The 72,089-nt window shown below is 34.7% G+C and overlaps 1 protein-coding gene across 1 annotated transcript; it reads left to right on the top strand.

Annotated features, from left to right (window-relative positions):
* The first annotated feature begins 17,709 nt into the window (after positions 1-17,709).
* Positions 17,710-30,888, top strand: LOC126810957 (B9 domain-containing protein 1). Its single transcript, XM_050536393.2, has 6 exons — positions 17,710-17,796; positions 22,398-22,466; positions 23,985-24,096; positions 24,925-25,021; positions 28,346-28,476; positions 29,411-30,888. Exons 1-6 carry the CDS (start codon positions 17,740-17,742, stop codon positions 29,563-29,565), a joined length of 621 nt encoding a protein of 206 aa, XP_050392350.1. The 5' UTR covers positions 17,710-17,739; the 3' UTR covers positions 29,566-30,888.
* Positions 30,889-72,089: the final 41,201 nt, after the last annotated feature.

Genomic DNA, 72,089 nt, shown 5'->3' with positions numbered 1-72,089 from the left:
GCTATGCAAAAAAGCAAAGAAGCGGCGGGGCAATGTCAAGTGAAAATCCCTTTTTGATACTGTCGTAATGCTTATTCTAACACTACGACGATAACTCAGATGAATAGTTAAAATTGTACTTGGAATAAACAACTGTCCAACACTGGCTAACGGTCACAATAACGAGATAGGTATCGATCACCACACTAAAGTTACAATAGAATAAATAAAATATACAAGATTAGGATTAAAATAATTATATGATAATATTTGATAAGAAATATTAAATTGCACATAGGAAGCATAATAGGTTTATATACAGAAGATGATACGGGCATAGCAAGGTCGTGTTAACTATAATTAGTAGTATATATCGTTACATTAAGTATAAGCCCAAACAGTTATGAGACTTGAAAGAATAGTGAGATATCAATCCGGACATTGATCAATTGCTACTTTAACTAAAATTAAATAACAATAAAATATATACAAAGATACACTATACCAATACTATTTGAGAAAATGCATGTAGCACTTGTCGTTAAACATCACAATTGTAACACAAAGCACATGGCGTTCACATTTCAAAATTCAAACAAGCCAAAATAAATAGATGACACATATTCATTAATAGCACATTTATTTTTTTTCAAAAGAATCAAGCAATCAAACTGATTATCAACTACATACTAAGTTTCATCACAGTTATCTTGTCCCAAAGCATCAAATGAAATTGCTTGGCTCTGCTTAGCTTTAGCTAGAAATGTTAATCATTGAACTCGGTCAAGACATTCACCTAATGAACATTTACATCAAGATTAAACATTCTACCTCAATTAAAAGCACAATCGTTATGTTCCAAAGTCTTGACCAATCAAATTGCTTATCGCTACTTAGCCTAAAGCAGTAAATTCTCATCATCGATCTTAATTATCAAAGCATCAACCAATCAGATTGCTTATCTCTGCTTACCGTACGCAGACATTGTTTATCATCGAACTCCATCAATGCATTCACCTATTGAACGCCTACACCAAGTCTGAACATTCTACATCAGTTAGTAGAGTCATTGTGTTCCAAAGTCTCGACCAATTATATTGCTTATCGCTCTGCCTACCCTGAGCAGAAAATGCTCATTATCGAACTTAGTCAAGGTATTGATGTGATAAAACTATACACAAAGTTTCATCACTCTCACTTAATTAGAACTAAATTTATCGTGTCCCAAAGCACCAAACAATCATATTGTTTATCTCTGCTTACCCTAAGCAGAAAATGCTCATCTTCGAACTCCATCAATGCATTGACATAATAAACACCTATTGTGTCCCAAAAAGTGTGACGGACAGACAGACGGACGAACCCATTTTAATAGTCCCCTGCTTTTTGTCGGACGCGGGGTGAGATAACTTCCCTGAATCCCCCTTTGCCCCAATGTTTCAGATTCCTTATGCCCCGTCACAGGGAATTGAGGAACATCATACGCCCACATTAAATGATCTACTTAAAACGTTCTTAGCATTCATTAAGGCACTTATCGCTAATTGACTTTAACTTATATTCATATTATCAGTCTCCATTAGAAACATCTTTAAACCTTTAACAGTGACCAGACTAAGTGACTATTACATACTTCTGCGATTATTCTTTAAAAGGTAGACCCCGCATCCAGTGGCGAAAATGTATTCAATAAATGGGATCGTTAAATGTTGCCGGATGACAGGTGCTTTGAATTGTTAGTTAGAGTAAAGAAGATTATTTCTAGGCGATTGTTGATGTCTAATCTAAAGTTTGTGCAGGACATTTGTGTATGCCCACATTTCAGTGTGGGCTTATTATGTCATCACCCTGTCCGTCGGTCCGTCCGTTAACAATTGGCTTGTGAACGTGAAAGAGGCTACAGTTTTCAGATTTGGGGAGAAACATGTGATTAACCGTTTTGTGACCTTTTGTACCAGAGTTATGCCCCTTTTCCGAAAACCTTGTGAATGCGATGGTGGCTATAGTTTTATCGAAGGATATAGCCGCCAATATTAATTGCTCTGCTCAAATGTCTTTTCCAATGATTAAATGTAAAATATACATATTCCCAATACCGATAATGATAATGTCAAAATACATCAAATGACAATGTCAAATGTAATAAGTCATATGTAAAAAGTAAATTGCAAAAAGACCTAATAGCGATAATGTGGGGAATATCACTCAATTACATTTAATATTTGCGCTTTGTGACATCCCATTTGTCTTGTATGCTTTCTACATGATATTTCCCGTAGCAGTTTCTACTTTGCGTCTGTCTCATAGAAGTTTCTACATGGCATCTTTCCAATAGCAGTAACTTTGATGTGCAAATGATGGATGTCACGTGATAACGGAAACAGCCAATATGCCAACAGACTTTATAGTCCAGACATTTTAACTCCATTTCGCATCTTTTGGGGTAGTTGAATCAATTTCCATACACATTTTGGTGGATAGTTATACTGCGGAGTCAATATTGGGAAATAATTCTAGATGGCGGGAAAATTTGAATTTTAAAAAATGACCAAATTTGGTGTCAAATTGACATTTACGCATATATATTCAGCCTCGTTTTGATATTTTTCCGTAAGTGACGTCGTGACGACTAGTAAGTACTAGTAGTCGGCACTGGCCTAAGTATTTAAGTCCACTGACCAGTGAAATTTTAATAATATTATTATGTCGATCAAGATATAGCAGTTATATTTCTATGTTAAAACTGTGCATAGTTCCATGGTGAAACCGGCACGCTTTCAAAATGACTGATGTAACCATAGCAACGAAAATTAAACAACACAGCTTTGTGCTTAAATACATGTACTAATGTAAATTAATATCCCCTTTTCGAAGCGTCTTTCGCGTCAGCAGTAGATGTAGGGAGAGAGGGAGAAATGGGGTTCAGAATCCAATTGCAACAAACTAGGCTATTTCAGGACTACGATATGGTAGAATTTTATTTCAATAATTCGCTTGTGCGTAGGGGTCTTTAGCAGTGGGAGAAAACCGGAGAAAACCCACAAAGTTGGGCGGGCGACCCTACTCCTTGTCACAAACATTGTACGAGCTTGAGATAGAAACCACGTCATTTGTCAGACCTTACGATCTGAAGCGCCCATCAGACCACTCGACCACACCCTACCCTGTTTATTATTACTGTATATGATTGTTATTAAACTAATTGTGAAACCCGACTACCTAAAAGACTCGCCCAGCATCACTCAAGGTCCTCCACAGCAGAATCAGCAGCTGCTCAACACCTTCAATCCAATCCAGGCCACAAAATCCATTCGTCTAAGACCCTAGCACTCAACCAACACAACGAAAAGACACGGAAAATCGTGGAAGCTATACATACCAAGAGCCTATGATGAACTAATTCTTAACTGATATGTACATGCCTAGACTTTCCTACGTGCTTAAAGTTACAATTTCATATTTTTAAGTTATATTTTTAAAATGTATTAAAATAAAGTCCGAAAATAGATGGTACCTATAAACAGCACTACCTTGTTAAAGAATAATCCTATTAATCCTATAATTCACTATTGCCAGTTGAGAAATTGGCAAAAATATGATTTTCAACTTCAAATTCAAACGTTTGAAGATAACTATTCCATGGTGGTGAATAGGAAAACAAGGGGGGTAATTGGGGGGTAATTGTGTTATTATTTCCATTGTGAAGATTTTTAAGTGTGAGAAAGATAACCTATGATCGTATAATAGTGAGTTGACAACCTATTGAGCAAAAAACATAGAGATAATTATGTTTTGACTTCCTTAGAAAATATGAAATTGTAACTTTAATTTCTTTTAATTCTTGAATCACGTGCATTATTTGTGAAAATACTTGTAGTCCATTTGTAGAACTAAATGTATTAAGACATAGAATGTATGTGTCTGTTTCTTTTATTTAACCTGTGCATAAATGTGTGTGTGTCAATCGGATGGAAGAGCATGTGGGTTGTGCTGTCTTGTGTGCATTTTAATACTTATTTTTTTATAATACACTTAATTATGGTCTAACTATTTAATCCCCTTTTAGTTTATCTGGAGTTCCTACTTCTCTGATGTTTAATGCCATGTATGGTTTCCCGTTTGTTTGGGTTTTTTTTATGTTATTGTTACTACCTATTATCAGTCTTTTTACTATTGCTTTGATGTACCCTCACCTAGCCCCTCACCTCCTGTATGGTTTCTGATTTGGCATTATTGGTTGTCTGATTAAAATTATTCAAAATTTAATTAGCCCAATTTAAATTCAGAGATATTTTCCACCAAAATATTTTTTAACGAGTAGGCCTACCCTAAATAAAAAATTACGGTACTAATTTTAAAAATAAATTAGTTATTAGTAGGCTACGGCATAACGTCCAGTTAAGCTCTACGCTAACTAGACCTAAATTCAAAAAAAGCCTTTTTTCATTTCAAAATAAAAATTGATGAAAGCTCTATGTCTCATTCTGTTTTGGGAAAATATCCCATTTAATATTTATTTTAAATTTTCTGTAGTTTCCTAATCCTATCTGGACTATCGCCCTTATTTTATGCCTTTTATAAATACACTTGCATGGTACGATTTCTTCAACTGTTTTGCATTTCTTATAGGGGTGTTACGTATTATAGTGTGTGCAATTACATAACTTAATAATCCCGATTAGTTGCTAAATCGATAGTTTATTAACCCTTTGACGTTTTTTTTTGTCTGGATTATTGCCCATTTTTGTTACTTTTCTAATTTTGACGTCATTGGCAATGGCAACCTACCGCCTGTCACGTTATTCAGTCAGCAGACGGCTGTCTTTCGAGACAGTCTACATTTTCTCATTTGCTTCTTTGTATTCAGTATTGTTTGTTTTTTTGCTCTGTTTTTGTAGTGGGTGGAACATGTGCTTTAACTGTATTCTGTATGCCTCGATTCTATTGAACACTAAAACGTTTTTCAATTGACTTAGAGCATTTAGTTTTAGACTATCTGTTATTTTCTATACACTTCACCGTTGTGGTTACTTGTATAGTTAATTTTTACTTCAATATGCTTACATTCACTACAGGCCCGGGACTGTACAGCGCAGTGGACGCGTACGGCTAGCCCCGGGTCCATTCGTGATTTCGGCGTATTGTGTCTTGTCCGTATATTTGTTTTTGTGTAAATTATGTGTGGTGCAGCCCCCCCCCCCCCATCCCTGCACTTACTATTAAATGTACAAAAATGGATTCAGCTACCTCGAAAATGTATATTTTGACATCAAACTTGATCCTTATGTACAATTCTATTTTTCCCGCCAAAACTGGCCGCCATCTTGAATAACCCAATACTGACCCAGCGGTAACACTTATCACAAAAGTGTGTGTGGTAATGGATTCAATTACGTATATTTTGATACCAAACTCGATCATATTATAATTGGGTGCAAATTGGAATTTACTAGCCAAAAACGGCGGCCATTTGAATTTTGGCCAATTTGACCCATTTGGGCAGGGATTTAGGACTGGGACTTTTTTTGGGTGATAATATAGGTCTAGACCGACCATAAACCGTGGTCGGCATTTCTATTGCAGCAACTGCCCGCATTTATGCTATCTTGCCTAGACTATTATCTAGATAACCCTGATTCTATACGGCATATTGTAAGCCTGTATATGTAGTTGATCTGGCCTTTGGCGCTGATAGTTTACAATCTTTATTTAATATTGTAAACAACTTAAATAATGTATGCAAATAGCAGGATTTACCCCCAAAGCACTAAAATGAATATGGTTTAACACTGTATGGATTTTGGGACAGAATAATGCGATTCTAATAATGTGGCTAAGTGGGTAAGACGCTGGCTCGCTAGCCTGGAGGTCGGGTGTTCGATTCCTGCAGTGGCCGAGAAAGTTCATCCAGATTTTCCGGCGTGGTTTCCCCTTGTCAGTGATGCAGGACTGAGGGCCTGACAAGGACAGCTGTCTAGTTGTTCCGATGGGACGAAAAACCGAGGTCCCGTGTACTCATTGTGTAGCAATATAGTCGTTGCGACATTGTTTTTAAATTTATAGACAAAGAATAGAGAAATAAGATGACTTTATATTTCATTAATTAATATATTTGGCAAATTAATAGTTTCACACATATTCACATATATATTATATATAGTGTGCACTAAATTCAACTTAGGGTATAAATGACATATTGTTATATTAAAAAGAGTTATTTAGCCAAAACATGTGTCTATAAAATACCACAGAGAGCACGTGTGCAAGGAAAGGTACTATTGCGTCATTGGGTTTAATTTAATCAATCATTTTGTTAATTACACAAGTTCAGGGCCATGAACACTCTTTGTTATGCGTGATATACGTGAGTGCTATATAAGATATCTATTTGAAACTTTCAAGCAGACGTCCATTAGATTCCAGAGAGGTTCCATCTGAGTTCCTGTAATCTGTGCCTGTATACATGTATTCGGCTATGCTATATAAAATGTAGAAGCGAACTGTTGCATTGTTATTCCTGGTAAAACAAACGTCTTAAGAAAACAGTAAGAAGTAAATACACAACGTGAAGCAGAAGTAAAGACAGCTAGAGACAAATTCTAGACGTAGGATGTGGCGACCGGTTTTCCCACCCCACTCTCCATGTCAGACAGAAAGGCCCATGGTGCTACAATTGGCGTGCACGTAAAAGATCCTTTGGCAGTTGGAATTCGATATAAGAGTAGCCCGTAGCGCCGCTGCTCGGGCAAAATTTCTCTCATCGCACACTGTACGGCGTATGCCCGTCTTCATTAGCCCAGTTTAGGAGCAGAACAGTAGGACGTTAAACCCCATTTCATTTCATTTCATTTTTTCTAATAATGTTGGTGGTTAGCGAATATTTTGTCATCCGGCAGCATATAAACATTCATATTGATCTTCATATTTTTGATGACAAATATCTAAACTGAATAAAATAGTAAATGATGAAGTTGTATGTAAAGTGGAAAGAACTATGGTGTGTTCAATTGAAATGTCTGTTACGACTGACATTGCCTAATTCTTTAGGTATACCTAGGTGATTATGTGTTGTGTTGTGTCTGAAATATTCTGAAACATGTATAACGAACCGATAACTTTCTAGCAAAGAGATTATAGATACTGAGAAACGTCAGTTGATTTGTATACAGAATAAATGTCGTAAATATCTCAAGTGTCTTCAACGAAAACAAATTTTGCACATAAAACCTGACAAAAATATTTTAAAGGTGTTATGGTCGAATTGAAAATTATGAATTAGCCCCTCTTCTTGGTTTTAGGTTAAGTGACATTTTTGAGTTCCACAATGTAGGTCGAGACACAGATTATAAAACCCCAGCGCTGAATATTGATGCTTCGATTAGAGCAATATATTTAGACCTTCTGTCTGACGTTTGTTTTAGTTTATTTATTTCACTCGGGGGGGGGGGGGGGTAAATTCAGTTACTTCGACCCTTTATAATGATGATTATTCAAGATCGAAGTATCAATGTCTGGGTGGATCCTAAGCAAATAACAATACGAAAAATTTGACTACTAAACCTGGTGTTATTGTCGGTGACTTAAAATCGATTTGACAATGAAATAGTTCCATAATAGTAAGGTCAAAATGTATTTTCCTATAGTATTTGGTCCAGAGCAGTACATATCAACAGTTGACCGAAATTGTGCCACCGTAAGGGATCAAATTATGACGTAAAAAAAATGGCTGCCATTTGACCAAAATCCCCATTTCTATCAAACAAATGCAGTTTTAAGCAATGTACAGGTGGTTTGGGGGTAAATAAAGTTGTTTTGTCTAAGTCCATCGACAATCTGCTTCGGTTGATCCATAACAGAGATTTTAAGAATCTGAAAGTAACGCAAACAAGAAGTAAAGTAGTTATCGTTATTGGCTGAAGTGGAGAGCGACAACAGCTCACTGATAATTCCTTTGAAGATGAAGAGTTGTGAGAGGATGTCAGTTCGAAACGAACTATTCATAATAAATGAAATGAAATGAAATGGGGTTTAACGTCCTACTGTTCTGCTCCGAGCGTATTTTATTCGCCCGATCGCACCGATTTTTAAAATCGTTCGAAGAAAAAAAAACCCAATCGCCCGTGTCCGTGTGTCCCTTCATGGCGACGACGATTTTGCTCGGAGAACCATTCGCCCGATCAATCGCTCGTATGTAGCATGTTAGATATTTTCGGCCGAATATTTTCGCCGGCGATCAAATTTGTAGGTGTGCCCGTGTCCAGCGTATATTGTCGGGCGAGCTTTTTTAATAAGCCAGGCGGAGGCGTGATAATTCCGTCAACCAGTTGCAATACTAAGTAGTTTTCGCTAGGTACACAATCGAGTCAACGATGACGTTTTAAAATTATTCACGTGGCCCTCTTTAAGTATAATGTCTAAAGTCTGTTACGTCCATGTTCGTAAGCGAGATTATAAAAAAAATGATCTGATTCTGATTTCTAACTCAGGGGAAAATAACTCGTCTGAAACCGATTCTCTTTTAGTATAATAATACCAAGGTGTGAAGCGGGTTTGAATAAAATAATTGGGCTCAAAGTTCACTACTCTAGATTCCGTCAACCAGAGGCAATACTCACTAATTTTCGTTAGGTAGACAATCGAGTCTGCGATGACGTTTTAAAATTATCCACGTGACTTAAATTAGAAATCGGAATCAGGCCAGTTATTTGATAATCTCGCTTGCAAACATGGACATAACGGACTTTATACATTAGACTTAGTCACAGCTTGATGTTATTTTTGAAATATTTTCCACGTTACAGGCGCCGGTATTCGTGATCGGCCGTAAAAAATCGTTGACGAATTGTAATCGGCGCGATCAGTCGAAAAAATACTTTCGTCTGCCCTTATCATAACTTATTCTTTATAATATTCGATCTCGTGCAATTCAATTCTTTTTAATGAATAGTTGGTTTCAAATTGATATTCTGTCATAATCTCATATAACAATTCTACGTCTTATTGTTTACTGGTTTGATAGAACACAACGGCGGTTAGGCTTTTTGGTCGTTTTCGTCATTACTTGGCATCCATCATTTACATATCAAGGTTACTGCTATGAGAAAAATACTCTGTAGAAAATGCTATGCCGAAGATGATATGTTAGAACTGCTTTGCGAAATTTCATATTTATGTAGAAATAGTAAAAGACGCATGGGATGTCACAAAGCGCAAATGTTAAATGTATTGAGTGATGTTCTCCATATTACATTCGTCTTAATACATATATATGACTTTCTCATTTGAGGTATTTTGACATTATCATTATCGGTATTAGGTCTTTGTACAATTTACTTTTTCATATGACTTATTACATATGATCTGTTACATTTGACTTTGACATTTGAAATTAAGTATTTTGACATTATTATTATCAGTATCAGGACTTTGTACATTTTAATTTTTACATTCACTGACTAGAAAAGACATTTTAGCAGAGCATTAATAATATTGGCAGTCGTAAACTTCCATACAGTGTCCCACCAAGTATTTTCAAATTTGGCGTGAAGCATTGTGGCCAGAAGCGGACGAACCCTATCAGCACTCAGCATTCTTCGACTTTTAGTTCCAGAATTATGCCCCCTTTGTCAACATCTCAGTTTTCTCTCTCGAGGAGGTGGGCAATCTAGAAGCAGCGTAAAAGTGCTCCAGATATGACTTTCAAGGTGAACTAAATAATTATGCCAACACAATAAATGATATATACTGCAGTAATTTCCAGAACACCCGTTAAATCATGCTTGAAGCGTATTATCTATTTGGTTACTAGAAATCAACCACGTCACCCAATGTCAATGACTTCTTATTCCGAGTCTAATCGGTATTTTTTTGTTTTGGAATGGGAAGACCCTGGGCGTTGTGTAACAATTCAGCACGGTGTCTACCTAGATATACAGCGTTCCTTCTCTCAAATGAGTGATGCAGTTTTTTTCAGCAGTGGTCCCAATTTCATGGATTGTAAGGGGGTAGATATACATATATTTGAATTTCTCGTACACATAAGAGAACCTAGTGCAGCTCTGAACGTAGGTCCCATTACACTCGAATCTGTACGTTCAGGAACCGCCCTATTGAATCCTTGTCGAAAACGTTTCGGCCCCCAGTCAATCTTACTGGGCTACTTTTTACTGCTAAACGGTCGTGTGTCAGTCCCTGGGAACGCATGTACAATGTAAAGGCACATTTTAGTAAGAAAATAAGACCTTGCTTACCTCGCTAGAGTCAGTATGTGCGACACAACATGCTGTTAAAAATACGTCCCCTTCTGCTAGACTTGGCAGAAGCCATTGAAATCTAGGTTAACGTACAAATTTACGTAACTCGGCCATATAAGACGAAACGAGTTTTAGATAAACAGGTGAAACAAAAGAGAATTTGTCATATCCCATTTCGTGTCCCTGAATAGTAAATGCGTGAATGAGGGTTATCATGAAAATTATTATGGCACGCAGACTTTTTACGATGAACAAAATAAATGAACAAAAAGAGAAAAAAAAAGTTTAAAGTTACAATTTCATATTTTTAAGTTAATAGATGGTAGGCCTATCTATAAACAGTCCTACCTTGTTAAAGAATACTCCTATTAATCCTATAATTCACTATTGCCAGTTGAGAAATTGGCAAAAATATCATTTTCAACTTCAAATTCAAACGTTTGAAGTAAGCTATTCCATGGTGGGGAATAGGAAAACAAGGGAGGTAATTGGGGGGGGGGGTAATTGTGTAATTATTTCCGGTGTGAAGATTTTTAAGTATGAGAAAGATAACCTATGATCGTATAATAGTGAGTTAACAACATATTGAGCAAAAGACATAGAAATACTTATGTTTTGACTTTCTTAGAAAATATGAAATTGTACCTTTAATAATGCTTTAACTCTCTATAAGCAATAAGTTCTTGATTTGGTCTCTATCCAACGGATCAGATATATTACAGAAAATCAATGGCGATGTATATAATATGATTTGTGGATCGAAATAAGGTAAAGTTCAGATGTCCACAGATGGCGGTGTGAAATAATTAGAAAATAAATCATGGTCATAACGTTAGTATTGATTAATTTTAATTACTTTTAAAATGAATGAATTTAAAGTCTATATTTGTCGTTTTATTATAAAATATTTGGCCTTTAACCAGTCCTAAATACATATATATTGACATGCGAGTAAAATAACATTTAATGAGATTCGGTCGAAGGTCGCACACAACATACAAAGATTTTAAGAAAAGCACGTCTAAACAGGTTATTCCCCCATGCATAAATCAGAAAATTTGTGCCAGAATTAATATATCCGAATGTTATGGTAATATAAATAGACCACGAAGGCATGTCATAATTAGAGAGTTGCGTAACTAAACTTAGGATATTTATTGGCATCCAGAAGAACAAGAAGGCAAAAAATACAACTGCAAAAAGTTTGACGCTTTTAAAATATCCGTTATCAACACCGCAGTATTTTCCATCAAGATAAGCAGGTGGAATTTGAAGCGCCTTTATGGTACGCCGCTGTCGCAAGGCGATCCTGGTTATCTCTAAATAACAGTAAAAGGTGCACATCACACACACTACAAAAACAGAGAATGCTCCATAAATCTGAAACTCCTTAGTAAGATTATTTGTACATCCCTTGGCATCAACCCAGATATAGTTGTAGAGAGGAACCGTGCCAATTATTAATGAGAATATCCAAGAAATGGCTATCATTATACCAGCATTGCGAGCAGTAACGCTGGCGAGGTATCTAAGAGGATATTTTATATATAGCAATCTGTCCACGGATATAAGACACAGTGATAAGACGGACTGCGCAATATACGTATATACCAGTGCATATCTCACAATACATAAGTATTTAATATTGTTAAAATAATATTTCAAAACTGGTATCATATTGAACATGTAATATAAAATTGCGAATCCGGTTAGAAAATCTGCAACCGCCAAAGATACAACAAACATGTTTGGTATAGTTTGAAGCGAAGGAGTCTTATATACTGCAATAATTGTTAATAGGTTGCCAACACTAATTAGAAGAAACAACACGGTGTTAATAGATAGTTCTATCAGTTCTAAAGTTGAAAATTCTGTGTTTTCTGTCGAATTGTTTACATTATTTACTCTAAACACACCGCCGGTAAATGCCATTATAGGGATGCCTAAATAATCGCAAGTCGTGGAAACGCGGCACACACTATGGCAAATGTACACTGAAATGAAATGACGCTTTGTAAAACTTGAGATAATAAGCAAAAACAATCGAGGTCTTTATCGGTACCAGGTAACTTTGCTATCCAGTTAACATACTTTAGCAAAAGTTGTTTAAACACGCTGTCTAATATTCTCTTTTTTAAGTGTGAATAAGTGATGGATTTATCAGTTGATGGAATATTAATAATTATTTATACATTCTAGATAAAAAAAAAGCTGTGTCAACAAATAAATGCTAACGAAAGACGTCCATTGTCATTTTTTTTATCACGTCTTGTTTTCATAATACCAAAGCACGAATTGATTAAAAATGGATCCATACCTGAAGGAACCATTTAGAGCAACTCGATAGTCGATAAAGTTGTAATGATTATTTTGCATGATCTTGAGGTAAATTGTATGCTTCATGTAAGTCTTCGTATGAAATCTACCATATATAAGCAAGCACTAGACGAAAACAAAACCTAACACAACCCACCAGAGATTTATCAATTTTAGAGGATATCAATTCTATAGTGATTATTATTATTATTATTATTATTACAGCATATTCATAGTGCACCCTTTCATATAACATGTTCAGGGGCACTTTACAAAGTGACAATGTAAATCACACATAAACAACAAGATTGTGGGCATGTTAACGATTGTATACAGAGTCAGTTAAAAGCCTGTGTTTTAAGTTGTTTTTTTAAAAGAATACAGAGATGTACAACATCTTAAACTAAATGGTAGATTATTCCATAAAACAGGTGCTTGATAACTAAAAGAGCGCTGACCATAGGAGACTAGTTGAACAGTTTTGGGCTTTAAAAGTAGTTTATCTGATGTACGTAATGTTCGGCCAGGTGTATAAAGTTCTAAAAGATCTGAGAGGTAAACAGGAGCTAAATTATTTAAACATTTAAAAGTAAGTAATAAAATCTTAAAATCAATTCGATATTTAACAGGTAACCAGTGTAAATTATATAAAACAGGAGTTATGTGGTCACATTTCTTAGTTAAAGTAACAAGTCTAGCCGCAGTATTCTGTACTTTTTGCAATTTATCTATAAGCTTTAAAGGTAAACCAACTAAAAGTGAATTAAAGTTATCTAATCGAGAAGTGACCAGAGAATTAACAAGTGACTTAGTGGCCTCTACAGTTACACATTTACGTATTTTACCTATATTTCTAATATTAAAATAGCACAATTTACAAATATTATTTACTTGAGCTCCCATAAGCATAAAACTATCAAAGATAGCGCCAATATTACGAGCAGAATAAGATGAAAATATATCACAATTACCAATTACAACAGGGGGGTTATCTTGTCAATATAATTCGAGCTGCAAATAAAACTAAACTATCTTTGTTGTGTTCATAAAGAATGAGCTTCACGGCTTGTCATTATAATACTTCAATTATTTTGAGACAAACATAATAATGTCCGTTTCTATGGCCACATGTACTATGCTACAAAAGAGAGAAAATTGTTTGTATCCGCCTACTTATCGGATATCCATGAATTTTAACTGCCAAAGTTCGATGAAATCTAAATAAATCGTGGCATAGACGACTTACACAGAATAATATATAACGACTATTGATAACAAATATCACTTTTATCGACATGTTTACTTTTACAGTCCTTTTTTGGTAATTATTTTAAACTGTGAATTAAAAACATTCATTAATAATGGACATTGTGTTTTTTTAGATTTTAATTAAAATGTATTTCTTTACATAGAATTTTCCTGTACGCATTACGGAATTCTGTGTTCTTTAGTCCATACACCATGAAGTTAAAACTCGAATTTAACAGCCCAAAAGTGAACGCGAAATGCACCACGGGTGTTGATAATGGTGAATCAATCATTCCAATAACAATACATGTATTTGAAGGAATCCAACAAATTAAAAACATACAAAACAAAATGAAATACAATGTAATAGATTTCCCTTCGGTATTGCAAGTCCCAGCGTTAATTTCTTGGGCTCTAATCACTCTTCTTTGTTTTAATGCCATGAAACTGATATAACCATAGCAACCAAGGGTTGCCATGGTTATTAAGGCATATCCAATCAGAAATATATATTTCATGCTAGTTGACAGAGCAACGTAGTGGGTACAAATAAAATTAGTTTCTTCCCAGTTGTTGTTAAAATAAACTGTTCCGCCTATCAAAGCATTCGAAACCCAAGTGTAAACTATAAGACCGAGGGCGTGACTCTCTGTCATGACCAGTTTATATTTAAATGGAAATCTTATATTGAAAAATCGATCCAAGGCCACTATTGCCTGCGCACATACAGTTACACAATTTAGTGCGTAGGCAATTGCAAAAAATGTCAAACAAACATACTTATGGCTATAAATATGTCTTGTATACGGAATATCAAATAAAATAATATTCAAATTAACAAAAACTGACAGTAGATCAGCAACCGTCAATGATGCGATATACATATTTGGAATAGTCCTTAAGTTATGCGTTTTATATATAACAATTAAAGTTAAGGTATTACTGAATAGTGTTATTATAGCCAGTATAAAGTTTATGACAACTGACGCCACTTCCCATCTTTCTATTTCCATGGTTACACAACGAATTCAAACTGAAATAAATCCAATGTCATGAATATACCAATCTTAGAAAACATACGAAACCATCTTGCCTTTATTCTCAACACTGTAAAATGACTAATGCATGGTTATTTTTTCGTGTACATACGTCATATCCATACTGATTTTGTTACAGTTTAATCCAGGGATCCAAACATGTTTCAACCATGCATGTGAACGTTTAAAAAGTTGGCTACTTTATACACTAAATTATACAGGATTAACAAATACCAACCACTCCGCAGTTAAAAAAATCCCAGTAACTTTCTGGAGGCGCATCGCTCTTAATAGACTACAGATCTTTTTGATTTCGTAGTAAGTTTGAGATATAAAAGGTATTAATATAAAGCAATGAATATTTTATTCTCAAAATAAGCATTATAGGCAACAGCGTCCCCATTAACGTGAATTATGCAGGCTTCACCCAATTTGCTTTATTATAATATTAATGTGACATTCCTTTGACAAAAATAAACGTTAAATCAGATTATTACAATACCAATTAACTATAATGACATTTTTGCCTTGTTGTCCCATTAAGTATAAATTAGATATTGTGAAATGCTTTTAATATCGTTTGGATGACTAAACGATTACTTATACACAAAACTTTTCTATATTTTTATTTTAAAGCCATTAAATAATTAAACAATACAACTATATATATTTGTCCGCGAAAGCACATTTTGTATCAATATTCAAAACTTCCAATGATGTCCTGAAATTAATGGCCTTTTTTTACCTAGTTAAAAAGGGAATACACTAATAGGATTAATGTGTGTTCTGCATTTTCCATTTAATCTGACAATATCGTTTTTTGCAAACCGCTATTCTATAGATTGGAAAACATAATTACGTGTTTCAGACGTTCGGTCGAAACACGTATTGTTTCTATAAATGTTTTTATTATCTATTTTTTTTTTGGGGGGGGGGGGGATTTAGTCAGTTTGTGCAGCCAAAATTCTACATGGTGCAAACATTATGCCAACGTAGATGCGGTTGACCTCCGTGGATCTATTTATTAAATATAAATTGGGTCATTTTTGACAAACAGGAAATATTACGTATGGGACAAAAAATAATCCCAGATTTCCCATATCTCGGTTATTTGACCACTTCCGGAACTTTCGGAAGTTACCGAGGCCTTCCGACTTTTCCCGAACATGAATAGTTCTCTCCATTTCAAAAATAGATCAAAAATGACATATTATGGTGGTGTTACCCCAGATATCATCGTTCATTTTCAGAGACCTTGTTCGATAACATTTTCAACCGTTTGGCCGCTATAGATCAAAAATGACATATTATAGTGGTGTTAGCCCCAGATATCATCTTTAATTTTCAAAGACCTTGTTCAATAACATTTTCAATCGTTTGGTTTTACAAAAAGAAAAAATCTTCAAATCGATATTCAGTCGCCATTTTGATTCCGATTTTCGAAAACTTTTTTTTGTTTTGAACCTACTCCAAATGACAACAATTCTTAGGGAGCCAATTTTTGAATTTCAATTTCGTTTATTTCCGGTTTCACTTTGAATTTTGTTCGACTTTCGACCTTCTATCTGGTGACCTATCCTTTTAATGACCGTTGACCTTTTAATATATGGTGACCCTCGTGTCTACTAACAATTAATATCGAAAAGTTCGGTCTTGAAGTATAACTTCCGGTTTTATTAAGAGTTCAAAATGACAGGTTTTTCCACTTTAATAGTTATTGGGATGTAACTATACTCAATAATTCATAGTGTGATTTGATTGTTGACGTGACAAGACATGACCTGACGTGACATGACGTACCGAAACACGTCAACGTCAGTACTCCTTCGGACTTTTAGTATAAAATTGTTATATCTTTTTATCGTCATTAACGCTATAATGTGGCAATATTATGCAGTGTTCGATTCATATTATTTTTTTTTTTTTCAGAAATCATGCTTGATGATTTAAGTTTTTTCAAACTATTTCTTTTCAAAATATAAAAAATTAACAATTATAGCGAGTCCCTTTATTATAACACACAACAGTGTGTCGGGCGTAGCGACGCGGAACATTTACAACAAAATGTCCCCCAAACCCTCGACACACTATTAAGTTTTTACCTAACAATCCACTGTTTCAACATTTTGATAGCCAGTATAGATCACTTTTCCATGGCCGTTCATCAAACATTTATGGAGATGACTAAAAGGTATAGCCGTACCCGAAACACATATTCCTGAATAAAGACGCATTTTTTATAAAACTAAAGTCAAATTTTACGTGAACTTTTCATTGATTCACTATGGTATAAATTAATTTACTCATGCTAAATGTCTATAGATTAAGAGATCCATTGCAGGTATGTCCTAAGAGTAGGAAGTTGTGCGAATTTGCAAAACTATATAGAAAAGATAACAGGTTGTTTAACTTATCCCGAGAAAGACCAGTAGTTACATCTATATTTATAGCAAACCTCTCTTTTTCTCACCCCCCCCCACCCCTTTGAATTGCAATTTTTGTGGACTTTTTGGACGTGTAAAAGAAAGTTGTATGAAATTAATTTTGTATCAGATTTGGTAAATATTGATGGGTGAAAGTTTCAGACATGAATAAGGAAAATCACGTTCCAAAAAAATATTTACAGCTTATAGATGGTCAATCCCGGTCATTTGCTTTGTTTGTAAGTAGTGAAAGCAATTGCCCGACAGTGCTCAATTTAGCTTTAGTTTGCTCAGAATAATAAATGTCCCGGTTTCTTCAATGATTAATCTGGTAACCCTAAGCCGGGCAAAGAGACAAGAATTAACACTATGGTCAATGGGGAAATTAATAGTGGTCTTCCTCCAGTTATATATAGCTGCAGTAATCTCCCTTACACCGTCTTTATCGCTTCCGAGAGGCGGCGTTTATAGTAAATACCAACGATGGCGTCAAGTTCGGTTTTCTTAGTTATGGTCAGTGGACAAATCGAGTCGGCAGAGGTAATTGATTAATGTGATTATGTAATGTAATACCAAATTGGGTTTAACATCATAAAGAGATAGTTTACTATAATATTTCCAAGTCAGATTATGTGTTTTATTTTCTTTAGACCTATAGATAGATCTAATCTCATGATAAATAATTATTGTAAACAAGCTATGACAAGTCCGGTTTGAGTTTTTGTCTGTGTAAAACCATTCTCGTAGACATTCGAACTAATGAATCATGATTGTTGACTGACTACAGAATATTACCCCCCCCCCCCCCCCAATAACCCTGGTAGTAGTGGTAGATCTAGAAAACGTGATAATATTACAAGATCATTTTTACCTTCATCATAAGCTCTTTTTTTATGATTTGTCAAAATTGTGTCAGTTCAAGTCCTGGGTTTAAGGCATGTTTCTGAAGCAACGAGCTATGTTTAAGGCAAGATCAAGCCTTCTATTGAAGATGGGGTCAAGGTGGTGTTGTGTCAGTTAGATCAGGTGTAGCACTGGTGTAACGCTAATCTAATAAGGTTTGTTGTGGTGTTAAAAGGCCAATCTCAATTATATTTTGGAGAAAAAACTGCTTAATTTTCTGTGAAAAGCCCTTAAAAACCTCTTCCTTAGAGCCGAGCAACTAACCTAATATACGTGGTACGGTTTCAAGTAAACCTGTCAGTCTTCATCTGGAAATGGAGACCTGTGTACTGTATTATACGGTATCTGGATAAACCAGAGTTTTATTTTATAACAATAATGTGTAGGTGAAATTTACTGTTCGTTATGAAGTACAGCACATACACCACACACTGTTTTGACCTCTAAAAGAACGGTAATAAATTATCAGGTCACCCAATGAAAAAAATTACCCAAAATCTTAAAAGATTATGTGTCCGGATAAACGGTTTTGAAGTTCACACTTAAACGACTCAATATTTTGAGCTGAAATTTTCAGATAATGTAAATACACGTTACCATTCCTCTATATTTTGACGTTTAAATTTTATACGTACATAGACTTTTATTTCTGAGACTGTTAAAATCGGCATAGTCCCTTTAAGGTTGTGTTAAACATGTTATATATTTACACAAGATGAACACTAGGCCTATTATTGTGTATCTGTCTGTGTTACCCAAACACTAACTTATACCCAAGCCATTCAGTTTGTCTATATTTTCAATATCAATTTCCTGATTTAATTAAGAAAACAAATTTACAGCTTTGTGCAATATTATTTCTAATTACATAAAAACTTGTAAGATAACAATAATAGCTTGCTAAAAGTTCTTATCTTGTTGAAAATATATATAACACTAACCCCTATGTGTTAGGAAAATCTCAGTTTGAGTCATTTATTACAACATTGATGTGAAACAGCAGACAACAAAAAAGGGATTTTTTTTAAGGCCTTCAGATTTAGTTTTCACAATTTCAGGCTTAAAATGATGTTTTTACCCATAAATGACCAAAACATAAGACAAAGAAATGTTGATCTCAGACCTGATTTGCAAGAAATTCCAGAAAGGATTTTTCGACTGAATAATGATCAGAAAGATGAACTTTCTATTGAATACAAAACAACAGAAATTCAACATAAATCTCAGTTACTTATCTTTCCGAAAGAAGTTAGAAGTTTTTCTCAAATACCTTTTGTTTGGTGGTTATTATAGTCTGCCAGCCCATGCAAAGATTTCAATGCATTAGAACAGGAGACAAAAACAAAACTGGAACAATTAAAAATAACACTGGTATTAAACTTGTGTATACACTTGTGTAAACACTAGTATTAAATTGAGAGGCCCAGGTTAAGGTATAAAAAAGGGATTATAGACATAACGGCCCTAAACTATAACGGCCAGTTGTACTGGATTCTACGAGTGACTTTTGGCCCTATGATGTCAGACATTGATTAATCAATCAGTGTTGACGTTTCTAGTGGTTTAACCACAGTTTCGTGCAGGGTATGCCAAGAAGTCGCGTAACAGATGGTTTCATTGGCTAACCCCTCAGTCACGCCATCCAGAAAGAAGGTTATCAACTCTTCCAAAGCCTAGTGTAGTACAGACAAATAAAACGAAATTTTGAACTATAAAAAAAGAAATAGGATCTGTGTTTTAATCAGATTGCAAACTGTTTGTCCGTTATGACTAAAGTAGAGTCGTTTTGACCAAACCTGTTTTTGGCAGTTATGGCATAGGACCAGGGCTGCCGACAACCAGTATCGCAGCACAATTTGCGATATATATTTTGTCCCTTGCTAATCAAAAATTATAACGTTTTTGATTCGCAGTGACTGCGAATCATTCATATGTCTGTCATTTTGGATATTGACACAAAGATTTACCCACATTTGAAGACAAGAAGGCTTTCTCAACACTTTCAACGTGTATAAAATGTCAAATAAAATATTATAAACACAACAGAATTCTCCGTCTGACAGTTTCTTCTCAAACTACCCAGACAGAATTCATTACGGTATGCTATATAATACAGCGACACAACTCTATGAATAGGGACTATTTAACCGGAGATGGGGAATCAAGTAGTACCACTCATGTTGGGAGACATGTCAATTTCGAGTAATTACATCAGTATTCAATTTGAAAAAAAAAAAATCAAGTGTATTCCCCACGTATTGTAAATAATATGTAAAAAAATAAATACATATAAACGTATTGTAAAATCAGAAATCAAAGTAAGAATTCTGTAAATTATAATGTCAGTCTGTTACCGTCAGTCTGTACATTTTTCAGTCTATAACCATGAGTTAGGGGGGGAAATTTAAGTGACATGCCCTTTTCTTTTTATAACTGATAAGTTGAAATCAGAGGATATTCACATTTTTATTGGATCAGACAAAAAACAAATTACTGAAGAAATTATTTTGAATATTTAGTAACAGACTGACGTCAACATAATACCATCTATTGATGTTAGATTTTCTACTTGAAATTTTGGTCTTATTATTATTAACAGCATTCTGATTTTAATTTACAGGAAAATCATTATAAAGCACAATTTCATTAATATATTCACAAATTTACTGAGAGTGAGACATTAAAGCGAAATGGTGAAAATGGCAGTGTCTGACTGGGATGTCCGTTGTATGTAAATATGCTCAAAGTAGACAAAACAAGCTTTCTTTTGGTACCAAAAACATTGGTGTAGCTTAATATTTCAATTTTACCACTTAGGTTAACATTTTCACAGAATTGCCCTATTGTTTATTTATTGGTTTATTTCCTCGTGTGTCCAATTGTTTTCTGACAAAAAAATGACAATTAAAATGAGTGGGGGTGGGGCTTCGGAAGCCACTGCCAAGAATTGGCTTCAGACAAAGACCTAACCAAAAGTCTACATCACATTGACAAACTGTCACAGCTACACCTGTAGTGTAGCAGTGCTAATAAAATTTTAAGAATGAAATATAATCATTTGTTACGAATAAAAGTAATATCTGTTATTTAGTTGTTGTATATGAAACTGAAAAACTGCTAATCAATTTTTAAATTTGCTAATCAGATTTGGCAAAATTAGACTTTTTGAAAGCAGTACTGCTAATCAACTGTGAAAAATTACCGACAGCCCTGCATAGGACCGTTATGACCACATCCCTAAAAAGAACACCAGTTTTATTTTCCACACCAGTATTAAACTAGTGTATATACGGATGTAAACAGTATTAAATTGAGAGGCTCTGGTTAAGGCATAAGAAAGAACACCAGTTATATACCACTACAACACAAGCATATTAACCGGGACTTGATTTGACCCATCCATTGCAATTTTCTAGTTTGGTATTATTAGTATTTATCTCTTTCTATGGAATTTACCTTGTTAAATAATTTCAGTCCATATAGATCTATCTGAAGTTAAACTATTTTAGAATTTAAGAGAGCGCATCCACATCTGAAGATGCATAAACTACAGAATAAAATACTTTAACATCCCACTAATGGGCATTATGCCTATCTATGGATGGTACCATTTGCTATTTTCTTATACACTGACAAAAATTCAAGCTTCAACGGGGAGGACATGTCTGTTCTGTTTTTTTTTGTTTTTTTTTTTTAAACATCAGCTTGCACAATAGTGATATCGCAGGGAGGACAAGTCTTTAATCTAAGTTACATGTATATACATATAGACCTAATCCAGAAGTGGAAAGTCTATTCAAATCTAACTTCACACACCTATATAAGATTTAGATAAAGAACTGGCTGTTATTGCTGTATAGTTCAAAGATGGATTATGAAAAATAAATAAGCTTATTAATGATATTGAAAATTTCAATCAAATTACTTTATTCAGAGTAAAGTTTTTAGTGTTTAAAAGTTTGACAAGATTTCCAAGTACGGTACTAGTACTACATGTATTTATACAACAAAGTCTTGATTATCCATTTTAATATTAAATTATGACAATGGTGTTCTAATCCAATCAATATCATTCTGATCCGTGTGAATAATGTCATGTGAATAAGTCCCTGGTTAATGATTTATATAACATTTGAAGCTAAAAAGAAAGACCTGCAATTGGCAAAATAAGCTCTTTATTGCATAATGCATCATTAATAATGGGCTAATTATGAAAATATAAATACTTTCCATTTCAGTTTCCAGAATTTGATGATATTTATTGTAGATATTGTTTTACACATGGTCTCGATTGGTTGATTACCTCTGTAAGTATGCAAATAAAAATATGACATGTTGCCTAATTAATTTTTCTTTTACATTATGCAAATACTCTGCAGAAACTGCACACAGAGAGGGCAGCATTTAATTATTTATAATGCATGAATTGTATTCACATAGGAGTTCAGTCTGGCTCTCTGCTTCTTGACCATAGAGTTGTATTTCAGTTTCATCAAGGTTTTATTTGGTAAGCCTAATGATAAGAAAGGTTAACCTTTGTTTTGAAAAATGACTTTTGTTGTGAGAATTAAGTTTTTGAAAATCGTATGTTCTATAAAATTATTAGTAAATTTGTGTTCCACGTTCTTATAAGGAATTATGCAAGAATAAGAATGAAAACAACTAACCACTAATTTAATGTCATTATATGGAGTTGTCTCCCCTAGACTACAAGAGACCAATTTCATGTGAAGTGGTCCATCATAACAAAAAATGAAATTAATTCTGTGAATTGTAAATTTTATGATGCTAGAACACCCCTTGTTTAATTCTACCATAAAGTTAAGACACGTGTTTGAAATAATTTTTTAAAAAATGTTGTAATTTGACCTAGGTGTTGCAGAGGCTAAACTGGTGTTTTTGCTACATGTACCTTTAAAGAATTAAAGGATTGTCTTAAAAAGGAGTCTTTTACAGTTGTTTCTTAGATTCAGTACATTTTTACAAAGAAGAAATGTTTCATCTCAAAGAATAACACCCAAACTTAAGTAATTATGTGTACTGTTGTGCTAAACTTTGCTTATCCCTCTGTAACTTACGTGACAGATTCAAATACTTTAATACTTTCATGTTCAATGTTTTACAATAATTTCATAAAAATCTATTAATAATATCTTAATTTTAATGTTTAGTTCTGTGAAATTTGTTTTTGAACTTCTAAGCGAATAATAAACTATTTAGATTTTGCCAAAAATGCACCCCTATGTAAAATGTCATGTTTATACATGTATCAAAAGATGATACCAAAGAAAAAAAAATCTTAGATTGTATTTTGGTAATAATAACTTAATTATAATGAAGTTCCTAAAAACAAACTAAAAAAAATACAAGAAAATCAATAAATTTGTTACACAAACCAATGTAACTTACGTGACGCCATGTTTTGGTTTATATGTGTAAATGTATTTATAAAAAATCTTTTTTGTTGCTGATTTGCAAAATAGAATGAAGAATGAATATTCTTTCATATTATATTTAAAATTATCTAGTCATGTTTCACCAATCACAGAATTTTCAATGCAAAATGTCAAATTATGTTTATTTAATTTTACGTGACGGTTGCATTGTGTTAAATTGTGGAAAAACCACCTCCTATAAAGTTTTGGTAATTTTCAAAATTGACAGGATTGAGATATTCTGATGCATATACATATTGATTTACATGTAATTGATATCAGACAATCTTGCAGAGCTCTAAACTGCTCCAAACCGTAACTTATGTGACATGAAATGGACCAAGACGAGATGATTATCCTGCATGTAGTATTAAATTTTATTCTTTGCAGGGACTTGAAGAAGGAATTACTCAAGTTACAAAGAAAAGTCAAGATGAAAAACAAAGATTTGTATGGAATTTCCCGATTGATATTACATTTAAAAGTACTAATCCAAGTGGTTGTAAGTGTAGCAAAAGTTTTTTTGTCCATTTTCAAAGCTTGCCATGATGCCAGAATCATCCTTACTGTTTATGCTGGATTCTTTAAAAAGAAAATTTATGCAAGCAGCTCCTCTACGTTTATTGTTATTGTCTGAACAATTAAGTTACTTCTAGTTTAAACTCGTTCAGTCACGATAAATTTTCATATTCATTTTGCCCAGATTCTTATTTAATCTTGGTTTTTCTGAGGAATTCTTATTGACCATCACTAGGATCTTTCCCTGGTTAAGTAAGGCAGCACCAATGTGCCTCCCTCTAATTTGTTACATAGATTTGATTATGATGAAAAGACCATCTTACCAGGTCTGAAATTACTAGTTAAAGGCACATTATGGGAGATAAGATAAAGAGATGGCAGTTCTCGCTATAATAGTTAAAAACTAGATAGTGTAAAGGTAATTTTCTGAAAATTTCAGTCAAATTGATCCACTATGAGCCGAGAACGAAGCGGGTGAAATTTTCACATAGTCTCGGTCATCATTACTAAAATCATTAATATAAACAGCATAGTCTCGATTATCCACTTTTTTTGATTTAATTATCAATGGCCGTTAGCGGCATATGGGAATCTAATCCAGCCAACATCGAAGGCTAGCCTTGACATCGAGAGTTTATTATGATCTGGATAAGTTAATTAATGTCTAATTGATAATTTAGATAACATTTCAGGCCTAAAGAAAGACTTGTAATAAACAGATTTTGCTCTTGCATAATGCATGTTTAAGATTACTTGAATTTCTCTTTAAATATTTCTTTAGTTGTATACATTATTGTGACATGTATTATAGGGCCTCAATTAGTTGTGCATGCATATGGACCGGATGTATTTGGAACAGATGTCGTACGTGGTTATGGTAATTGTCACGTTCCTATAACACCTGGAAGGTATGAACTTTATGTCAGTTGAAATTATTTAAATATTCACTTTTCTGATTAGAGTTCCACTGGATGGATTAAACTGCCAAATCCCTTAAGCTTTTCATCATATGGGGCCTGGTTAGCTGCCATGACACACTGCATATATTTTGTAGGAGACGCTATAACCTATCCCATTTTAGACCTTCCTACAAGAGCCCAACCCTGCGAGACCATAGTAACCAAAACGAATTGTCATTACATGGGACAGGGTCAGGTTATAATAGCTATTTTGTAGAATTGGGCTCAGTAAGCTGGTAACCATAATGACCAGTATCAAATGGGTTAATTTCAATACATAATTCATGTGTAAAATACCTGTCATAAAAACTACGTAATTGTAATTAAGGTTTTGAATTCATCTGTTATCCACATTAATGTAAATCAACAAAGTCTCATAATATCTCTAGTTCCTTCTTGTGCGAGTGGACCTGTTTTAGTCATATGGATTGCCTTTTCTTCCAAAGCGCATTGGCAATGGACAATATATAGTTGTTTGGTGGATGGTACTGGAAAAAACGAAGGTCCGCAGACCATAGTGCCACTGTCCGGGTAAAATTTTCCTCATAGAACACCGCATGGTGTATGTAGGTTAAACCCCATTTCCTTCCCAAAATCATAGTATCTTTACGCAGCTTTGTGAATTGTTGTAAAATATTACAGTTTCTTGTTAAAGTACAACCCAAATTAGTAGACAACTCCTGGTTAATTACAGCAGTCGAACCTAAAATTATTAAGGGAACCAAAAATATGAGATCAGTTATATAGTTTTATATTTGTAATGTTAAAAAACATTGTTAGATTTTTAATTAATGTTAAGATAAAGTTGCCTGTCCTAATGCTGTTAATCTGTTTATAGCACATCTGTTCTTGCTGTCTGTATCTTTCAACAAGACATTGTAGAAGCAAGTAAACAATTACCGTTTGTTATGACAGATATGATTGAAATGACCAATTAAAGAAATCAAACTTGCATTTATGTCAATGTGTCAGCTAATAATCATTTTCCTTGTATAAATGTTACAATAATAAGTGCTGAAAAATGTTCTTTAGATAGTAGACAAATGTCTAGCTAGAGAATTAAAAAAAAAACATACGTTGTAATGTATGCCATATATATTCGCTTGGATCGTTGCTGACTGAAATGAATTATTGTTCAAGCATTAGCTAATGATCCAAGAGAAAAAAGATGGTGGCATTAAGAAATGAAGTTTAAATGGTCATAACTTCCCTCAGCAGGAGTAACCTTTTTTGTACGCCCACATGCAAATCTGGTCATATATTGCCGTCGACCCAGTCCGTCATCCACAATTTCTTGTGTACACTCTACAGACTACATTTATTTGTATTGATATAATATGTTGTTTACATCAGTAAGATGAAGAAGCCTATTTAATTTCAATAATTTCCGTTAATTTCTTCTGGAGTTATGACGCTTGTTTCAATTTGTTTCGATCTGTATGAAATTTATATGCATTGTTTATATTACTCAATATTAGTGAAATGAAGAAGCTGTTGAATTTTGTCAATTTCTGTTAATCATGTCTAGAGTTATGGCCCTTGTTTCACTTTGTTGACCCTTGTGAACACTCTTTAACGGCTTATCTAATCTGTATGCAATTTTTATGATTCATTTAAATTTATGAAACGAAGAAGCCTATTGAATTTCAACAATTTCCGTTAATTACGTCTAGAGTTATGGGCCTTGTTTCACTTTGTTGAACCTTCTGAATGCTCTAGCATCAAAAGTTATCACCCGATCTGTATGAAATTTATATGCATTATTTGACTTAGTAAAACGAAAAAGATTGAAGAAATTTCAACAGTTAAGGCCCTTGTTTCAGTTTGTAGAGCCTTGTGGACCCTCAAATGATATAATCTGATCTGTATCAAATTGTCTTGTAACTGCCCCCAATTAACTACAAAAGAATAAATATGCAACGGCTCAGACAATTTAGCTGCTATGGGCGTATGTTTTGTTGCCTGACAACCTATCTTTAGTAATTATTGTATAAATATGCTTATTGATAACACTAACCGCTATTCATATTGTGTATTGTCTGAAAGTCTGGATTTGACTTTTAATCTGTAACTGGAATACTGTGTCTGTAATATACTCTTCAAAAAAAGTAGGGGATATTCAGAAACAATACAAAACTGCGAAAATGCACTGCTGTTTTTATTAGAGGTAACCAGTGTATGTTAATAACAGGCCAATTGCTTACACATGAACATAAACAGTTCATATGGGCGGCTTATCTGACGGCCCCATTTCACTCGCATAGAGATACTGTCAAAAGAGAAATGGACTTTTTTGTTTTTTATCTTAATAATGAGTAATTTCTCCACCAATCCTCAGACATTCAGCAATTCGTCTTGGCATGCTCCTAATCAACTGTCCAATCACGATTTGGGGCAATCTGACCCACTCCTCTTGTAGTGCCACGACTAAATCTTGCAGTGTTGTCGGTTGACGTCGACAAGCACGTCTCCCGATCAAATTAAACGCAACACACTAAAGCAAAGATACGCTAAACAGTAAATCTTATGCAAGAACCGATAGGAAAGCAAACATGGATAGGGATAAACCAGAAAGTGGTAGTTTTCATCAACCCTTCCTTGAAGTGACAAATTTGACAATGAACCCCTCCCACGTGTATGTGGGGGTTGGATGGCTGAATGGTTAGCATGTGTGCGCTGTATCATAAAGCCTGTCATTGAGTTTTCTCTGTGTCCTTTGGTTTCCGCCCACTGCTAAAGACCCCTACGCGCAAGCGAATTATTGAAATAAAATTAAAAACCATATGTTAGTCCCAAAATGACCTATTTTGTGTTGAGTGGACGTTAAACCCAATTTCGCTCTCTCTCCCACGTGTATGGCGCTATTGCGTGTCGTATGTGCAGCTCAGTGGTTCTGTTGGGGCGATAAGTTCTTCATCTGTGAACATACTCTCAAAGCTTGTCAAGTGTCCATGACTATTTATCATATCACAACCTGCATAGGTATTTGCATTTCTTGACGAGTATAGTTTGGAATATTGTGTCTTTTAGTCTCAGGAGCAGAACAGTAGGACATAAACCCCATTTCATTTTATTTCCCATAGTCTGGGTTACTGTGTCTTTTAGTCTTGAATATTGTATCTTTTAAACTGTGTGGGTGTGCTTAGCTAATGCTTCCTAAAATTTGATTTCGGTGCATGTTTAGATTCTACAGAGGCCAATCAATCTTACAATTAGATATTAAGCCATTAGTTAACTATCATTACTGCAAATGTTTGGGTTTTGTTTTGACAGACATAAGTTACACATACCAATGTTTGTACCAGAATCTTCATCAGCATTTCAAAAATTAACTAGTTGGTTTCTAGGGCGTCGACCTGAGTATGTGGACCCCAGAGTTGTAGCACAAGGTGAAGGTAGAGAAGGTAGGTTCTAAAATTTTTAACTTATTTTTTTTATTAAAAATCAAAAATAAAATACTATACTGTAAATGGTTTCAATTTTACTGTATGCTAGTCAATCTATATTTATTTCGATGGGGTTGGGATGCCAAATGGTTAATGGATCCACACTCTATGGGACACAGGGGGGTTGGATGGTCGAATGGTTAGCACGTGCGCGCTGTATCATAAGGCCTGTCATTGAGTCAACTGGCGTGGTTACGAATCCCCGGTTGTACGTGTCAAGGAGTAGGGTCGCCTGTCCAACCTTGTTGGTTTTCTCCGGGTCCTCCGATTTCTCCAACTGCTAAAGACCCCTAGGCGGGAGCGAATTATTGAAATAAATTAAACCATATGTTAGTCCCGAAATGACCTAGTTGGTGTACGGTGGACGTTAAACCCCATTTTTCTCTCTCTCTCTTATGGGACACAATATTTCTGCTTGTAATTGATTTAGATTGTTTATTAGGTTAAGCAGAGTGATAAACAGTTTAATTGCTAGAGATGCTGTTTAAAAAGATAAAATATAAATGTAATTGTCATAATTTAATTATTTTGCGGCCGAAACAAGGGACATCAGCCTCAGTATTGGCTTGTATAATTCAAGTCTTAAAAAAGAAGAAAACGAGTGAGGTTATAAAATCCTTTTGCATGGTCTGATTTCACAGTTATGTGAATGATATTGTTGATATACCTGATGTTGATTTCACAGTTAAGTAATGATATTATTGATACAGGTGACATTGATTTCAGTTATGTGAACAATATTGTTATGCAATGTGAATAATATTGTTATATACAAATGTAGGTGATGGAGATAAATAGAATAAATATTAAGATGCTACTCCCATTGTATACTTGCAATCCATACACTGTCTCATGAAATACAACTTATATATTATTTCCATGTATATTTCAGTTACCAGGGTGCGTTCACAAGGTTTTCTTACTGTTTCTTTTAATGTTGTTATGAAAGATATGAAGAAATTAGGATATGATGTACTACCTTCTGATGTTGTTCATGCCGCCCTGATAGAGACAGTTGGTCCAACACAAGCTGGCACAGAAGCATAGTTCAATAGCCTTATTCAATCTAAATAAAAGCTCTGTAAATGTGTAAATATGTGTATATTAAAAATGTATATTATTATATTTTCAAGTCCTATCTATTCTGATCCTACATGTAGGTAGGACAAAATTGGATATTGGCTGGAGATAATATTCAACAGTCATTCCTTAAATAATCCCTGGATAATCGTTTATAACATACCTATAAATAATTGCTTTATAAAAGGATGAAAGTACAAGTAAAAATATAAATAAATTGAATAAGTGTTGGTGATTCATATCAAAAGGACATTTGAATTAATATTAATGAAAAGAATGTATTAGAAAGTAAATTGTTTCAAGGTAAAAAATGATCAATCTTTTTTTTTTTTTTTCATTTAATTACCCTGATAAAGAATAGGAACTGTATAAGACATGTATTTATTCATGAAAGAAAAGATCAGTTACTTGTCACTTTGGATTTGGAACAGATAAATTGCTGACAATATAATTGAAGGCTCTTAGTCTAAGATACATATAAGAAATAGGAGTATACACTATAAATATTTCAGAATTTTGTACTAATTAAATGTTAAAAATTGTTATATTTAGAATTCCGTCCTAGCAACTAACAATGTATGTTTTTAATTTTATGTACATAAAATAAACTAAATCTTTTTTATAATAATATGTTATAAAAATTATTTTTACATTGTCAACATAATAATGATATTCTTGCAGTTATGAATACCCCTGGTATCCATATGTGTGTGGTTTTTGTCAGCCTCTCTGCTCACCCATCTTCTACAGGTAAAATCATCGGCTATTGTAAATAAAACATGGACTCTATCGACATACTGGGTCGCACATCTTCTTGGACTTTGCAATTAATCATTGAGATTAAGTCCTTGTCACACTTTACCACAGACTCTTTGGATTCATTGTTCAACTATCTGTAAGGTGAATCTTATGCCACAAAGTCAGGTGGGCAATTATTTGCAGCACTGGAAATGTAAAACTTCAACCTAATCATCAAAATTATGTCTTTCTTCTTAATCTGAAAGAGGAATTGTGTAAGAGCTAAATCTGCATATTGTAGGTCTTGTTTCTAGCTTCACATGTTATAAAATTATTATTTAGATATTTATTCACACAACAAACCTATAATCAAATCTCTAGGAAAACAGATATCTTCGATATTGAATGGATTAGAACACATTCTCCTTTTAATAATTTTTTTTAAAAAAAACCCGGATAAACGAGACTTTGTTTAATATCGTAGCAATGGTACTTGTAAGCTTCAAACATTCATTTCATAACTTCACTCAGAATAAAGTAATTTGACTAAAATTTTCACTATATTTATTTATCATTGCCTTTTTCTATACACCCTCCGTCTGTCCGTCAACAATTGGCTTGTGAACGCGATAGAGGCTACAGTTTTCGACCGATTAATCTGAAATTTGGTGGGAAGCTAAAGACCCCTACGCGCAAGCGAATTATTGAAATAAAATTAAATCATGTGTTAGTCTCGAAATGACCTAGTTTGAGTCGAGTGGCGGTTAAACCACATTTTTCTCTCTCTCTCTCTCTCTCTCTCTCTCTCTCTGCTAAGTATAACTGTGTTTGGTAAAATATAAAATGAGGAATACAAGACGAAAACCAAATGGCAAAATCAGAAAACTTCAGTTTTCATTTGTGACATTTTTTTTCTTTTAATACGACAGCCACAACTGCGGGTGAGCGTATCTTTTGTTGTCTTGTAATCACTGTTAAAATTGCACCACTTCTTTGATTCGGTCATATTATCACTAGTTTTATATTTGGTTTTGTAGGGTTGGTCTTTGTTTAAAACTTTAGGTCTTTCGACAAAGCTAGTGATCACTGTAATCACTGTAGTCTTGTAATCACTGTTAAAATTGCACCACTTCTTTGATTCGGTCATATTATCACTGGTTTTATATTTGGTTTTGTAGGGTTGGTCTTTGTTTAAAACTTTAGGTCTTTCGACAAAGCGAAATGAAATGGGGGTTTAACGTCCTACTGTTCTGCTCCGAACTGGGCTAATGAAGATGGGCATACGCCATACAGTGTGCTATGAGGGAAATTTTGCCCGGATAGCAGCACTAGGGCCTACTCTTATATCAAATTCCAACTGTCAAGGGATCTTTTACGTGCACGCCTATGTGTACACAGGACCTCAGGTTTGCATCCCATCCGAATGACTAGACAGCTGTCCTTGTCAGGTCCTCCATCCTGCATCACTGACAAGGTGGAACCACAGCAGAGAATCTGAATGAAATTGCTCAGCCATTGCAGGGATCGAACACCCGACCTCCAGGTTAGTGAGCCAGCGTCTTACCCATGCTAGTGTTGACACATACATTATGTCAAACTTTAAACTCAAGTTAGTAAACAGGATGACTTAAAGATACATTATGGGAGATAAGATAAAGAGCTGACAGTTCTCACTATAATAGTTAAAAACAAAATAACGTAAAGGGAATTTGCTGAAAATTTCAGTCAAATTGATCCACCCTGAACCGAGATTTTAGCAATTGGTTTTTCGGCCTAGCCTCGATCATCATTACTAAAGTCAGTACGATAAAAAACATAGTCTCCATTATCGATTTCATGATTAAATCAAGAATGAAAGTGGAGCAGCAAATGGTATCCTAATCCAGTAAACATTGCAGGCTAGCGTTGACATCGAGAATTGATTAATGTGTGGATAAGTTAATTAAACATGCATTATGCAAGAGCAAAATCTGCTTATTACAAGTCTTTCTTTAGGTCTGAAATGTTACCTAAATAATCAATTAGACATTAATTAACTTATCCAGACCATAATAAACTCTCGATTTCAAGGCTAGCCTTCGATGTTGGCTGGATTAGATTCCTATATGCCGCTAACGGCCAGTGATAATTAAATCCAAAAAAGTGGATAATCGAGACTATGCTGTTTATATTAATGATTTTAGTAATGATGACCAAGACTATGCAAATATTTCACTCGCTTCTTTCTCGGCTCATAGTGGATCAATTTGACTGAAATTTTCAGCAAATTACCTTTACACTATCTAGTTTTTAACTATTATAGCGAGAACTGCCATCTCTTTATCTTATCTCCCATAATGTATCTTTAATGTCTAATTAATAATTTAGATAACATTTCAGGCCTAAAGAAAGACCTGCAATAGGCAGATTTAGCTCTTGCATAATGTATGTTTAAGCAAAATCTTTCAAATGAAAACATTGTATAGACCTTGCCCCAAACCACTAATCGAAATAACACACCAGATTAACACTATTTACCACCTTATTCTGATCTAATCCAAAAAGATTTAGCTGCTTTAAAGTACAGACTTCTTTTATTAGGAATAATATAAATATAGTCCATCAATAGAATAGGATTATTACACAAAGTTTACACAACTTTGAGGGATGGATTGAAATTGTACCCAATATCGAATATTCCAGATTGTGCACGTAAAAACTGCTCTTTGAAGTTGCACGTAAAAACTGCTCTTTGCAAGTTGGAATTAGAAAGAAGAGTAGGCTGTCCAGGTAAAATTTCCACCATAGCACACTGAATGCCTTATGGATGTTTTCATTAGCCCGGATGGAACAGAAAAGTAGGACGTTTAACCCAATTTCATTCCAGTTTGTTCCCTTGTAGTTTTGGGATCAGGAGCTGTGGTGTCAAAGTGAGAAAGACGTTGGCTCCCTAACCTGGAGGTCCCGTGTTCAATCCCGGGGTTGGCTGAGAAAGTTCATTGGATTTTTCCGGCGTGGTTCCCCCTTAAAATAGTCAGTGCTGCGGGACAGGGGGCCTGGTAAGTAACAGCCTATAGTTCCTTTGATGGGACGAAAACAGAGGTCGTGTGCACATACTGGAGTGCACGTAAAAGATCCCTTGGCAGTTGGAATTCAATTTAGAATAGGCCGTAGCACCGCTGTCCCGTCATATGGCCGTATTCATTAGCTCAATAGGAGCATAACAGTAGGACGTTAAATCCCATTTCATTTTTGGGGTCTTGGCAGTCCATAAACAATTATGGTTGCAATAGTTATTTATAGTACTGTCTTGTCGGTGTATATCGACACTATAATGGAAACAAATGCTTTGATTTTCGATAAACAATGGATCACCAACAGCTACAGTAAGATATCACCGACAGAAGGAAACATTGTCAATGATTTAGCGTTTTCTAACATCGTAGATTAATCCATTATTTCTAAAAGAGTCCTTGTTCTTACCGATGGAATCATCGATTGCATTTTTATCTCGCCACTCAATTATTTACTTGAGAACTTTTGTCTGGCTACTTGACTAAAACTTAGCTAACATGCTAAAACAACTAACAAAAAAATGTTATTTTTAGAAATAAACCCTTCCGTGCATTTCAACAAGCAGTTTGGCCATTGTTGAACGCACATATATTAAAATCAAAGCCAGAATTAGAGATGAAGTATTTTGATGTGTAATTGTCGGCTGTAAAGTGCGTGTTTTATTGTGTTCAGGTACTGGTACTTTAAAATCAACCGAGAGAGAGAGAAAGAGGGGGCTAAACGTCTACTCGGCACAAACTAAGTCATTTCGGGACTAACATGGTTCGATTTTATTTCATTAAGTCGCTTGCTTGTAGGGGTCTCTAGCTGTGGGGGGGAACCCGGGGAAAACCCACGAGATTGGACAACTCCTTGTCACGTACAAGCGGGTAATCGAAACCACACCACTTGACTCAATGACAGACCTTATGATCAAACGCCCACGCGTTAACCATTCAGCATCCCAACCCCCTGGAAGGCTCTAAGAACCGTTTATTCTCCACCGGCAACTATAGCTTTGTGATAACGTTTTTTTGGGGTCTTCAAAAGAAAATACCGGCGCCCATTGTTGGGAGGATTTGGCGATGCCTTAAAATCCCATTCCGCTATACTTTCGGATTAAAATTTTTGGGTCGCTTTCCAGTGGGTAATAATGGTAGGCAGGCCCGCTGGAGTGGAGGGGCTTGCAAGTACTCTTTATTCCAGGTTGTTGCACGCAAGTATCTATTAGATACAGTAATGTAACTGGAAGAGACCTGGGCACTTATTCACGAAAACTTAAACTTAGATACAATCGAAATTTTAAGAAATACTGCAATTCGATTGGCTGACCAGTAAAATCAATTTGCATATATCCAATTTGCATATTGGTCAGCCAATCGAATTGCAGTATTTCTTAAAATTTCGATTGTATCTTAGTTTAAGTTTTCGTGAATAAGCTCTCAAATTTTAATACTAGAAGTAGAACGTAGACTTTCGGTCCGATTTTCAGGAAATTCGGACTCAACCATAATTATGGTGTAAGGGTGATATATTTGAACGATTTTGAAAATAAGATAAAAATTGCTACCTCTATATAGGATCCACAAGCTAAAAACGTACAATCAGGGTTCATAATCCAGAAAGCTACGGTCCGATAAGCGCAAATCGGATATAAATTGTGACCACTAGATGGTCCACGACAGGGTGACCTTCGGTTGCACGGATTTCCGTACTCTAGTTGAACAATCTGCATGCAAATGACATTTAGTTCAACCTCTGGCCGTGACAAGCCGTACCATGCGATAGAGCACGGTCGAGATAGTTCAAAGATGGCTGAAAAGACTGACACCTATGTAAATTTGTCTGAAAAATATAAAATTGCCAATGCGCTATTTACACCATGGACCGTATTTCAGGGTTCGTGGTAACACCCTAAAGTTAGAGAATATATATAGGCCAACGACTAAAAACTTTGTGAAATGATTCATGTTACCAGTTAACCCGGATGGAGTCAGCTTTGTAAGAAATGTTTTAAATTTCTTCATCCCCATCGACAAAATATAGTTTTAAAAATGAGTAAATAGCAGAAAAAATAGCAGGCAAAACAACTGACATGGGCGCCGCCATATTGAATAGCCAATGGTCCGGGCCGTTTGCGTTAGGGTGCTGGGTCAGACTGTAGTCGTGACCACAGTTTCATCCAAAGGTCGCCCTGAGTATTATATGTTTTACACCATTTGCATAAAGGGGAGCGGTACCCTTCCGAGGCGAAAAGTCGATAATAGCGTGGGGTGTTAATTTCCTAATTTCTACTTTTCGAGTTGCATTTTGGCTTGTATAGCGTGTTGGCGCCTTCTTACTGACATCAATAAATACAAAAATATGACTAAGTCGAAAGTCTACAAGACTGTATACAAGCCAAAATGCAAGTCGAAAATAAGAAATTAGGAAAAAAAACGAAGGGCGCTATTATCGCTGTGTGTTATTTCTTATTTTCCTATTTTCGAGTTGATTTTGGCTTGTATAGCGTGTTGTCGCCTCACATTTTGTCGTAACTTCTACTTTTCGACTTTCGTGTTTTGAAGAGGCGAAAAGTAGAAATTATGAATGGTAGTTATAGACTTCCATACTTATTACAGCAGCTTTAGAAATTAATTTATTTTATTTTTCGAATTGCTTTATCATTAACTATACCGTTAGGAGCGGCATGTTTTGGTTTAGTACAGATAATATCTCTGAAACACTCGGGTTAGGCAAGAACATGATACTAGCAGTAGTTTCATTTTACTTTTACAAGGTTCTTAAAACAATTGTTGAGTTGCCTAACGTGCGTTTTTCTAAATTAAATTTCTTTTTCCAGCTTTCTGTTTGTTTCGTAAAAAAGTAGTCTTGATTATCCCGGTCTGTCAATCAGACGGAGAACGGTCGGTACACTGGTTAAGCGAGACTAATTTCAAAACAAGGGCAGGTAACCCATGTTCTACTGTTATGGCCGACACTCGTAACCATTTTTCAGTTTATTATTTATCGATGGTTAAATCATGGACCGTGTATAGATGGACAGGCAACGTCCACTAAGCGTTTAAAATTCTGTGCCGCGGCAAAAAATAGACCGAACAATCGTGACTAAAATAAAATTACCTCCCCTCGCGCAAGTTTAAAAGCAAAGAAACAGAAATCAATTCATAATATTTTTATTAATCTTGCTACTCTTTTTTTTTTTCAACCCATACATAGATATACTTCTAACTGATGATTGGGGTGTAAATGTATCAACCAGCGAGACTCGTCATAGCTTATTAAGTACAACATGACCGTTTATTTAGTGACTATAAATGTGCGAAACTGAATTAAGGCTTGGTATATATATAAATATTGTGGAGTAATTGTCGAGAAATAGGGAGATATTTATTTATGGTGGGGCACCCTAATAGTCAGGCTTGTAAATCTTGTCATGAAAACAGGTCGAGGGAATCGGGAAAGTGGACAAAACGCCGACACAATCTCAATTTCTTCCAGTTGTAATGGTCTTTCCATCACAGTACTTCTATAGACACATCGGCCATGTAATCGACCACTTCACATTGTAGTACGAGAGGAAAGGACATTCTTCGTATCTTAATTGGCATTATTTGCTGTCCAATCACTCCTGTGCACCGTCAAGTAAAGAATTTTGTTACGTGATATCATTTTAACTTGGTAAATGTCAAGTGATTGTAATACTATCAAGTGTGTTCATTAAGAAAGCAAAATACCGTGTTCACAATTCAAGTTTCCTTCACACAAATCGTTTTTACGACTTGTCTCTTCCTTTCCTGATAAAAATAACTAGTATTGACAACTATATCTTGTCATGTTAAAGATGTGTTGCGTCCTGAGTAATTAGGTCATATTATTATGTACTGCACCCGGGTAACTGTAACCTAGAAAAATAAAATTGCAGACTGCGAGAGAGTAACCCCGCAATAATAAAATAAGAAAGAAATATTTGTAGAAAGAAATCTTTGTTAATCACAGTTTGGCAGGCGTTTAAATGATTGGTTTCGGTGGGGTGACGCGGTGTAGCTTAGGACTTATTTTCTAGAACACCATTTTTGAAGTTGTGCCGTTTGAAAAGTTTTGGACAGGTATAGGAAAAATAGAAATCTTGTTTTGGTCTCCTTCAAACCGCTTGAACTACGCCGGTAGAGGTGTTATGTGTTATTTTTTATATTGGCGCTTATATGTACGCTAAAGACCGGACGAAGAATATCTGCAAATATCTGCAAATATCTGCCAACCCCTGTTCAATATGAGACTAGAAAATTGAAGATGAATACTAACAGATACCCTTGTCTTCTAAAAATATGCAACAAATCTGTGCTAAATTTAACGCCGGAGAGATAGATGTTAAAGATTAACTAGCAAATCCCCTCTCCAGCTTTAGACTAATTGAATGAGATACAAAATTGAAATTCAAAACAATTCCCAAGCCTCTAACAACGAAGTTTGTATTATCAAGAAACAGTCAGACAAGATTAATACTGTATCTTATTAAATTGTCTTTTTTCGATCAATTTACTCAATAACCAAATCCAAAATAGAAAGGTGTTTCACAAAATTGTCAAACAGCTTCTAGCTTGTTAGAGGAACTGTGGAATTATTCTAGATCGCAGGCTAATGGAGTTAGCAAATGGAGTTCTACTGGCTCCATCATTGCCGAATGACCCCAATATTTTATAAATGCTTGTGGACCTAGGTTACCTCACAAATCCAACTATCTTTTAAAATGCAACACTGTCTTTGTAGAATACCGCGGTTATTTTGAAACTAACATATACTTTTTAAATGTTTGGTAACATGTCCGCAGTTCTTCAGTTTTCATTTTTCATTTCCTCTGATAGCCACCAGACTGTGGATGATAGAGGTGTATGGAAGGTGTTACTCTGGGTTTTACTGTGTAAAAATGTATGATAGATATTAATATCATACATGTAATATGTGTAATAAATACTCGCTAGCCTGGAGGTGTTCGATCCCTGCATTGACCGAGAAAATTCATCCAGATTTTCTGGCGTGGTTCTCACTTGTCCGTGATGCAGGACGAAGGATCTGACAAGGACAGCTGTCTATTCGTTTGGATGGGACGAAAAACCAAGGTCCCGTGTACACATTGGCGTGCACGCAAAAGATTCATTGACAGATGGAATTCGATATAAGAGTAGGCCGTAGTGCCGCTGTCCGGGCAAAATTTCCCTCATCGCACACTGTATGGCGTAATCAGTAGGACGTTAAACCCCATTTCATTTCATTTCATTGTAATAAAGATCCAAAATATAGTTATCTATCCAATTATCAGGTTGGGCCTTGACGTTTCGTCCAACCGGACAACTAGGTACTGTACACCTTTCTTGTCTGTTCCAAAGCACCGATGTATATCTTTAGTCACCTCGTCCGACCGTTCGGGGTACAGAAGCTCTACAGGGTAAAGTTGTCTTGAAATTGATGTTTATGTTTATGAGACAAAAGGACCTGTTGGAATTATCGCTTATTGATTTGAAATATCTTATGAACTCACAAGAGGTTAGGGTCATCAACAGATTGGTCTGATTGTCAATGATTTCCAACAGCTAAACCCCAAACAGCTAAGATTATCATCGGGTTAAATCACCCATGCTCTCTGCTTTTTCATTTACTTTTTTTTTTTATACACCCACATTGGAATATGGTCGTTTTTTTGTACGCAGCCCTGTCCGTCCGTTTGGGGTACAGAAGCTCTAGAGGCTAAATTTGTCTTGGAATTTATGTTTATGAGACAAAAGGTCCTGCCAGAATTATCGCTTACCGGTTTGAAAAATCTTATGCACTCACTAGAGGCTACAGTCATCATCAAATTGGTCTAATTGCCAATGATTGCCGACACTAAATCTCAAACAGCTAAATTATCATCAGGTTACCGGTAGCCTACATGTTTTATATAACAGATGTAATAGATGTTAGCACTAGGAAGAACAAAAATCCAGCCAAATTAAATTATTTCTGATAATTACTTCACAGGTTGATACATTACCAATGCCACAATGCTTGTATAGTGTACGACGACTTAGATGCCATGGGCGTATTTCCATTGTATGGCAACCAATCTTTCAACATTATCTTTGTATGCAGTATTGAGTTATCGACGTTGTATGCTACCCCCAGTGGTGTATTACACAATATAATTATTTAATTAAAATGGTATAATATCCGTTTTGCAGTTTAGACTTGAAAGGTTTCCTAAAGCTAAACATATCTGTTGATGTTTTCCACAATACTGCAGTAGGGTGAATTTCAACCCAATAGTAAATGTTGAATACATCGTGCTCATCCGCACAATATTACTTAATTTGGTGGACTATATTTTAATGGATCTTAATTATTACCGCCCACCCCACCCCACCCCACCCCATATATATCTATTTCGCATTGTCTTATATATTTTCTTAATCACCTGTCTCCACCAGTATTCTTTGTTTTACACTTTAAAAATTGATCTTGTGAATTGCAATTAACGTCTATGGGCTATAGCGTTTTAGTTACCACGGTATATTGTTTGTATAGATGACAGATTTATAGCATTAATGCCCAAGGTGGTGCATGGTGACATATATGCCAAATGAGCGAGTCAGGGAAGCTTCCTACAAACGTGCCATTAGGGAATCAATTTCAGACCACATCCCTAAGGACAAACTTTATGTACCTGTATTTTGGATATTTGGAGACACACGTTTATGTCAATTTCCATATCCATGTTTCATTTATTCAACCACGAGCATTCAAGAAAATACAAAAGAATTACTCTTGTACAATACATACAAAATTATGGACGCATTGGGCCAAAGATTTTTAAGTTCTTACACATTAATCCATAGATCAGTGTTACATCCTATAAATCCAAAATTATGGACGCACTGGGCTTGAGATTGTTAAATTATTACACATTAATTCATAGATTGGTGTTACATCGTATAAATACAAAATTATGGACGCATTGGGCCATAGTGTTTTTCAATGCTTACACAATAATTCATAGATTGGTGTTACATCCTATCATTTTGTCCAGTCAAATGATGAAAAAGGATACTTATGATTTTCGCTACGATATCAACTAACTAATGATCTTTCCTCTAAAATAACAGTTTTGATCTGATGTGAAATCCCCTTTAGACGTACAAGTCCTTAATTTCCTGAGAACACGCCGATCAAATACTACGTATATTCAAACTTTGATCTCTTAAGTGAAAACCGACTGGGCATTTGTTTTATTTGACAAGCTTTAATTTCTCTTGGGACGTGTTAAAATATTAGAGCGACAAGTCAGTAATGTTGATCTATCAATGCTTCTTCGAATCCGACAGCTGAAAAGTTTGAAGTCTGGTATTGACGTAACATTTTATTTATAAGGAATCATCAACCCTAAATTTGGATTTGTTGATTTATCCAACCAAATGGCTTCCCTTATTTGTTTAACTGTAATTTTAGCAGAAATATGTGTACGCTTGTTAAAAGTAAAACAAAATTTATTTTTATTACGGTTTCCATTATTCCAGGACGTAAGCTTTCATAATAGTCGATATGCCACTTGGAATTTTCAGGATCTATTTTGTAAGCCTGAAGCTAAAAAATAACACTTTCCCTTCTTCAGACGTGGGCTTTGATTGATCAACTTGATTTAATGACGACCCTTCCTTTGAACTTCCTTAATTTAATGTTTCTCCAAGCATGATAAGATCCAAATTTAACGAACCATGCGAAAGGCGACAAAACATAATCTAAGTTGATTAAACAAGCGTACTGACATAAGCTGCCATATTCCCGCTCAGTAAAAATCAACGCGCATTTAGCTTTCCAATTTTACGCCAAGCTGCCTTTTTTATTCCCATAGCTAATATTTTTTTTATGGAACGCTACGTTATTATTGAACAGTTTTTTGTTACGTATATACATACAGATGGCATGTTGTTTCATGGAAAGAGAACGTAGGGTATATTTATACACTGAAGAACTACAGCAGCTTGAAAAGTCAACAAACTGAATATTTTTTTCTTGGTTATTGAACTTCAAGTTGATCGATTTCTGTTTATTATGTGCAGACCAGTCACATCGATTCCGTGCAAATATCGTATTTTCTTTCAATCATTTTCTTAAAGACTATCGCCTGAATGCAAATAAATCAAGCAACTAACCGATAATGGGTAGTAAGGAACTTGAAAGGAAAAGGCAGTGGTTTAAAGGAACACTTCGTTATAAGATATATTATTACAGGACCCATTTCCGACTGATCTAGATCAACATAACGCCCAAATCTCATTGTTTTCAACCGTTAACTAATAAATATTACTTCTGTCAAATATCAAATCCGTTAAAGACGTACCGATATGGTTATAATTTCATCTGCTCTGCATTCCGTAGAAGACAACATTAGCAAAATAAGGATACGTTTGTCATCTCGATCTATGATTCGCTGCAATTCCCAAACTGGCTTTACGGACATAATTCAAATTGAGTTTAGCTCTCGATAATCTAATTACATGGAGTTAGACTTATTGAGGGTGAGGGATGCACCAAGTTTAAACCAGTGCCATATACCCTATAGTCGCAACATTAGATGTTAAACGGCGGACACATGTGGTTATTAATAACCTGGAACCAATCAAACTTCACGCTGGACTTTAAATGCAGGATGAAACCTTTCTATAGTAATGCCAAGCAGGTCAGTTCAGCTCAGCAAGAAATATATTCAATTATATCCATAGACGTAGTTCGTATTATTTTATTTAAGGCCGCCTGATATATTTCATATACTTTCCAACCCGTACTATTGAACGCTTTATCAGACGACGAATATCAAATTTATTAGACATATAATGATCAGAATCTATTCTATTGGTCTTTTGTATAATGTCTGTGTTTAAAGTCAACAAAGCAAACCTAGTCCGTTCGCTTGTTAGAAATGTAAGGTCTAAGTTCGTGATGTTACGTTTAATCCAAGACAAGATCGCTCTTCTGTCAAAAGCCGCAAAAGAACTGCAAAAAGGGAACGACATGGAATGATATGTTACAGATATGTAAATTTTACACATCATAGCCAAAATTTTAATGATTTCATATGAAATTGACAAAAATTATGAATAATTGTAATTTTTGCACTTTTTTTATTTATTAACTTGAAGTGTGTAGCTAAGGTACATGTATGAACGAGCAGATTCCTGTGCCATTATGTCAAAACTATTCTCCATTTGACACATATACATAAAACCAATTTTAAAAACTCACTTTTAAAATGTCGAGGTTTTTTTCCGATCTAATAATATTGTGAATGTATACTGCAGCTGTTGTTGAGAAAACAATTACCACGTCGGATCACCATTTTAAGCCCCAAAACCTACTTATTAGCCATATGCCATTAAACAGATTTATATGTCTCAACAGATTTATGTTTCATCTGATTTATATTAATTATTTAAACATATATTACCAAATGTCTATACTGAAGTCACTAATAAAACGCGCGCCCAAAAGAATATGTATTAAGACAGACATGTCTGGGAAATCAGATATATTTGACAACTAATAGTCTGAAAATTACCTGTGACATTTCAATGTTGGGACATTAAAAATTATGTCTATCTCCTATTTAGGACGGCTGTGTTATACATTATACATGTATATTATATACTAGACAGGGCGTCGAGACTTGTTATGTACAAATCGTAGGGAAATAACGATATAGAAAGGTACATACATGTATACATAATTTGTTAGATGTCGACTTCTAATTCTCCTGGGTAGCCAACGTGACTCGATAGGAATGCCGCTGGTCATATCTATTAGATGCTGGTGTTGCCCCCCACCCCTACAAAAAAAGAAAGAAAAACACTCCACATTTTTTTCTCACCTTCCTTGTCAGTAGTGCTGTGGCACCAAGGGTCGTCTGTCAGACGTGGAGAGCGGACACCGGGAAAACCGATCGCCACATCCGGCGTGTAACCCATGCATCATTTCTTACTACCTATTTTGGAACAGACTATGATCGTCTATAGTATTGTCTCTATTCCCGCATTTGTGTCTTATTTTCTTCTTAGGATTCCATTTTAAATGTTGTGTATTTATTCTTCCACCTACCCAGTTTATGGTTACCCACAGGAAGAAAAATACCACATTTCGTTTCTACATTTTATATTAAGCACTGCTACATATAGGTTACATGGTTACAAGCATTATAATTAAGTCATTCTCTCAAACCCCATCCAGTCCGACTCGGCGAGTCTGCTAATAGAGATTGCTACATCTTCTCCCTTCAAGAACTACATGGCTGTCTGTTGTAGCGCCCAAATCCAGTTACTTGTATATGCCGAGATTTCCGCTACTAATTATTCAATTAGCCAAATATTACGTAATTAATTATAATGATTGGTCAAAAAGTCCTTCACGTGCTTTTAGACCATAGACATAGCCCATACCTTGCATACCAACATGGTCTCATTACCAAATTTGGTCAACAGACACATTCCATTTCTGACCATGAAGATAGCATATGACAAATGTGTTTATTAACCTATAGTTCAATTCATGTATCATACTAGCACAGACCCCCCTTCATGTTATTCTCACAATATTTCATAAACACTTTAATTTGCGCTTAAATAAACTCATACCATAGCTAATATACTGACAATGGAGGATACACATAAAACATATGTATTTATCAACTTATAAATCATATCCTCTGGTGCGCTTATATTCGTCTAATACAATGTCGCACAAATTATCAAATAGTATTACAGTGCAAGTCGTTCACTTGCGATAGCTAAATGGAAGATAGTTTAGACCCGATCGCCCGGCGCTAAAGTTATATGGTGAGAGAAACCATCTGATTGATAGAAACCGTTTTATGTTTTCTCGAATTTGTTGCTTTTCCCGTTATATTTTTAAGAAATAAGGTTGTTCAGTACGTAAGGCGCTGGCTTACTATCCAGCATCTCCAGGAATCGAACCCGGTGTTGGCCGAGAAAGTACCGAAGTATCTTTTAGTCTGGGATCCTCTTGCCAGTGGCGCCGCACCGAGTGCCTGTCAACTAACAGCGTCGAAAAAATCGACGTCCCTTGTATACAATAGGGTGCACGTAAAAGAACCCCTGGCAATCAAAATTGGAAGAAAAGTAGGCAGAAAGGGAGCTGCTGTCTGGGCGCGATTTCCCTCTTAACACACTGCATGGCATATGGCCGTCTTTATTAGTCCAGTTGGTGCAGAACGGCTAAAAACCCGGAGCTTAATACATGTTTCTAAACGCCGTTTTTCTGTCTATAAAATCAACAAAATACTTTGTAACACTAGTATGTGCCGTGAGCGGTTTGAAATTAATAACTGTCGAAACATGGATACTAACGATATAAATCGTTTATGGCAGTTGATCAATCATACACATATACATCAAGTAGTCTGCTAGTTGTGTCTTCAAATCATTAAGATAGACCGATCGGATAAGCAAAGCGGAAATATATTTGCAGACTTATAGATTAATACGAAGCGTTTTAAAGGTGGCAAGGGTTTGCTTAACGTCATAGTTTGACAAATAGGGTTCATCGATGTATCAAGTGGGCCATATACTCAATTCATATAATATTTTCTTAAAATAACAGTTAGATTTAATCTAATGCCTCTATTATTAGATTAAGTTGATCGATTAAACCCAACATTAATTAGAAAGTGATAAATGATATTAAAAGATATTCGACAAACCGAAACCCTATTGAATTATAGTGTGACCCTGTGATACGTCTTTAAAATAGTAATATTTGATTCCTAATACAATTTTGCCATTTATTATTGTAATTCGTTAACAAAAATATTCGGACATTGATCATGAACTAGGTCTGATTCCCACTAGTATTGACCGAATGAATACATCAGTAAATTCAAGAAATCACGCTATATTGAATTATGTTTTGATCCATACTGTTCTGTAACGTTACATCGAACGAAAGGCATGCCGAACCAACTAGACATTTTTTAGGGTTTTAAGGGTGGGGGAACCAGTCTGTTCCATGGCACTAAGATAAACTGGTCATCAATCGGATTCTTCGTTGCATGGACATAAACACTGGGAATACATTTCAAGTCAATCGGATTCAAACTTTGTCTTATAGGGCGTACGCAAGATAAAATCCAAGTGACCACGGAGATTTCTACTTGATCAAGGGCTGTAACTCTTTTAAGCAAACTTATCGGAAATCGTAAAAAAATAATATGCTCTTCGTCTCATGAACATGAACAAAGTGCATGAACGTGACCACGCGATAACTTAGATCTCTGAACGCCCATAAGCAATTATTGTGGACGGACGCAGGACAGACAGACAGACGGGGTCGACGACAATATGGGCGTATCAAAACGGATCAATCAGGTGATAAATTTACCCTCTAGAGCGTACATAAGTCTTTTCAAATTGATCATAAGGCATAACCCAGACAGTAATTATTGAAAATTGTTAGAAATCAACAGGATTCCTCGTGTCATGGTCATTAGTTTATCAATCGTGCGATATCTCAAGCCATTTAAGCAGTTGTGAAGAGGGTACAATGGGGGACAGATGTAGCAGTATTTTGGGGGTCACGGCAGCAAATCGATAATATGAATATGGTTATTCTGGGTAGCACTATTAATTTTGTCACGGACTACATTTATAACTTGTGGCTCTATCGACCCTGTGTCACAGCTCTCAATCATGGACTTCAAGAAGAACTTCACTATGGCCTTCAAGTTGCCCTTAAACCCCAGGAAAGTTGCGGTGTTCTAAATGCGCATTTATATAACATTAGCACATCGCTATTATAAAAGTAACAACGTCTTTGATATTATATTCCGGTTTCCTCCAACTGCTAAAGACCCCTACGCGCAAGCGAATTATTGAAATAAAATTAAACCATATGTTAGCCCCGAAATGACCTAGTTTGTGTCGAGTGGACGTTAAACCCCATTTCTCTCTCTCTCTTTGATATTATATATATATATAACCTATAAGCTAAAGTCTGTCCCTCAAGCCTCTCGCCCAAGCAGTTGAGATGCAAAGTAACTTTCAAGATTTCTGCATCGTCTCGGTATGACGTCTGACAAAACCCCTCACTCTCCGCTCAGTTAAAGCCGTAAACGTAAATACGTCAGAGTTACTAATTACTCTATTTGTCAATAAACAAGAAATTCGTTTTAATGTCCTGTTTAGAAACTGTATAAACAACAATGTTTCCAAAAGTGGCGAATTGGATTATTAGAAGTTGGGTATTTCATCCCTGTGATAATGACGAATTGTATTAAGAAGACAGTAAGCCTACGCATTATTTTTAACGATTTTATTATTTCATGCACATCTTTTTTACCAAATGTTATCTTTTCATCAAATATTTTCAGTTAAAAATATGCTTAATGAATTAAACTAGGAAATAAGAACTTAGCGGGGATACAAGAGTTGTATGGCGCATCTGAATTCGTGTGTGACTTCGACGAATAAAAAGCGGTGTTTTTGTATCCTTCTAAAGTCCCGAAAGAAAAACAACCTACTAATTACAGACAATAATGTAAAAATTTGCATAGAAACTAGAGATTGTAATTCCACTGCCCCACTGCCGTATGTGTATTTAAAATTCAAATTGCAATTATAACCCTGAGCTTGAACTTTGAATTATAGGTCTACATAAAGATTTGTATTACATTTTTTAAACTAGCTTTCAATTATATTTAGCAGCATGCTGATTTGATACACATATGTAATAATTGCTCATCAAATTAATTCCATTTGAAGCATGCATTCAAATTATCATGAAACATCATTATAGACTTCTGAACTTATAATAATGGGAATGTATTATTAAATACATTTATTAACGATTCTGAAACCGTATTCACACTTTTGAAAAATCGTGCTGTAATTTAACGATGATTTGATGACATTTGTTCATTTAAAATAAAATAAGTGTTAAAATGCCACACCCATTAAGATAAATAGACATCATGATGTATTTGCATTGTTATATATCTAATGATTTATCATTGTTAAGCGAACAATTTTTACATACTAACATCTAGGCGATTATCAGATGTTGCCACAAAACAAAAATACACCCTAATGTAACGGTAACAAGACCCGTTATTGCTAAAGCGGAAATAAAACAGTCGGGACGTATTGTTTGTTATACTATGAAATTAAGTCGACCCTTTTCAACTCATAAATCAATAGGAAATAGTTATGTAAATTTATCTAACTAAAAGGCAGTAGTTGAAAGATCAATTAGATAAATACTTAGCATCGGTTATTTCGGTCCAGCAGTTATAGAACTTTATATTGCTGTCGTTATTATTTATATATGAACGTTATAGGCAGTATAGACTAATAAGTTATTATATTTTAATATTATCCTGTAGGCAAAAGACTGTTATTTGAAGCGTAAATGTCCGACATACTAAAATAAAACCAATTGTTATAAGATTCGGCATATCGACACTTTCAAGAACTTTATAGGAGGTTGGACATGTTGTCACTTTCAAAGACTTGGTAATTTGTAGGGCATGATGACACTTTCAAGAACTTAGTGAGAGGAGGGCGATGTTAATAGGTAAAAGGGCTTAGTTTATAATAGGGAACACATATTGACAATTTTAATGACGTACGGCATGCTGCCACGTCTTGAAAAAACTAAGCGGTTGGGTAGGGAATGTTGCCACTTGAAAGGACTCGGGAAGATGAAGGGATGTTTGCACTTAAAAGAGCTTAGTGAAGGGAATGACGTACGGCATGTTGCCACTTGAAAAGTCTAAGCGGTTGGGTTGGGAATGTTGCCACTTAAAAGGACTCAGGAAGATGAAGGGATGTTTGCTCTTAAAATGGTGTAGTAAAGGGAATGGGGATGTTGACATTTGAAAGGACCTATATTTAGAGGGCATATCAACACTTTTAAGAATTTTGTATTAGATAGGACATGTTGACACTGTCAAAGACTTGGCAAGAAGTACGACATGCTGACACTTGAACGGAGTAAGTAAGAGGTAGACGATGTTGACACTTGAAACGAATTAAGAAGAGACATGACATGTTGACACGTTCAATAACTTAGTAAAGGGTAGGGCATGTTGACATTTCCGAGTAATATTGTAAAACAATAGCTTGCTGCTCGTCCAAACAATCGTCATAATTAAACTATAAGTAATGAAGGATGTCGTACACAGATTAGGGTGTGCTTCTACAACACCTCGCCTATTACGACTTCCCATTTGTTCGGGAAGTTCACATAGTCAATGCATTCGTTTGCAGTCTTATATATGTTATTGATAGGCCATTATCACACTAATGGCATGTTGTGACCAGGGATATATCAAGATTATTTATTAATTATATCAGGTTAAGCACTTTTACGGGATTAAATTAGACAAAATATCACCCTTTATCACGCACTTCGTATATGCATTTACATATATATTGATTTATGAATCCACATCTACATATCTATCTGTATGATATATCTTCTTCACAACAAATATTCAGATATGTCAAGAATTTTATGATTATTGTATAATAAGTTGACAATAGCGTGTGTGGAAAAAAATCAATTCATAACTATGGAGAGGTATTCACGACATAATTCTAATTGCTATGCTATGTTTAAATATCGTAGTTTGAATTTGTAGTGACTTTTGTTTGGTCAATAAGCGCCGAAGGTATTACAGTGACAGTCAAGGAAGGCAGTGTTATAGATATGCACATTGTACATACCATATCCTACATTTACATGATTTCATACAAAAGTTAACAAACTTATGGCAATCTGATTAAAACACAGATCCTATTTCGTTTCGTTTTTTATAGCTCAAAATTTCTTTTTATTTATCTGTACGACACTAGGATTTGGAAGAGTTGTTATCATTGACGTGTTCTGGATGATGATGTGAGGGATTAGCCAATGAAACCATCTGTTACGACGACTTCTTGGCGTACCATGCACGGAACTGTGGGTAAACCACTAGAAACGTCAACGCTGATTGATTAATCCATGTCCGACGTCATAGGGTCAAAAGCCGCTCGTTCGCGCCCTGACGCGTGCTTTCAGTAAAACTGGTCAGATCTCCATGTAGTGTAGGCCATCGAAGGTATAAAAAAAGAAACGAAATATAGATCTGTATTTTAATCAGATATCGATAATTGAAATCTTGACATTTATATTTATCAAAAGGTAAGCCTGTTTGGACATTATAAGTAAAATGTGTATATCTATCTAATATCGCTTCATGTCGATTCATAACTCAATTTATTGTCAGTCAATTGGACTGAATTATTAATATCAGCTACATGACATATCTGTCTATTATCCGGGTATTCTTGTCTGTGGGTTTCATTAATAGTTTATCCAGTGTAAGTCACCTTCCCGGTATTACATCATTTGTCCAAATTTTAATTACATGTATCTATAATTTTTTTTTCAATTTCTTTATGAAACCATTTAACTTTTGGATATGATGTGTACAATACGCACATTTGTGACACATATTTCCTTATCTGTCACTTTAGGAACTATTGACAAAAAACGCTCTTGTCTATGATTAGTGTACCCATCATTTCTAATTATCAGTCATAGTTTTGCTATCAAAACAGGTTATTGTCATCTGAATGGAAGTTAAGTCCAAACTTTTGGATGCATTAGTTTTTCTTCTCTTGTTTTCAAATGGGTTAGGAGCAGAACTGTGGGACGTTAAACCCCATTTCATTTCTTGTTTTCAAATGTATTTTTACCAAAAATATAATCTTGACGCAGAATTAACGAAGTTCAAAAAATCATATTCGGTAAACTATATAATAAACCTCCGTTACCTATAACTCATTTACAAGGATGCTATATTCGTATTTCTTTACTGAATCAATTATTTTCTTCTGGTGATTTCAAATGTATTGATACCTCAAAACAGCGCCATCCATTAGAATACTGAGGATTAATGTGAAGTGTTCAAATTTTCTTACCAAATTGACACTAACGTGCTTAAGTAGCAGAACTATAACACTATAGATAGTAATGCAAAGAAAACAAAAGACATTACATTTCTTTTATGTGTAAGTAAAGTTACACGCATGTAATAAGGTATGTTAACGTAGGTACTATCATGTTAGCAACAAGAATTTGTGTCGTTGATTGCGCTCCGTACATAACTGAACTGTCAATTGCTAGACATTGAGCTACATGTAATCGCTTCAATCACGAACACATCACATGTCTTTTGAAACTCCGGTTTGACAGCTGTAATATAAAGCTAGCACAGAATAAATCATTTAGGAATTTCTTAATAAAGTAAAGGAAATGGAATACAAATTTTCTAAGAAATGCATACTCAGTGATTAATGATATCCTCGAAAAATAGCATGACGACAAGTTTACAGCAAACGGTGGTGGACAATGCCTATACATTTGATTGACGCCATACCCGTCCCCCTGGTAATTGATGTATTGTGTAGATTACTAAGCTGGATTCACGAGAGAAGGGTAAAATACATGACCAGTCAGGGGCAATAACACTAGACATATCATTAGAACAACATTTTCGAAAAATACACACACCGCGACTAATGCTGAACAACTACAGATATCTGTATAAACTCATCTCTGTAGAGCGAGAATAAGACAATGTGGACAGAAATCAATATATAATATACCGATAGTATACAATTTTTTCTACATTTACATCAATTAATTTTCGTAAAGCTATAGAGAATTTACATTCTTTGTGTATATCCAAGGTGAACATGTTACTAAGATGCAGATTCGAAGAGGGGTGGTGATGGGGGAGTGGGGGCGTGTCTTAGTTATTTATAATTATCTGTTGATACAAAGGAAGATGATTTTCCATTTGATGTGGTTCCTTACAATATTTAAATCATTTTAATGGTAGGAATTATTTATACATATTGGTTCCTGAACATTACTATTGCCTCTATATAATAATCATTATAAGATTCACTTTAGGTTTTTTATTAACTGAATTTAACCATATTTAACATGGACAGCATTATTATCTTATAATATTTATGTCTATTTAGAAAGTTGATTTGTTAATGAAGTGTGAATACATATCATTTGAATTTTATTTTCATGCAGTAGATCTAATGTCCGAATTGATCACATTAACGACCTATCTCTTTTTACAGGTTTATGCTGGGGTGGAGATAAAATGGCCTTTTGAAATGGGTTTCAATATACACGCATAAAAATAACTTACAGTTTGAGTCCTTCAATATAACAGTTAAATTAATTTACTTCATTTAGTTTTATAGTGTTCATGTTATTTCATCACGAATGTCTGTCATGAATTCATCTATTTGTCTAGCTATTTCCGGAGATGCATTGTTCAACTTGTCTACAACTTTTTGGACCTCTTCAAACAGTTCAATTTTAACACGTTTCTTCCCTTCCAGCTTCGCATAAACATTGCAGTTATTATACCAGGACGAAACTCCATCTAATCATTTCAGCCTGTTTATTAATCCTCTGTTTTTAAAAGTTGTATCATCAAATATCATGAAGTTATTGATCAAGAAAGCTTTTCGTTTAAGCATCACCTTAGACTTTGATTCACTATTTAAAAATTTAACTAAAATTGGTTTAGGTTTGTCACTATATTTTGAAGGCAGTCTGTGTATAGCCAATAAATGGTCTGGCGATAAACTAACACCTGTAACATTCTTTACTATTTGACAGAATTTAAGTCTAAGGTTTTCATCGGTTTCTTCTCTTATCCCAAAAACCTTCACATTCAGTTTTCTCGAGCATTGTTCGTTGTTATTTGCCATACTAATTGCTTCATTATTTTTCAGTTTGGGTACATTTTGATATTGTTTTATTTCAATTTCTAGTTGTAAACTTTTATTTTCAGCAATAAGCTCACCATTTATAGTTTTTGACTCTAGGTATTTTTCTTTCAGGTCATTAGATTCTTCAACCAAGGCTTTTATATCATTTTGAATTTCAGTGTTTACTTGATGAAGGAAAGTAGTCCTTAACTGTTCAATTAGATCATTTATGTCGTCTTTTGTTAATATGTTTTTGAAGTTTTGATCCATTTCATCCCTAAAAGATGCTATATTTTCATTTATTTCTGTAGACATGTCCAGACTTGGTCACTGATATCAGATTGGGTGGAGTTTCCTCTAATTCTCTTATGTGGTGGTCTATTTGCTGAGATTTTTTTCCTTCTTTAGGTGTTATTGTTAGATCTGATTTCTGACTCATTATAAGTGTCTAGTTGGGTAGCTTGTAAAACTAAACTCACAATGTCAGGCTTGTTTTCATAAGTACAGTTCACTATTGGTCTATTTTGTCCACTGATTTTCAGCTCACCTTACAAAAGTTAGCTATTTCATATAGTTTTTTTGCTAATAACTTTTTAATTTGTACCTAGATTTTACTTAAAATTTCACAATCTGTTCTTGTTACCATTACACTTATTATAACCAACTTCCTACATTTATATTACGGGGGGTTGTATGGCTGAATGGTTAGCGTGCGCGAGCTGTATCATAAAGTCTGCCATTGAGTCGACTGGTGTGGTTTCAAATCCCCGGTTGTACGTGACAAGGAGTAGGGTCGCCTGTCCAACCTCGTGGGTTTTCCCCAGGTCCTCCGGTTCCCTCCCACTGCTAAAGACCCCTACGCGCAAGCGAATTATTTAAATAAAATTTAATAAAACCCATATGTTAGTCCCGAAATGACCTAGTTGGTGTCGAGTGGACGTTAAACCCCATTTCTCTCTCTCTCTCTCTCACATTTATATTACAATAATATCACATCTATGAGCTTAAATAACCAAGAGCACTTTATCCCACCTTTACCTGGCTGCCATCTTTTTTCTCAATTTCAAAAGCATTTTTCATTTCACAAATTTATCAAAGTTTCCCATTCATAACCCCTCAATCATCTCATCGCGAACGCTTCTTTCTACTCGGGTAAATGATGTCAGTACATCGCACGTGCACTTCACGGTTTAAATCAGGTCAGGGAATATTTTCATAACAGGGCGATTGATTGGTTGAACAAAGCAGACGTCATCCAATCATTTTGTACAATAGCCATTTCGTGTTGTTTTTTTCATCATTCTGACTGCGTCGATTGTAGTGTTCAAGAAATAGTTCCGTACACAACAATGGAGTAACTACAAGTGAACGCCCCCGCCCCCGGTTCCACCTCCATCAGCAGATATACCAGCTGATATTCTTGATAATTGGATGTGTAGATTTGTTTGTGAAATCAATAGACAAAAGGTACACCATATCCAGCTAGTACATTGAAGAATATATGCATAGGAATATGGTGACACTTGCGAGATCAGTACAAGAGATTTGATTTGAATTTTTTTGAAAAGCAAGCTACCTTTACTAATTGTCGTGCTACATTAGACGCAGAGGTATTGGCATCCACAACAACCCCCCCCCCCAAAAAAAAAAAAAAAAAAACCCAAGCACAACCATTAAATAAAGACGAGTTTGAATTGTAGAGAAAAAGCCAAGGGATATAAAAGTAAAATATTTGGATTACGTGCTGTGGATGAGCATAAACCGCGACAAAATGTGAAAGTTTATAGTATAGAAAATGCCAAGGGATTAATTTATTATAGTAAAATATTTAAATTACGTGCTGCGGATGAACATAAACCGCGACAAAATGCGAAAGCGCGACCAGATATCAAAATGTAAAGAAACTTGAGACAAAATGTAAGAATATGACAGAGAAAGTTGTTGAAAATGATGACCCTTTTACCATAACATGTTCAAAACGGGTTGGTGATGTACAAATAAATACTTAAATCAACTGATACAAAGTGGCCGTGTATTGGAGTATATCCTCCCCATTTCATCAAAGAGCCGAGAAAAAGTATGGGTATAATAATACGATGGACGAAGGAAGCAAGTAAACGTGAACATCACAATAACAATTGTAATGTGTTTAAGCTTCATCACTACAGACTGATTGGTTTTATGTAAGCAGCAGTTTAAAGGTCTTAAGTGTGAGAGTCTGGATATATATTGGGTGTTGTACGTCATTATTCCCGTTAAAATGCTTGCTACTTGTGTTAATATAATTCATTGCAAGAGTTTACATACCTGTGTATACTTTCGGAAATTAAATGTATAATTTTTTTTACGAGAACTCTGTTAAAAGTTTTTAATAGCTGCTGTATTTTATTTTGTTATTACATAAGACGATCTATTTTACTCATCCCAGATAATAGATATTTAGCTTTATATATGGAGTTGCACCTGATATTTCAATTTATTTCTACATACACGGTTAACATTCAAAAGAAACACACACAGTTGATGAATCAAACTGTGATTGATACATTTAAATCTGTAATAAACAATGGAATATATATATATATATATATATATATTATCGGTTTATTAGGTAATAATATTGATATAAATTCTAATGAAATGTTAGATTTATTGCCAGATTACATAATTGATTTATTGACATTCATTTCATGACAATGGATTATAAATAATATATGGTAAAATACAACAAAAGATTATAAAGTAAATAATACATAATATGACATAAATTTGTATAGTCTTCTTGGTATAATCTGACAATAAAATAAAACCAAGTACGAACAATCCAAACCATACAGGAGTAATGAGATGAAATGAATGTCAATAGATCTATTATGTAATCTGGCTATAAATCTAAAAATGTAACCTGGCTATAACTCGATATATGTAACCTTTCATTAGAATTTGTATCAATCTTATTACCTAATAAACCGATAATAACAATTAGAACTACGATGCAGTGATGACGGGTTTCATCGGTGTCACATTACCTTGAACTGAGACAGATTTCCACATGAGCATTGCACAGATGTTGAAAAATGGATGCAGAATTAGCCAGTAAATCTATCAATGTCAGTTTCATTTATAGATTTATTAAATATGTTATAATATAAAATGCAGCAAACGAAAACTCGACACATTGACATCACTTCCGTTATCAACAAAATATTTAAATCGGATTACAGAAATAACCACTTTGATTGTCCTTTGAATGACACAAAAATTGAACAGAATTAACCTTTTATTAAGCCATTACTAAAAAGCGAAAAATCTTAAAAAGTGATCTTGACAAAATTGGTTATTTCTTGACACTGGAAGATGTTAGAAACACATTTGTCATATCTATATGATCGTATTGATTCATATTATTTGTCCATCGGAATCAAATATCATAATTTGTTTTTTCGAATAATGGATATCACTTACTTCAAACAAATATTTGTTTTGCAGATTAAAAATACAGTTTTTGCCAAAATGACATTACTTCCGGTGGTAGTGGAAATCTTAAATTAAATTTATGAAACCATAGATGGCATTAGGCTTCATATTTTGAAAAGTTTATGAAAGTCGCATAATAATTGACACTTTTATGGACCAAAAACCTTGAAAAGTGACTTGTAGAAAATCGTCTATTTTACCTCATCTGAACAACTTTTGTGTTTTGTGACTAAAAGTTAAAATTTTAAAAACGTAGCAAATAATACTTAGTAAATAAAGTATTGATTTTAAAGGTTAAAAATACATTTATTTGATAAAATAGCGTCACTTTCGGTGTCAATTTTAAATTGTAATCAATTTGATATAAGGCATATTTGCTTTATGCATCAAATGGTATCACTATTATGGAAATCCATTAATAATTGATCCTTTTACAAGCAAAGTAACGTGAGAAGTGTCTCATGCAAAATTGACTATTTCTCGGCAACTGCTCCTATTACAAACTAATGTTGACATACATTGTCTTCTTATGGATTACTGCTTCAAGTTTATGAAAGTTGCGAAGAAATATTATTTTAAGATATGAAAAACCTGAATGCATTGTAAAAAGTTCATTTTTACATCGTTTTTTTTTAGGTTTAAACCAAATGGCGCAAATACAAAACCGAAATAACTGAGCCCAACATGTCTTGTACCTTTAGTAGGAGAATTCACCTTAATCTATTAGCTTTGTAAAAATTAATATTTGCTTTTGAAAGGACTTACCTACCCGTCAAAATTGAAGATTTTGACAAAATTACGTCATTTCCTGTGCCGACAGAATATTTTATCGGTAGATAAAAGTTGAGAATTTGCACCATGGAGCATATGAACATTCTTTTATACAAATCAGACAATAGATAATTAATCAAGAACACATAAACTAAAATTAAAATACTAAAAATCTTAAAAAGTGACTCTGACAAAATTGGTTATTTCTCGGCAAGGGAAGACGTTAGAAACAGTTTTTATACGCTCACATTGTCCTGAATTATGGCCTCTGATTGTACGAAAAATAGCGTTTTTAGCTTGTGGTTCCGCTATTATTATCTGATTTAAAACAACGTTCGAATATATCACCGTTACACCGTAATGTTTGTTGGGTTCGAATTTCGTGAAAATCGGGCCAAAACTGCCGGACAAAATGGCCGCCCCTCGTATGCAAAGAGTGTAAACATCAGGTAAATCAATGTTGTGGACCCTCTACAGGTCACAATTTTGATCCGATTTCGATGAAACTTGAAATACATGTTTATAATTCAAAGATATTCGCGCATATCGTATCATAAGTTCTAGAATTATGACTTTTTATTGAACAAAAAATCACGTTTTTAGCTTATATCACTATTACACACTAAGATCTTGGTTCCTTTTCATAATCGCGGATACTCGAACTTAACTTCCTGGATTATGGCCCCTGATTATTAAAAAAATCCCGTTTTTAGCTTGCAGATTCTCAAGAGGTCACATTTATTTTTTCCGATTTTAAAAACCGTTTAAATACATCACCATTGCACCATAATGAAGGTTGAATTCTAATTTCGGGAAAATCGAAATGAAACTGCCCGACAAAATGGCCGCTCTTTGTACGCAAATTGTGTAGAAGCGTGTAATACGAAGGTTGTGGACCCTCTAGAGGTCACAATTTTTTTATCCGATTTTGATGAAACTTAAAACATATCTTTATATCCCAAAGATCTCGGTCCCTTTTGATATTTGCACATTTCAGGCCATAACTTTCTGGATTATTGCCCCTGAATGTACAAAAAAAATCGCGTTTGTTTTTAGCTTGTTCTCTATCCATCTCTTGTATATTTTCCCAGAAAAGTATTTATCGGGGGTGGTTCTTTCAAATAAAAGTATGTCAAAGTTGGTATATATGGAAAGTATAGACTATAGACACCCAATCTTACTAGAAAAATACTGGATTACCCGAAAAACGCCCATGGGGCAAACACTGGGCAAGATTGTCAGGGTATCACTAACAGGCAACCCGATTGTTATCTACCAGCTTATTGTTTGCCAGCTTAAGTGAGGGAGCGGTTGTTATTTCTTGATCAAATTGTTGGGCGGTTTTGGGAACATTGAGGGGTGTCAACGTACAAACGACTCTGAAAATAAACGGCCCAAAAAGAAGTTGACAGAAAATAATTAAGAATTTACTTAAGCCTCAATATGTATGGTAAATGTACAGTAAGTAATGATAAATACCATTTGGAAAGTGGACCCTCCCACAATGAAGCTAAGTTGACAGATATTGCGTCTAACAACAGCTTACTTATAGCTATAGGTATCCCCGGCGAATACAAAGTTTTGAGAGGGAACTGAAGCAAATTTTTGATAGATTGGTTACTTTGAATATGTTTTTTGTCCAAATATATCATCAAATCACAAAGTTTGTACGCGGGAATGTATCTTTAATAATTCTTAGTTGAATAAAATAGTAATTTTAATGGTTAAAAATATAGTTATTGACAACATGGAGCCACTTCAGGTGTCAATTTTGAATTGTAATCAATTTGATATGGCACATATTTGCTTTTTTAATCAAATGGTGTCACTTTTATGAAAATCAAATAATGATGGACTATTTTACAGGAAAACAGTGACTGATGCAAAAATGCCTATTTCGACGATAAGTGTTAAAATGACTGCAATATTTATAAAAAACGACAGCTTCGGTGATTTCGGACATTTCGCATTGTCGCAGAACGTTTTAAATAGCTTTATCCTCTTTGACACACCCACTTTCCCAGTCAAACCGAAGAAACCGTAACGATGCGGCAAGAAATTGCTGAGATCTAATCAAAATATTGAAATAAATTGGTATATTTTTAAATGCGGCTGGTAATTAACATTTTGATGACGTTTATCGGAAGGTAAGTTCAATTATGCACCAAATCTGGCGCTGGGTAAAGAAAACTGTTGGCGACAAAAATAAACAGAGAACTAATTGACAATATACGCGAAGAATTGCTGAATTACAAGTGTTTTCTCTCTTCTTTTAAAAACGCAATTGATTTTTCTTTCTGCAATAACAAAGTAAAGTGTTTTTCATGCAAGATATATGTCTAACTGTCTCCCCTTGAGTCGAAAGGCGAATTATGCTCTACTGATTGGTCGAACGACTTTATTCAAATACTACAACTTAATAACACGGCAAAGTAATAGCATTTTACACTGGAGCTCCTTCAATTGATTTTCTCAGTCAGAAGATCGTACAATATTCTTCGATCATACTGCAATTTTGTGCCCATGAATCACTGCCATGTCGACATTTCTTGTTGGAAAATAGATTTCAAATTGGCGCCAGTGGCAATTTATTACATGATAAATACAATAGTCGGATTGTAATAGTCTGTTAGTAGATTATAGAGTGGGTTATCACTGGTATCAGTTGCTGTAATATAAGAATAGTTCTCTCTGGACCTTTCAGTAACTCAAAGTGTTGATCGAACCATAAGGTCGCCGGCAAACGCGAACGCAACGCGAGAAAATGTCCCCAAAAATTACAAAACTTGTAAAAAGGCGCGTTCTCACAGCTGTCCAGGTCAGATCACAGAAGCTTGGCGTTTGTTTTGAACATGCTCAAAACGAACGCCGTGACTCGGCGATTATTTGCGACCATGGAGACCACAGCACAACATCTGGCGTTTCCACCACGCTTATGGCGATCTTGACGGGCTCTAAGACCATTTTCCGTCGCCGTAGCAGCAGAGTAAGGACGCCACCCCGGTTTGACTGTGGTATTACAAGCTTAAGTGTTGTGTTTAAAACGTCGCACATCTAAGTAGCGAAGCACCATGTTCACTATCGATAGCTCCTAATCGCTTGGAACCTTTTACACAATTCATATAGAAAATAAAATTATTTAGTCCATCCTTAAGGAGTCAGAAGTCAAACGTATGCTGTTCTTCTACATCCAAATTAAGTCATAATGGATCTAAGAGAGTTGGTAATTATTGACCATAAACACGAAGAGAACAACTTTGGGGTGTCTGTAAAGAGACCACCAATATACCAAAGAAAAAGATTCCATCGGCCGCCAGCAATTCGATTTAACTAGTAATTGTAGAAGCACGTTTTCCAAATTAGACTATAATTATCGGCATACTTCTTGTAAGGCCGCTTGTAGAAAGATAAGCTAACCATACCTCCATTACCATTGGTCGTTGACGCCAATGAACAATCGATGATCATTCAGAAGGGTAGTAAGTGTTAGAAGGTGAATAGTCAATTATTGCACGTACTCATGTCTTGAAGAATGTTGCAGATTTCGGATCACTGTCTAAAAATAAATGACCCTATTCTCTTTTTGTCGATTTCCTTAACTTCAGAATAATAGTGATCTCAATCGATCTTGGTTAAATGTGTCAGTTCTAATTCTAAATACATTGTAATTCATATCAGAAGTGCCATTATCAAAGGCTATACATCAGGTGCCTGATTTACCTCATTTACCTATAGGGTTGGCAGATTGAATCCTAGGACCTCAAGATCTAGGGGACTTTCGGCCAAAGTGTTTAATATTTTTGACACTGTCATAAGCCTTTCTTACACATATTGTAGTCTTAAACATCCGTCATCATCACTTTAAAACACACTTTCATCTTTCTCTAGTCTTGAGAGTGGGAGATTGGGAGGGTCCTCATAGGTGGAATACACTCTGGCCTCTCTTTGTCTTAATCCGGCACTGTATATAACATGCCTAATGAGTAAGCCCACACTTTCTCGTGCACGATAAGTATTAATGCCTTCAACTCAAATTAGTTGGAAAAATAAGAACTTGTTATCGCTTCCATTTAATATTTATAGCTAAATGCTACTGGTTTGGGACGACCAAATTTTAAGTAGTTTATTATGATAAACTATTGTCATGATAAAATAGATATATTCATAATGTCCTTAAATAATCATTTACACGTTTACATTGCAGTAATTATATTATAATAATTATCATATTTATAACCGGTCGAAACTTTTGTTATTGTTTTAGTAGATCCCATTAGTATAGAAATCGAATGAAGAAGTACAAGAAAATACATAAATTTGAATAACAACAAAATACAAATTGCATTATTCATCTATTCATAACCGATGTCACGATAAACCACATATTGTCTAAAAAATCAACAGTTAATATGAAAAATGCCGATGTAGTTTAATGCATATTGAATTAAATAGATATTTATAATTGGCTTGGTTTCGAAATTAACTTTTACATTATTTCTGGATATTTTATTTAATTCATTGTAAAAATAGTGCATTGGCATTTAAGGTGCCGGTTTAGAATTTCTAATTCAGTGAAACAATATTTGGGCATCGAATCGGGGCAACTGTCCGAGGGCTTTATCAGGGTAATTCATCCGCCCACTTCCCTAATCTTCGTAGACAAGAACATAAATCGATGCGAAGTAACTAATGTGTCTTTATAGTGCTCTAGTAATTCTATACAATGACATTTTGATGCTAATTTAATACCATCTTCACCAGGCGTAGAGAGGGTAAGCGTTCGGGATAACATGTAATTGTTAAAGTGAAACATTCATTAGCAAGAGATTATGGGACATAAGTGACCCTTTCAGCACCTTTTTATGTAATAAGTTTTATAATGCCCCCATAATGAAGTTTTTCAGTTTATTGACGGCATTGCTGCATGTACATATATTGTAAACGTTTATTACAATTAAGCTATATTTAGTCATGAAGGGGTCAACATGTAGGTCAAATGTTAAAGGATTTCAAACTCCCAGAATAGATATGATAGATTCTATTATACATAAAATAAAACACTTTCCATATAATTAGTCAATTGATGTAAGAGACTATTCGTTTGCGTCAAAGGAAATGGCCCTTTTGACTGTTGGGATGATCTTCAACGAATTTATACCAGGATCAAAAAGTCAACGATTAATAAACATACTCCAGCGAACCGTGACAAAAATATCCCACCCCACTATGTCCTGCACAATCGCGGAAACGTTGTAAGACTATTCGAACACCAATCCCACGTACATGGCATTATGCAAAGAAAGGAAGGAAAGAGCAAACACAAATACCCCAACGCGCTAAGGGGGTGTATATCGTACATTTTACAAAAGCAAAGATATGGCACTGCGGAAAGAATTGCTAATCTTAGTCCATATACTTTTCGCCCTTATGGCTTGCCAAACAATCTAAGAAATTTAGGATGTTTTGTTTAAATAAAAAAAGAAAACTTATCTCCAACATAATAAGATGGGTAATATACAGGCACATTTTTATATGCCTACATTTCAGTGTATTATGTCTTCATCCTGTACGAGGATCCGTCGATCCCCCCATATACAGATATTTTGAGAGGTTGAACCCTTTCAAAATTTAGTGTTCCGGAGTTACCCACCGCCTTTTGTCAAAAACCATGTGAACGCGATAGATGCTCACGTTTTTAAAATTTTTTTTAAAAGTTGAGGTGAAACACTAGGGTCATGATATAAAGGACCCTATGGATATTCAACGTTCCACACCACCTTTCTTTTCTAAGTTTTCAACGTTAAACCAACCCATCCATGTTAAACCCCTTTTCCGAAAACAATGTGAACGCAATAGAAGCTTCAGTTGTTAACAGACTTTATCAATCTTGTGAAGAAGATAAAGATTAGATTTACCGAAGGCTTATACCTTTCGAGACATAGCATCTGCGTAGGCGTCTTTATGTATTCATACACTGAAAAAAAACTTGTGTTGGATCTCAACACAAGTACTTGTGTGAAAATTATTCTACACAAGTTATGTGTTGTTTTGCATTGCATTAACACAAACTTGTGTTCTTTTTAATGCATTAACACAAATCTTGTGTTTTTTCCATATAATTAACACAAGTAATGTGTACCGTCAACAAATATTTTTTTTTTTAAATTTGAACTCCATACAAAGTCTTAATCCGGGGGTCCACAAGTAAGAGAAAAGTATTTTTTACTCAGACAATATAGCCAGACAGACTTGAATGCTAATTGGTGTTAAGATGTCTGTAGTTAAAATAAAGTTGGGCCCAATAAACTGGTAGATCAAAGGCCTGTTGAGCGCTCATGCCCGGTGTGATTTTAACAATTGACTCCAAACGCGTTGACAAGGCTTTGAATCCAACGTGTGTCGCCGATATCTCATACGGGTGTGTTCAAAAACGAGATTATATTATACTGTCAATGTAAGACACTCAAGGCAGTTAAAAGTCATTAATGGACGTGCAAAAGCTTTGACTATGCTGATGAGGTTTTATTTAAAAAATAAATCAATAATATACATCACAGTAGTTTTTACTCAAAAGAGGATAAACTAAATTTAATTTCTTAAAATAGAAAAGAAATTATATTCATGTCCGCATAAACAACGTGAATACAAATTAATACCTGCGTGTTTTTCCTTTCACTGCCGTTTTAATAAAACATCATTGTTATAGAACAGTGTAAGTGTATAGTTCTCTAGATGATGTGTCAAGGAAACTAATCGAAACGAATAAGTATACCTCTGTACGACACCCGTCAATACTACAATAACGAAATGTTACAATTGGTAAAGTTATCGCCAAATGATCGCGCCACGATATAACGGTGAACACGAGTGGCAAACTAAATGGAATATTATAAATGCATACATCTTTGTAAAACGGACCCCATATTATGCGGAAAATTCGACATGAATATATCCGACGCAAAATCTTTGAATGTGCATTTTGTTTGAACCCAAAACTGGAATATGGAATCATTATTAATAATAAGAGATGCGGTATAATTTTTTAACCATCTTGTTATTAATTTTATCAACTAGTCGACTTTAATATCCGATAAAAGTATATTGACTGTAAAAGGTGATCTGAATTTCCTCATTATAAGGTGATGCCCAAATTGAACATTTTCTTCGTGTGTTTCACAGAGTTTTAAATATTTATATTTTTAGATAAACCAACTCACTATGTTATATGTTAGATGTATATTACCGGACATTGTGATCTGTTGATGAGCGTGATTCGTACACTACATCTAAATAGCATCCCCGTTCAGAAACTAATAACCAGAAGTGGCCAACAAAGATTAACTCAGATCGCATCCTTAAGTCTTTTTGAAAGGAAGAACAAAGGCAGGAAACTGGATAATGTCTTTCATCAATAGCTCCGATTAGGCAAGTCACGTAAATTTGTCTTTCTCGTTGTCACTCTAATACAAAAATGGAAATCACGTGTTCGAAAGTTTTCTTTGTTTCTTCAGTATCTCCTAATTGGATTTGTTAATCAACGGTAGTAAAAGGGAATGCCAAGTGATTCGAAGACTTAGAGAAGTAATTGCGAAAATTGAGTATTATAAAAAAAAAAACTATAAGCAACACGTAAAGCATACTTAATTATTTGTATGTGTGTGTGAAATAGATTTATTTAACGTTCGCTTCCACCGAAGTTATATCGCAGACAAAAATTATTTATAGCTCAAACATACCTTATATTCTTGAACCATGTGCAACGCGAGTAATCAATTAGTATATATAAATAATTTTTGCTAGACCGTTAAATATATTTTATCAAATACACCGTGTCTCGTTTATAACACAATACTTACATCGTAGGATATTATGTGTCTGTTTATTTAAAGATGTATAAAGGCAATTAAGGTAACATATCATTTTATTGCCCAGCTTATCATTTCCTTTTGTAATGTGTTTTTTCTTTAATAATCTATGATCTGTTTTATAATGTCATTCTGATGTTAACTTTCTGGCAAATATTTAACAAAGGTGACTTAATCAGGAGTTATGGTGACGTTGAAGTCGTTTAGTCTGATAGTTTATCGCAACAATTTTGTCTAGGTGGTATAATCTATTATCACTAAAGTGTTCTTAATCCGGCCCGAGGGGGGAATCTGAAACAAATCACAATATTTATGCAACAAGTCATTACCATTTATTTCTCCTTTTATATAACTTAAAGGGGCATTATGTAAGATTAGATAAAGAGCCGACAGTTCTCGTTATAATAGTTACAACATAGATATGAAAACAGAATATGCTGAAAATTTCAGTCAAATTGCTTCACTCTGAACCGAGATATTAGAGATTAAACTTTAGACTAACCTAGATCGCCATTGCTAACGTTAGTACGGTGATAAACAAAGTCTCCATTATCCATGGAGTGAGAGAGTGGGTTTAACATCCACTCGATACAAAATAAGTCATTTCGGGACTAACATACGATTATACTTATAGACTGAAGGCACAAAACGAAACAGCCCAGTCCCAAACTATATATTTACCTAATTCAAAGACGCCACAACTCTTCTTGGCTCATTACTTGTGACATTGAAAGGTGCCCTTGACACCATTTACCAAATATCGATTAAGTTATGTTCTCGAATACAATAAACCTAATTTCTGACAGTGAAATAACTGGTAAAGTGATATGGATGAAAGTTTTTCTTAATTGGTGTATGTAAATCAAGTAAATCGATTTGCTCTTAGGTTTATCCAGAACTTCCTGATTAGTTGATCTTAAGAATCGGCATCCGTTTGTATATGTTTTGTTTCTTTTAATTGTAGTGTACTTGACACGTGGCCTCTATTCCACAACCATTGTGCCTGTGAAGTGTATTTCATAAAACAATCCGATTAAAAGCTCTTCAAAATCACAGGTAGTGAAACGTGTAGACGGGAGGGTGTTGGTAATTGGGTGGTAAGAGCTACCTGTCAAGAAATTTGTCGTCTATTTTGTTTTCAATTGATGTATTTGATTTGTTTTACAGAAGAATCAAAGAATCATAGTCGTCGATCGTGAATTAGCATTTTTCGGACTATATCTAATTGGTCAAGGATTAATTCATGCTAAAATATACTCAAATTAATTTGGAACAAAATAATCAACATTGACCTCAAGCATGTTATCATTGAGATATATTCTTAAATAAATATATTTAATCAGTCCAACAAAATGTATATTGATTTATTCGGACTTTAATGCGTTACGGAGTATTTTACAAGGACGAGTACAAATGAATATATGTATAAGGTAATTTAACTAGCCAGGAAATCCATTATGCTAGACAACGACAGGTTGCAACATTAATAACTTCAGCCTATTTCCAAGGTCAAGAGAATACTTGCATCTCCACCAATTATGTAATTAGGGACTGCGGATACTGTGGATGTCTAGATTACTTGCATTAATCGTACAGTGTGCAGATGAATGATTATTGTTATTAAGCACTAAAACATAGGTTTTTATTTTCGTCCATTTGCTGTTCGTAATCTAAAGCAAAATGATAATCTTGATTAATAATTTAGAAGAATACATGACGGAACGTTAGTTCTATTTGATCTTTCCTTCTAATAAAGCCAAATTTATAAGGCGGAAGGACTAGTTGTATCAAGTACCATCGTACTTTTGTTTCGTCCACTTGCAGTTGGTAATCTAAAGTAAAGCGACATTCTTAAGGTTTCAAGAGTCATTTGGAGTACATGCGTCTTATTAATGTGACAATAGGAAGCTGTTGGGGAACGTCACATTAATAATACGCATGTGGAGCAACTGCATAATTCTTTTCTGAATTTCAATTCTTATTCGCTGTATGTGTAATAACACCTGAAAAGGGTTATATTTCTAGACCATGTCTTCTTATACTGGTATCTTTCGTTCGTTCTTGGGGCTTAACGCCCACTTCAACTATTTGATGTATTTGATTTGTTTTAAAGGATAATTTTAGAATCAAAGTTCGGCAATTTCCTTTTTTCGGACAATGCAAAATGGAGTTGCCCAGTTTAAAGGTGGACTTTCGAAAGGTTGTTTGTAGTGTAAATAGATAACATAAATTATGTCACCTATTGTACATAATTTCACAGTTAAGTCTCTATGATTACTGATAATATATAGGTAATGTCATCATAATTTGTGTTTAATGGTATGATTGGTTTTGGTGAGACGATTACACTGTAGTATAAAGTAACTAACAACTTAGTAAACGTTTACCCATTTTCCGAAGCTTTCGTTATAAAACAAAGTATTTATAACATTTGTTGTTGATTATATAGAGAAACTCCTACCAGTCTTTTTTGATATCAAAAAATATCAACACAAGTTGATAAAGTAACAAAAAACGAGGCTCTGCCGAGTTTTTTCTTTTACTTTATCAACGAGTGTTGATATTTTTTGATATAAAAAAGACGAGTAGGAGGTTTTATTTATCACCCAATCTCTTCTTACATGCACAAATAGATAAATATAATTCTTTGCTGTAGATTTCACTTTTACTGAACATTACGGCGTAGTGATACATCATTTTTTGACAGCAATTCAACCATTGCAAAGTCCTTTATATTGACTCAGAGTTTTCATCAAGGTCAATCGAATAACAATAGTTCATTTTTAATAAAAAAAAAGTTACTTTTAATAAGAAATGAACTGTTCTTTGAAAATAAAAAAAGTAGTTCCTTTTCAACTGACCAATCAAATTCATGTAAAGTAGATTATGAAATATATCACACAGGCGATATCTACTGTAGAAAATGTATTATTGGGTGATAAATAAATTTATTAAAACCCCAGATACAAGATACAATGTAGAACATAATTTCATCTGAACATGCCCATTGTAATGATGCAGCTAAATGATGCAAATTCTTAATTCAATTTTATACAGATATACTACTTTAATTTTACATCCCATTTTTAAAAAAATGGATTGTTCTTTAGAAAGCCTGTTACTTTATTTTAGACTGGAAGAACAACGTCATAGTGATTTAATCCTCAAATTTAATCACTTCATTTCTTAATGTACCGATATTTAATGTACTAGAATATATAGGATAAAAACATCTTTACAAAACAAAACACAAATATCTGCAAGTAAAATATGTTATTAGCAATGTAATGGAGTTGCGCACAAGGTTACTCGTTCATAATTATATAGCCTAGACCTGTTATTATAGTTACTAATGATCGATGGTATATATTAGAACACGGTGTAGGGCTAATCTAATCGCGATTCTTGATTACTTTATTTCAGACCGGAAGAACAACGTCATAGTGATTTAATCCGCAGATTTAATCACTTCATTTCTTAATGTACCGATATTTAATATACTAGAATATATAATACAAAAACATCTTTAGAAAACAAAACACAAATATCTGCAAGTAAAATCTGTTATTAGCAATGTAATGGATTTGTGCACAAGGTTACTCGTTCATAATTATATAGCCTAGACCTGTTATTATAGTTACTAATGATCGATGGTATATATTAGAACACGGTGTAGGGCTAATCTAATCGCGATTCTTGATTACTTTATTTCAGACCGGAAGAACGTCATAGTGATTTAATCCGCAGATTTAATCACTTCATTCCCTAATGTACCGATATTTAATGTACTAGAATATATAAGACAAAAACATCTTTAGAAAACAAAACACAAATATCTGCAAGTAAAATCTGTTATTAGCAATGTAATGGATTTGCGCACAAGGTTAATCGTTCATAATTATATAGCCTAGACCTGTTATTATAGTTACTAATGAGCGATGGTATATATTAGAACGCGGTGTAGGGCTAATCTAATCGCGATTCTTGACACGGGTATGATTCTGGGATGGATTAAGACATTTACAGGCCATAACAATTGAAACGATTATGTTAAAAATCAAAAGGACACTAAAGGGTAAAATTTATTTTCCGAAGTGAATCAAGATATTCATTAATCTGTAATTAACATATCGGGATAATTTTATTCTACTTCAGGTTCATTAAAGAATTAAACTATTAGATTTATTTATTTTACTATTACTTATTTCCAATAATGTATCTCTTCAATACTGCAATAATGATACTAATAGTTATATATTATTATTGTTATTAATATTCTTTGTGTGGGTGTGTGTGTGTGTGGGGGGGTATATATTTGCTAGGGCCTTCTTGCGGGCCATGGTTCATCTGCGTTATTTGAACCATGGTAAATTCCGGCACTGAAGCCCTAAGCACTTGCTTATTTTGATTAATGCTGAATCCCCCTTCCTTTAAACACTATCCGTTTGGGCTATTGGTTTCTGAACGTTGACCGACCAATAACAGGCCATATCAAGTGCTAGATCTAAGTGGATGTTGTCGACGTATATTCAGGAATCTCGTTCCAGTGATAACTCTTTTTAGAACATCTGATACCATTTTTAATTCGAGCTGTATATATAATCTTAGTGGATGTTGTTGACGTATATTCAGGAATCTCGTTCCAGTGATAACTCTTTTTAGAACATCTGATACCATTTTTAATTCGAGATGTATATATAATTTTTGTACTTAGTTTTGTCCACGTAAAACGGTAATCCTTGACTTAGAGAAAACTTAATTGAAAACTATATGTCATCTCTTAAGGTAACCATTTTGTTTGGGGGAAGTTTTTTTGTTTTTTTTTTGGGGGGGGGGGGGTATGTCATCGCTTAAGGTAACGATGATATCCGATATCCGAACACAAGACTTTTAAGAACGTAGCCTGTTGATGAACTGTATGACACTGTATGTTGACGTCATACGCATCCATGTTTTTTTGGGTCATATTATAAGAGCTATTTACGATTTTATGTATCCCTATTAAGGGGTTAAACGGATGAATCCACATACACACGTGATTAATATAATCTTTGTTTTTCTCAATCAACGCTGTTGCTCGCAAATAGTGGTGTGGCTCATGCCGATTAATAAGTAGATTTTCTCTGACGTTAGTTTTCAACAGGAAATCATCGTTACGGGCTGGCTGGATTATTGGTTTGATTTCTTTTGCACACGATGATTAGATTAACTCGCATCCTAGATCAACATTAACTTCAACACCGAAAATTAAATAAGCTCAAGAGATTTTCGGACCACGCCCCCAATTCATTCATTACGATCGAAACACGTAGTAGTTTATGTGAAGACCTGGTTTTAGAAGCAATTATGTGGTAAACCCTAAATTATCATGCATGCATTATATCGCCTGACCTTTCAGTACCCTTTGGCTCTCCACTGATTGCTAGAATTTCCCCCGGGACATAATCTTTAGTACTGGGTGTTCACTTTGTCCAAACCATCTGACTTGACTGAAAAAAGTTGATATACTGTTCAAAACTGTTATTCGAGGTTAGTAAACATGTTTCGAATAAATCCACTTATTATTAAATACTATTCAAACAAAAGTAGGGGATATGGAAATGCAAATACCTATGCAGGTTGTGATATGATAAATAGTCATGGACACTTGACTATGTTCACAGATGAAGAACTTATCGCCCCAACAGAACCACTGAGCCGCACATGCGACACGCAATAGCGCCATACACCTAGGACGGGTTCATTGTCAAATTTGACACTTCAAGGAAGGGTTGATGAAAACTGCCGCGTGCTGGTTTATCTATCCATGTTAGCATTCCTATCGGTTCTTACATAAGATTTACTGTTTAGCGTATCTTTGCTTTAGTGTGTTACGTATATTTTCATCGGGAGACGTGTTCGTTTACGTCAACGTCAACCGACAACACTGCAAGGATTGGCCGTGGCACTGCAAGGGGAGTGGGTGAGATTGCCCCAAATCGTTATTGGACGGTTGATTAGGAGCATGCCACAACAAATTGCTGAATGTCTGAGGATTGGTGGAGCAATTACTCATTATTAAGACAAAATTCAAAAACGTCCATTTTCAATTTTGACGGTGTATCTCTTTGCGAGTGAAATGAAGCCGTCAGATAAGCCGCCCATATGAACTGTTTATGTTCATTTGTAGGCGATTGGCCTGTTATTAACATACACTGGTTACCTCTAATAAAAACAGCAGTGCATTTCCGCAGTTTTGTATTGTTTCTGAATATCCCCTCCTTTTTTTGAAGAGTATAATATACACTTCCTTCATAAAAAGTGGAGGTCTCAATGGTCTTTCATCACGTCATAGACTTATTTTAACGAAATCAGTAAACAAGCTTTTGAATTGCCAGCTATAATAATCATAAATCCAGGCTTTTTGGAGAAAACTTTGTCCGTTGGTGCCTGTTGGGCAACGATTTGTGTCTAGTTATGCTTTTTATTCATGTTGTTAATACATGTCCGATACAATTTTTATACGCCCACATTTTCATGTGGAAGTATAATGTCGTCACCCCTGTCCGTCTGGACACTCTACAGGTCTCAAAATCCTATTTTGACGAAAAGCTTAAAATATAGGTCTATCTCCTAAAGATCTCGGTTCCTTTCGATATTCGCGCATATTGGATCGTAACTTCCAGAATTATAGTCCCTGATTATACGAAAACTCGCGCTTTTAGCTTGTGATCCCTCAAGAGGTCACAATTTTTATCCGATTAAAAAAAACCGTTTGAATATATCACCGTTACACCATAATTTCGTGAAAATTGGACCAAATCTGCCGGACAAAATGGCCGCCCCTCGTACGCAAATAGTGTAAACATCTGGTATATCAAGGTTGTGTACCCTCTAGAGGTAATAATTTTGATCCGATTTTGATGAAACTCGAAATGCATGTTTATACCCAAAGATCGTGATTCCTTTCGCTATTCGTGCATATCTGAATTATGACCCTTGATTGTTTTTAACTTGTGGTCCCTGTAGAGGTCACAATTTTTATCCGATTAAAAAAAAATAAATAAACAATAAACGTGTCAATATATCACCGTTTGACACTAAGATCTTGGTTCCTTTTGATAATCTCGCATATCCGAACGTAACTTCCGGGATTATGGCTCCTGATTGTTCGAAAAATCGCATTTTAGCTTGTGGATTGTCTAGACGTCATAATTTTTGTTCCGATTTTAAAAACCGTTTAAATATATCACCATTCCACCATAATGATGGTTGAATTTGAATTTGGCCGCTCTTTGTACTCAAATTGTGTAAAACTATGTAATACGAAGGTTGTCGACCTCTAGGCTACAAGTTTTATCTGATTTTGATGAAACTTAAAACATATCTTTATATCCCAAAGAGATCAGTCCCTTTTGATATTTGTACATTTCAGACCATAACATTTTGGATTATTGCCCTTGGTTGTACCAAAAAATCGCGCTTGCTTTTAACTTGTTTTCTATCCATCTCTTGCAAAATGTAGGCGTATCCTGCCTGGCAGCCACTGGTTGATTTCCAGGTACACAGTCAGTGGGCAGTGCCCTCCTATTTACAAGGTATAACTAAAAGCGTTATTTACAGGCCTGAAAATGAAAATAATGTATAACTATCATTAATGAGTTATCATTAGCTTGATAACGTTGAGAGAATACTCTTCGAAACGTCGCCCAAATAAATAAGTAGCTGTTTTTCCATAAGTATGTGTTTTTGTGTATTGTATAACTATTGTTTTCATATCATTAATTACATTTCTAATAGTAAA

Source organism: Patella vulgata, chromosome 2 (genome assembly GCF_932274485.2).
Source record: "Patella vulgata chromosome 2, xgPatVulg1.2, whole genome shotgun sequence".
NCBI lineage: Eukaryota > Metazoa > Mollusca > Gastropoda > Patellidae > Patella > Patella vulgata.
The sequence above is the reverse complement of the archived record's forward strand: the minus strand, read 5'-3'. Positions and strand labels throughout refer to the sequence as shown.

Bases quoted from the DNA above. Each gene is read 5' to 3' on its own strand.
- LOC126810957 (XM_050536393.2), top strand. From the start codon at position 17,740: ATGGCGTCAAGTTCGGTTTTCTTAGTTATGGTCAGTGGACAAATCGAG. The intron at 22,467-23,984 runs GTAAGTATGCAA...TATTCTTTGCAG, and splicing joins TCGATTGGTTGATTACCTCT to GGACTTGAAGAAGGAATTAC. The intron at 25,022-28,345 runs GTATGAACTTTA...TTGTTTTGACAG, and splicing joins GTTCCTATAACACCTGGAAG to ACATAAGTTACACATACCAA.